Source organism: Melopsittacus undulatus, chromosome 18 (assembly GCF_012275295.1).
Source record: "Melopsittacus undulatus isolate bMelUnd1 chromosome 18, bMelUnd1.mat.Z, whole genome shotgun sequence".
In the NCBI taxonomy this organism is placed as follows: domain Eukaryota; kingdom Metazoa; phylum Chordata; class Aves; order Psittaciformes; family Psittaculidae; genus Melopsittacus; species Melopsittacus undulatus.
In genome coordinates this window covers 1-67,959 of record NC_047544.1, presented here as the reverse complement: position 1 = coordinate 67,959, position 67,959 = coordinate 1, and the positions used below count along the sequence as shown (strand labels likewise).

Below are 67,959 nucleotides of genomic sequence, written 5' to 3'. Positions count from 1 at the left end.
CAGGCTCTTGAACAGGGCACCCAGCATGGGGGTACTAAGGAGGAAAATGCTGTCCAAGGAAGTACTCAAATCTCCCCGTGTCCAATGGCTTCAGCTGATGTGTCAGAGGTAGCTCCTTCAAGCCCCTGTGAAGCCTCTCCACCATGGGTTACCTGTGTTATACAGGACATATCCATCGACACGGAAAGATGCGGGGAAGTGCCCGGTGTTGGTGATCTTCACCATGTGTGTGTGGATGTCACCGGGAACAACATAGCCAAGGTCCAGGATGTATTCGGGCAGCTCAGCTCTGAAAGGAGGAGTAAGGACACTCTGTAAACCCCAGCATGGCGTGGGCTGGAGAAGCAAATGGAGTGGATAATTCTGTATTCACTGCTCTGAAAGCTCAAGCCAAGCCCAGGAAACCCAAGACCTGAGCACCCAGTAATAACACTTGGCTAAGTCATGGGGAGTGCAGGGCCTAGGATTTATCAGCCACCAATGGGATCTTCGAGTGACTTTAAAGTGGGTACTGGACACAGTTCCTATGCTGCAAAAAGCCATTGCAGAGAAGTCCACTGCATCTCCACTGGTCTCAATCAAACTGCTAAGCTGGTGTCCAGCCCAAGCCTGAAACTGCTTCAGGACCTTGTCATAGCATTTCCTTGCAGAGGTCTTTTGGCAGGCAATCCCATTTGGAAAAGTGCATAAGGGATCTGGACCATTCCCTGCTCTTCCTGCATAGTGGGGTCTGTTTCTTGGCACAAAGATGTCAGCTTTGAGATGCCCCTTTCAGAGCTGGTCAGCAGGGCTGGTGCCTGTGCTGTCTGCAAGGGCTTGCTCGTCTGCACCCCTCAGCTCCGAGAACAGAACCTAGCAACTGTGGGGAGGGGAGCACCTCCAGAGCTCAGGGGAGCACTGTGCAAGCGAGGACACCGAGCTGCCCACAGGGAGCACATCATAGCTCTCAGCATCAGGCCCCTTCTGAAGTCCACAGCTGTTCCCAGCTCTGAGACACAAGGAGCTCTCAGGAGCAGGCCTGCACTGCTGGCTGTTACCCTCGGGGCCCCTGCACACAGGCTACAGGACTCCCTACTAACTTGAGAAGCCTCCGATGTACACGCTGGTGAAAGGCAGTGTCCTCCGGGGGACGGGAGCTGAGAGCTTTCTGCTGCTCCACGGCATGTTCCTCCATCAGCATCTCCTCCATCTGCATCTGCAGCTGAGCATCCCACTGAGGAAAGTAAAGACAGGGGCTGCTTAGCAAAGCTCCTTCCCAAGGCACAAGCTTGTCTCAGGTGGAGGATCCCACCCTGCTCTTGTTGAGAGAGGCGATGGAGTCATTCTGTCTCACTGCTCAGTGTCTGGGACACTTCCTGCTCTCTCAGGCAGGATCAGAGCTCCAAAGAAATGAACTCCAGTGTCTCTCCCTGCCCAGTTATCAAAGCTGATCTGGACACATGGACAGACAAGCCAGAAACCTTCCAAAGCTCCAAGTATGTCCCTGCCCCCAGTTAGTGCCAAAGCAGCTTGGACAAAAGCTCTCCTGGAAAGGGAACCATGAGAGAGCTGGAGCCTCTCGGAGATCCAGAACACAGCACAGCCTCAGGGTGCATTCAGGCTGCTGCTTTACACTCTGTAAAGCTGGCAGGGCTTGGCCGGTGAGCAACAAAACCCCCAGCACCGACCTGAATGTCCTTCAGAGCACCATAAACCCAACTGCTTGAGCACAGCCCTTAGCATCTCCTGGGGTAGTCAGGAGCTGGTGCATCTCCAGGAGGGACAACTCCCAGAGGTGGGCAGCCCATGGGGCACGCTGAGCTGACGCAGTCCGTGGCCAGGGCTGTGCAGGGAGGCACCCAGTGCCAGCAGAGCCCTGGGCACAGGGCCGTGGGGCGCAGGGGCTCCAGTGACACGCAGGAGGGTGGCACGTGTGGGACAGGGCAGCAGCTCTACTCACCATGGTGCCCGAGTCGTCCATGCGGGGCTCGGCTGCCACAGCCTCCCCCAGAGCAATGGCCTCGTCTCTCTGGCTGCCTTTGTCCAGCTTTTCTTGGGCCTTTTGGAGGATCTTCTCATATTTGGCGTTGCCTGAAAGCACAGAACACCACCAATAGCAGTGGGGCAGCACAAATCCCATGGAAGACGGGAAGCCCCATTCCCCCAACACGCAGACACAAACTGCTCCAGCAATGGAGAGAAAGGCGATCCTGCTGCTTCTCACCCCCAGCCGTCTTTCTTGCCACACAGGAGCATCTCAGCCCCACAACGTGATGCAAACCCAACCCTGTCAAAATCCCTGCCAGCCTCTCTTGCAGCTTCCCTGTGCTTTTCTGCCCAGCCCTCGTCTTCCCAGACCTCTGGCATATGCTGGCAAGCTGTGCAGGATGGTTCCTGCGGCAAAGCCACACGGGCTCGTCTGCCAGAGACCAAGGAAGCAACCAGAGGGCTGAGTTTGCCTGACAGCCCTGAAACCTCCAGGCCTGGCAGAGGTGCCTGTGAGCTGCCCTATGGGCATATGGCATGGGGGAAAGCCAGGTGACCTTCCTGGCGAGCAGACAGGCAGTGCTCACCTTTGATGTTCCTGGGCAGGTCCAAGTGGATCCTGGGAAAGGTCCCTTCTCCTTTCAGGCAGACTTTTTCTGGCTCCAGGTGACCCACTTGGATCTGGAAAGCCCTGCAGAAGACTCCAGGCACTCCTGGCAGGTAATAGACTTTCAGCCCTTGCTGCTTGCCAGGTTCAATGTAACCCTGCGGGGCACAGAATACAGAGGGAGGTAGTGTACCAAAGAGGACTCAGTGGAGGGATGGCTCACACGACAGACACGTTCAGGACACAAGACAGCTTCTCATACATAAGGAAACATCAGACATCACCACCTCCAGCTTTCTTGTACCCAAATGCCCGAGTCCCCTACACCAAGATGCAGTATGTCCTTCAGAGGCCTCGCAAGGCTGCCCTCTGCTCAGCATGAGCACAGCTCTTCTGCTGACAGGGTTTACCCTCTGCTACCCAGAGCCAGGCACAACAAACCAAAGCTCTTTCACCAGCTGCTCTGGAAGAGCACCGAAGGGCCTGCGCTTCCAGCAGGGCCAGCAGCTCCTGGCAGCAGCTTGCAGGAGAGGACATCAGCATGTCATCCCTCAGGCGGACAAGCACTGAGGAAGGTGGAAGCCACTCGGCCCTTTGCTTCCTCTTCCCATTGCAAAAGGGCACCAAGGCAGGAACACTGCTCCAGCTCTAAGACACCCAGGCAGGATGACAACTGGGATGGAGTGATGCTCCAGTGATGGCACAACCAGAGAGCTCAGCACTCAGCTCCAAAGAGCTCCCGCAACCATCGTGCCTCCCACTGGTGGTTGCTGTAGGACAGCAGAGCCAGTGGCGGCCAAGGCCAGTCAGGGGCTCCATTAGGATTGTGCTCAATGCACCTCCTCTGCCTCTGCAGCAATCGCTCACAGCCCTGTCTCTCCTGCCTGGTTTTGGACGGGGGTTGTGTGCTCATTCCCCCTATTTTCCCCCAAAACTCTCTCCTGGGCAGCCTGACACAGGCCGGGTGAAGCCCTTGTGCTACTCACCATGCTGGGCACGACCAGGGGCACGCCAGGCAGAGGGCTGGCTGCAGTGCCTGTGCCGGGGCTCAGCACCACAAAGGCAAATCCCAGCTTCCCACTGTTCTGCAGGGTCACTGCTGCTTCCGAGACTTTGTTAAACACCTGAGGAGAGGACAGAAGAGCAGGAAGTTACAGGCACACGTCTGCTGCTCACAATTTCATTCCTCTTCCATTGGGTCGAAAGCAAAGGAACACAGCCCAGAAGCAGGGAGCGCACAGGAGAGATGGGCACTGGGCTCTCTGGGTTAACCCGGGCAACCCGTGACTGCAGGGTACCTCTGAGCCCTACACAGGGACAGGTATTTGTGGCAGAGGTGCAATTACAACCACAGAAAGATCAGGAAGAAACCAAGTAGGGGACACAAGCCCTCTGCACTTGAAGGTGTCACCCAACAGCGAGCTGAAACACAGGAGGAGACACTGAGGCATTTAAGGAGAAAAGGCTCCTGCACACTAGTATTTGTGGGCAAAATACAAGCCAAAATGGAGATGGACAGGGCAACGCACACACGGCCAACAGCTGGAAACAGCTGTGGGGTTGTAACTGGAAAGAAGTACAGTGAGGGTTATTCTGGGACACTCTATCCAGCTACAGTGACTGCAAGCCCAAGTCAGCTGCCTCCTTGGCCGATGAATCAGGAGCATTAAAAGAGAGCATCTCCTTGCACCTCTGGCTTTAGGAGCCCATCAGCGGATGGACATCTGAGGGACACATCCCTCTGGAGAGCAATACTGGGATCCTGCCTGTCCCAGGAGGCAGCATTAGTTCCCTCCAAGAGGAGGGATTCCCAGCTTTGGGCTGGGCTGGAGATGGCCATTAAACACCAGCTTGGAGCTATCACCCAAACGCTGGACTTCCGAGCCACAGAGCCAGCAGAGCAGCTGGGAAGGGGGGAGAGCCCTCGACCCGGGGGGGCAGCAGCCCACCGGTCATGGCTGGAGACAAGGAGCTCTGACAAGAGCAGCGTGCGGCACCTGCAGCCCGCAGTCGATCTCGGTGGTGTCCAGGAGGTAGCTGATGCCTGAGGCCTCCCCACACAGAGCCACCTCGTAGCAGGAGTCCAGAGCTCTCTCCGGATACACCACGCTGAAGGGAGCCTCAGGAACTCCTCTGTTGAGCAGGAGCACCTGCAGCAGCAGCAAGAAAGCAACATGGAAATACATGAAGAATCCTCTTTACTTACTGAAGGCTCACTTCTTTTCTACTTTAGCAATTAACATCTGTAAAAGGCAGAAGATGCTGAGCGCTGCTGCCAAATACAACAGGACAAGTTCTGCCTCAGGGCTTTTTCATGCAAAGCAGGGATAACTTCACACAAACAGAGCCACTCTGGCCTTATTCCCCTGACACAGAGCACTCCACTTGACCTGCAGTGGCAAGGACCTGCTCAGCACCACCAACTTGATTCAGACCCATCCCACACCTCCACCAGGCTCACTGCTGCCCACGAGCCATCCAGATCCACCCCATGCCCTGCCACCCGTCCTGCTCACCCCGTAGCTGTGGCTTGAGCCAACAAACACCTTCCCGACGCTCAGCTGGTCGCAGCTGAGTTCCACCTGGGGCCCGACGCCTTCCCCGCTGATGCACAGGGGCAGCCTGGTCTCACAGCCTGTGGAGGGAAATCTCTGTGAGTGCAATTCCTTCTGCTACCCAGCACTTTCCAGGTTGTCTCAGTGCTGCTGCCGGTCCCTGGCCTGCATGGAACCACCTCCAGATGCTCCAGGAGAAGATACGGGACCCATCTCGTCCCTCAGGAGATCAGCCTTGGGGCTGGTTTCTCATTTCTAACCAACCCCCTGGGATGGTGTCTCAGAGAACCACAGAATGGTTTGCGTTGGAAAGGACCTCAAGATCATCCACTTCCAGCCCCTTGCCATGGACAGGGACACCTTCCACTAGACCAGGCTGCTCCAAGTCCCATCCAGCCTGAACTTGAACATTGCCAGGGACGGAGCAACTTCCTTGGGCAGCCTGTTCCAGTGCCTCACCACTCTCACAGCAAACAATTCCTTCTGGATATCTAAACTAAATCTCCCCTGTTTAAGCTCAAACCCATCACCCCTTGTCTCATCCCTCCAGCCCTGGAAAACCAGCCCTCTCACTGAGCAGATCACATAAGCCAGACATGTACTGCTAACGTGCACATCCCTTGGTGCAAAGGCAACCGAGACCTCAAGGCTTACAGCCAAACTCCAGGGTGGCTTCTTTCCCTCAGATTTGCTAGAGATGACAGAGCACAAGATCTTCAGTCTGAAAGCTGCTCTCAGCCACTGAAGCCTGAATCCTGGCTCAAATTTTGGACGAGATCTCACTGCCATCCCATTCTACTCTGCACACAAGGCGAACAGCACCAGGAGGAGGAGAGAGCCACGCAACCAAGACTCATCTTGGAGGTAAATGGTCTACAGGCTCCTGGTGCTCCTTCATTAAAGCTGTGTGTGTTGCAAATGCTGGCAAACCCGTGCCAGGAAAGCTTATTCCTTGACTGCTTTGTCTCTTCTGGGGTCAGGAAGCCAGAGCCAGGCATCCTGAGCCCTGGCCTCAGACAGGAGACCACCGGGAACTGCAGGGACAGCAGCATGTGCCAGCACTGTCCTCTTGAGCCCTCCAGAGCTACACGAGATCCCAGTGGGCTGGAAGAGTGTTTGTACCTCCTCGGTGGGAACAGGAGCAGGAGGAAGGAGCTGTACCTGAGATGTCACAGTAGGCTGCCTCTTGGTAGACTCTGGCTTCTTTGGGCTTAAAGATCACATTGATTTCAAGTGAAGAATTTGGCAAGATATCTCCCTCCTGAAACAGAAGTGACAGCAAACCATTTATCTTCAAACAGCACATTCTTGTTGCCACTACAGCCCTGTAAGCCTTTATTTAGAGCATCAGCAAAGAGCAAGGAGCAAGCAACACTTGTCAACAGAATTTAGAGGAGAGCTTGGAAGCAGCTGCAGAAACACCTTCCAAAGTCCCTCGCCTTTACTGGCACCCGGACGGGGCTTTTGTTACCCTCAGAAGAGACTGAGCTCTGGCTCAGGGATTTAAGTCTGGGCCACGCTACCAGTTTCTGCAACTGTCTGCTGCTTCCTCAGGGTCTTCTCTCTCTGCTGCTCTCCCACAGGATCCTGGCACTGGTGCTCAGGCCCAGGAAGCCTTGTCACACATTTCAGCAGGCACCCCTGGTTTCTATAGGCTCTCACTTCCTCCAACTGCCTTAAGCAAAGGCACCTCGTACAGCCCTTCAGCCCCTAGCATTACAAATACACTTGACGTAAGTAGCTACACCTCTGGCAACCGTAATAACGCTCTACAGGAATTCAATATTGAGTTGACGGAAGCAGATAAAAACAACAGAGTCATTTTTCTATCAGCACAGCCAGGCTCTGATTCCACTCTGCTCTTGGCTATTCTCAGGAATCTGTCCAGAAGAGCCTTGAACTGACTGGAGCCTCCAGCACTCCTGCAGCATCAGTATTTACTAGCTACGGTTCTGCCACTGACACAGCACTGACAGCTTAGAGGACAGCCCCACAAAAATTAAAGAGCTACAACATGGGAAGTTATTGGCCTGCAGCTGCAAGTAGTTCCCTGATGCACAACCTGCTCTGAGTCAGGACAACACAGGCAAGGACAGGCAGAGAAGAACCCTTTCAAACACCAACCGCCAGTAACTGCAAAGTCTGAAAGAGTAAAGTCACTTGGATTCTTCTCAAAACCTGCACAAAGTCCCCATGTGGGACAGGAGACACTGCCCATGACACAAAGCACTTGCTGCCCCAGCCTCCTCCCCTTCCTGCATCCCCATTCCTCTAGCCAGGGCAGCTGGAGCTGCCTCAGTGCCTCAAGGCATCTGTCTGACTCTGCAGTTGATCCCGGCCCCAGATAACCCAAACTCAACATCACAACCCTGAGCTGCCACTGCACCAAAAAGTACAGCTTCAGCAAGAACCTGGAGAACACTGCAAAGGTGCATCTCAAACAGTGAGGAGTGCAAAGGAGAGCCCAGCAGGGTTACTGCGAGTGCCCAAGGCCCTGGGGGCATGATTTGCTCCATACCGAGACCACACTGACTGCTGGCATCATTCTGTACACACTCTTTAACTAGTGCAGGAGGGAGCTTAGAGCTTTGGGCACGTGCCATTGCTTCCTTTACAAGCTAATCAGAGGAGGGTGCAGCACACACACCCCCTTGCCAGGGATGATGCCTTGCTGGCCACCAAGCACCACAAAGCCATCCAGAGAGGCACCACAATCATCACAAGGGACACATCTCCATACATCCAAGATGCTGCTGGGTCCCAGGGCACAGCCAGATTACACTTCTCTAAGGCACCTGAGGAACAAGCTTATGGGCTAGCACTAAAGCCTCTCCTTTTCTAGGGATCAGCACAGCTCTCAGGAACAATCCTGATACAGCACCCCCACTCAAGCCTTGCATTCATAGCCTCCATCCCAAGAGAACTGACCCAGCACTTAGCAGGCTCAGGTCTCCTGAGCTCCTGACAGGAAATCACCATCCAGCAGGATTCAGTGTATTGGCATGGAAACTTTTGGCAGTCTCTCCACAGAGACATTCCCTGGATCGGCAGGGAAGCTGTAAGCCAGAGCGTTTAACTCCGATGATGGAAGGCCAGGAGACATCATCAGTTACACTTTATCCTACTATTCCATGGCCAAACCACATTCTTGAAAGACAGACCTACACTGGGAAACCCTTCGGCACTTCTCCCTTCATTACTGCTCTAGGGCAGACCACAAAAGCAGAACACTATTTCTCTCGGGAAATTACAATAGGCTGTTGAAGAGGTTCTTCACATGCCTGCTACTCCCCAGCAAAAAGAACTGCTGGATAAAAGGATGTGCTTCATCCCCCAGCCTTGCACACTGGTGACACATGCGGATGAGCCTCGGGACACCTCAGGAGCCAGCGCTCTGCCCACGAGAGCAGGTTCTCTAGAGGATGGCAGCTGAGGCAGAGTATAGAGAACTACCACGGATGCTACCCAGGACAGCAATAAAGCTCTGCAGTGCTCTCAACAGGACACTGCAACACTCCTGGCTTCACGGCAGGCTCAGGCTGTGACGGCAGGTGCCCTAAAACACAGACGGTGGCTGCAGGTGATACAGCACAAACCCCTCAGCTCTCAGACCCTGGCTTTGCTGCACCAGAAAGCAACGGCACCCAGGAGGGGATGGCACACCACGACTCACAGCTACACAAGTGATCCCTGGGCGAGAGCCAACGCTAATTACACACAGATCCTATTGCTCCTTCCTCAGCCCCTAAATGGTGACAATCTGTGAGACCCCCCCCCAGGCTGCCGAAGAAGAAGCTGGCCTTCAACAGCTGCCCACCACCAGCTGGGGCTGCCCAAGCCACTTGCTTTGCTTTGCAGAGGTGGAAGGTGAGCCACAGAAACCAAGCCAGTGCTCACAGCAAACAATACCCAAAGACAGAGCTGGCAGAGGCAGCACCATCATGACATCCAGAGCACATCCTCTTAGTTCAGGGCACTCAGGAGAAAGGCAGTGCCAAAGCCAACATCTGCCTCTATCCACAAATGACTCAACTCTCAGCCCCCACTGGAAATGGGGCCTCTGCCAAAACCTGAAGGGCTCTGCAGGATCCTCTCGTTTGGATGGGGACCAGCTTGGCTCCCAGCTCAGGTGGACATTTGTGGGAACAAACAACACCGCTACCTGCTGGCCCAGCCTCTGGATCAACAACAGCAGAACTTTCATAACCTGGATGTCTGGAAGACTGCCTCCACCAGCTCAAAGTTAGCACATGGCACTGAGGAGTCAATGACAGGCAAGCACAGGGCATGGTGGCTTGTCAAGGTCAGTGCCATGGTAACAAATCCTTGCCCTCCCTTGCCTCTCATTTCCCTTTCCAAGGAGTCAGCTCCCACAGGTTGCAACGTGACTTACAGCTAAGCTGTGGTGGGGAGGATGCAGCACAAAGCAAGGACTGTGTCCTGTGGTAGCCACCTGAGCTTCCATCACAGCTGCTTCTGCTGACATCTCATAGGGATTTGCAGAAAGGAATTAAATTCAACATGAGATGTGCTTGGAAAGTCAGAGCTGCACAACAGCTCCTTCCCCACGGGCCTGGAAGCTGCTCCAAATGTTCCCCCTCACATGGCAAGTCCCAAAGCACTGCCTCCTCTGTCCTGGTCTGATCTGCAGCCAGGACTTAACCCTAGACATGCTGAAGTGACCTGCTGCAGCTTCTGCAGACAGCAACACCTGAAATACAGGCAGCTGATGCTCCACTTAGCAAAGCTTCTGCACAAGCCCTGCAAAGCCATCCTGCCCACAAAGCACTTCCAACACCACTGTCCCTCCACCAGCTTCCTAACCTCTGCAAGCAATCACTTCCTCCAGTCACTTGTCACCAGGGGTTGATGATTTCTAGAGGGTGCTCCCACAAACCACAGGCAATTGATGCCAACAAGAGAGCAGCTGCTTCTGGCCAGGCCGTCCGAGGCAGCAAGGTCCTACCTCTGGGGGGGCCTCCCCAGCACATTCAAGAGCAGTGCAAGAAGGGGGTTGGTCCAAGCTCAAAGTTACAGGGCCATCGACAGACAACACGGTGTGGAAGTCAGTGGCAGGGGATCTGCACATTCTACATGTGTAAAAGAGGGGAAAATACTGTCAGTTGGAGTAAAGACACGCACATGTCAGGGGGAACGCAGACACCAGCAAGACTCTCCATGGGAAAAGGACTGTTCCATAAAGAATGGAATTCATGGAAATCAAGAAACTGATAACACTGCACAAGACAGCAGGGGAGAGACTCCTGTAGGAGCCTGCTTTGATTCAGCCCTACAGCAAACCGTGCAACAGGAACACGGCCATTTAGGAAAGGTTTCCACTCACAGCTTGGGGCCAAGCTACACTTCATGTCTCTGCATCATCACATCTTGATGTGGACAGGACTCAGCCACAATTCCGGACCTTCCCTTAATGCACCTCAGGAGCTCAAGAGCAGCTTAAGCTCATTGTGGAGACACAGCAACTGGAATGAAGCAGGAGCCCTGGGGCACACTCCAGAACCAGCTCACACACCACAGGATGCTCTGAAGGCTCAGCTCAGCAGCTCCCACTCTCCCCAATATCCCTGCTGCTCTGACACAGTCTCTTGCTCACATCGTGCTGCTGCCAGCTACAGTGCTGTGAGACCGCACTTGTGCTGGCACTGGTGGCTCTCAGCCTTACATGCGCTGCAGGAGCAAGCAAGAAGAGAACAGCAGCCCCTTCCTCAAAAACAAAATCAAAACATAAACTAGTTTCACCCACTGGAAAAGAAAGAAGAGGTTGGGATTATTCCAGGCTTCACTCCAAGATGAGAAGGGATGTTGCACTGCTCAGACAGCAGCCATTCTTCAGCTCAGACCATCTGAATACCCACAGCCACGGCTCTGGCTGATTGAAGGACATGGGGGTTTTGCTTGCATCACCAGGAAAGTGAGCAGTTTTCTCTACCTATCTGCAGTAGAACTCAAAAAGCTTGTTTAAACCTGCCAGCCTCGTGTCCAGGCTCACAGACGACACTGGAAGGGACACTCAGATGTGGTATACATCCAGGTTTTAGGAATGGATTGCTGTCCCCCCGATTAAACTTGGGCTCAATTTGGACTCCTTTCCACAGGAGATCATTTCATTCTGCAGGTCAGGATGTGAACTAACAGTGCACCAGTGGCCTTTCTTCACCCCCATGCGCTACATGGAAATGTGTCCTTACAGAGAGTAACTGATACCTCTGAACACTGTGAGGACACTCATGAAGTGCCCTTGAGTCACAGCCCTTGCAGCAGAGCCCAGCCTGGGGTCGGCTCTTGCTGCTGCTCAGAAATGCTTTCTGCAACAAGCGCCCCCAGCCTCACCAGAAACCTGAAGTCTCCTCTCTTGGCACATGGAGCAGCTGACGTGGGATCTGCCAAGGGACCTCATTCAGAGAGGAGAAGGACGAGGAGCAGGAAGGGAGGTTCTCAGCCATCACTTACCATGGGCACAATGGTGAAAATATCACTGCAGAAAGGTGTGGAGTCTCCCTGCACCTCTGTCCCCTGGTTCTGGGAGGTGCAGATGGGAAGGGAAGGGTGTTCTCTGAGAGGGGGGACCACCCCGTGCTCCTTAGGAACATCAACCAGCTTGTCCTCTTTCTGCCTCTGCAGCCTGTGCCATGGGAGAGACGAACCAAGCAGATCATTGAAGAAGCAGCAGATTTGCAGAGCCTGTCGTGTCCGTGCACGGCCAGCAAAGCACTTGGTGAGGAAGAGCAGCAGCTCAGCACGGGGCTGACCCTGAGACACAGGCTCCCCCATGGATCCTATTATTCCCAGCACAGCAGCGAGTTTTACTCCTCACTGAGAAGCTCACCAGAGGTTTCTTAAAGCTGGCAGCCCTCAAGAAAAAGCCTCCTGCACTGGGAGGGGAGAAGCAACCGGGTTTCAGCTGCACTTTACCAGCAGCACACTTTTCCCCTTCCCTTTTGCACCCACAGGGATGAGAAGACAGTATCTGCACTGCCTTGCGCCAGAGGATCCCGGTGCACTTCCAAAGCAAACCAATGGGTTTGGCATCCCACCACTTCAGTGACACAAATGTGTTTCTGTGCATGAAAACAGAGGTGCCAAGAGAGGAAGGGACTTTGCCCAGCATCACCCAGGAAAGAAGTCAGGACCAGCATCTCTGAATGCAAACCCTACGCTGAGCCTTGAACCACCTCATCTTTTCCATCATTTTGGCCTCCTCTGCAGAGCTGCAATGCAGTTAACCTCTGCCTTTATTGCTGGTTGCAGCAGAAATCATTCTAGTGGTTAGAGATCACAAGCAGGAGATGAGAGGGGAGCAGTGCTGCACAGTGGCTGCTCCTTACTGGGAGCCTGAAAAGTCGCACAAGGATTCCCCAAGTCACAGAAGCTTTTAAGTCTCATTTCCAGTTCATCCCCCCAGGCTGTCAGTGTTTCTCTGCTGCCTGAAATGGCAATTTCAAAGCTTCACCAGAGGCACCCTTGGAAGAACCTGCCCCATCTCTCACCACCAGGATGACACAGGTTGCTGAAGCCCAAAAGCACTTCCAAGTCCTGGCTGCCCTCCCTTCCCTGCACAGCCCTCCCCCTCCACATCTACCCAGCCTAGGAGCAAGGCCAGAAACACCTCCTTGGGCCAGAAACCAGGACACTGGAAGGCAATTCCCCAGCCTACAGCAGGACGGCCTCCACCTTCTGGGCCAACCGAGCACTGTATCCTGCGTGTGGCTGGAAAAGGAGCCTGACACCTTAGCAAAGAAACTGCTTGAGTATCATAAGAGTTGTGCCACCTGCAGCTCTTCAGTGCTACTGCTCAGTGCAGTCCCAGGTACCGAGTGCTGACACCTGCCTCAGTCTCATGGACCCTCCGCAGTGCACGCAGCTCTGAACTCAATAGTTTGTGGCTCCCAAACATGAATTTGCCCTCTGAGGCAAGCCAGTGATTGCAATCAACCTTTGATACACGGGTAACCAATGTACAGGGGGGTAATACAGAGAAATTGTACAAGGGAGTTAAAGGAATTCCTTTGCTTAAACAAAAGTATTGTCTGTCCTAAGTACCTGCCATTGCCATCTTGCCAAGGCATTGATCACTGCTGGAGGGGAAGAAACAGATGCTAATTCTACTGACAAAAGCAGATGAAAGGTCCTGCTGATAGGCGGCAGGAGAGGCAGACTGGGTGACCAAGCCTTAAGACCATGACAAAAGCACAGGTGTTGGGTCCTACTGATAAGCGGCAGGAGAAGCAGACTGGGCGCCGACTAACCCTAAATCCATGTCTGAAGATTAAAAGGTGTAAAGGTTAAGAAGAGGAAGACTCATTTACTTCATCTTGAAGACCCCTGCCCATGACCAGAAGGGGCACTGCGCAAGTGCAAAGGACCTTCCGGCTCATTATAATACGAAGCGGGGATAGATAATAAATATGTATAGGCGGATTGAGCAACCTCATGTCTATGTATACCTTAAGAGAATAAGTGTAAAGGGAGAACAACCCTGAGGTGTGCATGCTTTGCAGGAGCTATCCCCATGCACCTCAGCGCTGAATAAAAGCATACCTACTTTATAACTTTAACTAGTTGTGGAGTCTATCCGCGTATCACTTCGGCGAGCCAGGCAGGAGGCCTCTGTCCGGCTGCAGGATCGGCCAAGGGGTGGACATCCTCGGCGCCACAGGCTGTTTGCCTGGAGGACCTCCACTTCTCGTCTGCTCACTGCGGGGACAGACAACAACCTGTGCCGGCTGCGGAGAAACGGTATGTTTGGGGTTATGGTGATTTGGGTTTTGGTAATTTAGGTTTTGGTAATTTAGGTTTTGGTAATTTAGGTGGCCTGTAAGGCGTACGCGTGGCCCGGGGCTGCTGGTAAGGCGCGCAGAGACGTCTGGCGCACAGCGAAGTTCCCCTTGGTTGGTATGGCTTGCAAGCGGGGGGCTCGCCGACCGATAGAGCGGCTGCTAGCGATCCTGGGAGCGGATCGGGTGAGCCCGGGTTTTCGCTGTATCCCAAGTTTTGGGAGCCAGGACGGACCTGCTAGGGGGGCAGGTGAAGGGTAAGCGAACCCACCAGGTTTCTGCTGTATCTCAAATTCTGAGAACCGTGAGGAGGGTAAGCGGAACCATAGTGTGAGTGGGGGATCCCATGTGTAACTTTGTGTTTCTGTGTGACTGAGACGTAGCATAGCTACGAAGCGAGTGTGGAGTCCCAATCCGCGGTTCCGTGTCTCCGCGAGGAGAGCGGCCGGAGACTGACGAAGTGTCTGTGTTTTGTGGTCCTGTCTCTGTCCTGTGTATAAGATTAAAAGAAAAAAAAAGAGAGAAAAAAACACAAACTGGAAAAAAAAAATTGTAAAAAATGTAAAAAAGAAAAAATTTAAGAGGCATGATTGCAAAGGTTTTCTGTAACTGAAACTTGTGTAGGTGCTCTCATATTTTCATAAGTGCATTTGCAGAGCACTGAGAAGCTATAGAGATCTGTAAAAGATTGACTGAAATGGGAGCCGGTCAAAACAAGGAAATTCTGAGGAAAAGCCCATTGGGTTACATTTTGGCTCATTAGAAAGAACTGAGAGGATCTTCTGGGGCCTCTGTAAACAAGAAAACGTTGGTAAAATATTGTAACCAATGCTGACCTTCATATACTTTGGAAGATGAAGGAAAATGGCCCAAAAATGGAACTTTGAATTATGATACATTGTTATAATTAATGTTGTTTTGAGGTGACAAGGAAAATGGAATGTATGCAGATGTGACAGTGCAAAATTAATATACCTCTTCCTGATCCCTTAATTTTTGCTTTGGAAAAGAACAGGAAAAACTAAAAGCTAAAGAAATGTTGTTCAGATTGTGATACTGGGGAAAGATGTTTAAAGTTAAGGAGGGAGCTCGAGCAGCTCCTGTGTTGTATGTATTGTATGTTGTATGTGTTGTATGTGTTGTATGGGATGGGTGCCGGGATAGACAAACAAGTGGAAACAGACATGTTGATAAATGCGGACTGGGAGTAAAGGAGGAAACATGGAAAGTGGATAAAAAGAAAGCGGTTGCTTTGAAACTGGTGGAGAAGGAATGTTGAGCAGAGGTGGGGGAGTAGGCTCTTCTGTGGAACCAGATCGGTGTGTGTGCTATGGGGAGTCTGGACCCTGGAAGTGAGACTGCCCTGGAGGGGGATGCCATGGGGCAGCTCCAGTGAATGAATTAGAACAAGAATGACATAAAAGCTGGAAAGAAGAGAGTTTATCCCCTCGTTGGGAGGGACCTTTTCTTGTTCTTTTAACTACAGAAACGGCAATAAGAACTGCTGAAAAAGGGTGGACACACGCGTCATGAGTGAAAGGAACCATAAAGGAAAGTTGTGACTGAACCCGGAGACACCAAGCTGACCCTCAAGAGGACTCGGATAAGTAACTGAGGGAATTTATATTGACTCCTGTAAATTTGATATGGGAAATGCAGATATAGCTGAAATTATTTTAAGAGCCAAGTGTCCCAGTTGTTTGAAGTATATTATTACTGGTAGGGGAGACCACGAATAGTTTTTGAGAAATCAATTACAGTTCTTTTTGCATTCGGTGTGAAATTACCACCTCGTTGGAATAGTTGTTGTGGGGTATACCTTTAACCTACCAGAGAGGGCAAGACCGGAGGGAGTCGGTGCTGCAGCTGAAAAGGTCTGCCAAGGGCTGCAAGCCCTGGGGCTGTGACCGCTGAGCACTATGATCCTGACCGTACCTCTTTTGGTGTCGGTTCTGATAAGAACCATATGGGAAAATGCCGTGGCTTTTAAAAACATTCACAACTGTAGTTGAATGCATTACCACAACTAGAAGAAGGGGGATAACCTCTAAAACCTTGGTCTATCACACTGTTTATGAATGCAAAGGAACAAAGATAGGCAGTTGCATATATAATCAAACTCAGTGAGAACAAATTCAGAAGAAGGTTAATTGGAATAAGTTATGAAGTTATAACCAATTCGAGTACCTCACTGTCAATAATTTTTGATGCATGTGATATTATAGATGATAATTTAGATACTAATTGTGGAAGTTCAGAGTGGAGGTGGTACTATAGTAGCCAACCAAAATATATTTGCCCAGGTGAATACCAATGTCACATAAATCCTGATGATGTACCTAGTCAAACGGCTAGATATCAGTCATCACACCTCTGTGGAAGAAAAGGATGGTCTTGTGTATGCTGGAATACTGCAGGCTGGAGATATGACTATCAATGTAAGACTCTATGAGGTTTAATAGCAGGAATATCTGTACAACCCGTGCCTGCAAGCCAGTGAATTTAACTGAAATTTAACTGGAAAATTGGAAACAGAAAAAAAAAAATAACTAAAATTGGACTTAAAATATATGGAACTGGAGAAGACCCAAATGTGATTATTAGTATTAAGATCAAAGAAAAATATAAAGAGTCAATACAACATCATGTATTATCATGAAATGGAAACTGGAGTCCAATATGAAATTCCCACAGTTGCTAAAAAAATCTCTTTGTAAATCTTGCTGAATATATAGCTAAAGCATTGAATGTAACTAACTGCTGTGTTTATGGGGGAAATAACCGGGGAGAGAGATGGCCCTGGGAGGCAATGGAGAGTAATATAAGTGACCCTGCAATCTGGAAAAATCTAAAAGGGAACAAATGGACCAGGCCAACAATGGCAGATTGACTTTACAGAACTGCCAAGGAAGGGGGATATAGGCATTTGTTACTAAATTGAATAATAATCAAATGGTTTGCTGTCTTGGATTAAAGGACTCTTTCTTTGCTTAATATTGGCCAAAGAAAACCAGAATTTATTGGCTTTTGAATAAGGAAAATCCTGGCACTGTAAGGAAAACTCAACTAATTTGGACAGTATTACCTGAAGGGTTTAAAACCAGTCCGACGAGTTTTGAAATCAGTTAACACTGGAACTAGAAACATGGAATCCACCACTCAGAGGGACTCTGTTACAATATGTGAATGACCTATTAATTGCTACAGGAACAAAGGAAGAATATGTCTCGTTAATGGTGGGATTGTTGAATTTTCTGGGACTGAATGATTATCAGGTATCCAGACAAAAGGCCAAACTAATTCAAACCTGAGTTTCCTACCTAGGATATGAAACAACAGGAGAACACAGAAGTTGGAACTGCTAGAAAAGAAGCCATTTATCAAACACCACAACCATCAGCCATCAAGGAGTACGTACCTGGGAATGACTGGATGATGCAGACATGGATACATGATTATGGTGTTCTGGTAAGACCACTATATGAACTGTTAAAAGAAACCTCTCTCTTTGGAATAGACTGATTCTGTAGAGGAGGGCTTTAAAACAGAGCTAATGAGAACTACAGCTCTCTGACTTGCTATATTCCTATGAAGAGGGAATAGCTTTGGTCCTTGCTCAGAAGCTAGGACCCTATAAGAAGACAGTGGTGCATTTTTCAAACCAGCTGGATGAAGCAAGCAAAGGATAGCCCAGATGCCTCTGCAGTTGTCATGAACATTGAAAAGGCTTGCAAATTTACCTTGGGACAAAAGATTACTGTACTAGTGTCTCATGTTGTATTAGCAGTTCTGGAACAGAAAGAAGCCCACTGGTTATCTCCTTCATGGTTTTTTTTTGGTTTTTAAATTTAAGCTGGTGACTCTGATCAGGAAACTGGAAATAATTTGGCCAATATTGAAGACAAACAAGAAGCTGAATCCCTGATGGCAAACTTAACAATTGAGAAATCTAAACCTAGATATACACAGGAGGATAGAAAATTGATTGAAGATCTCAAAGGACAGGAAAAAAGGGGGTTGGGTTCAGATACATGATGGGCAAATTTTAATTCCCTGTAATCAACTATGGAAAATACTTCAGGAGGAACCTAATAAAACTCATTGGGGTCGCAACTCTTTGTATAAATACTTAGGCAAATTGTAGGAAGGAGAAAATAGAAATCAAATTGGTACAACTGGGGAGGAAGCTACCCAGGACAGTACTGGCAAATAAATTTTCCTGAGTGACCAAGAACAGGTTACCAATATTTGTTGGTGTTAACCGATACTTTTTCAGGGTGGTCAGAAGCATTCCCTTGTAGAATAAATAATGTAAGACAAGTAATTGGAACATCGTTGTATGATATACCTTGTTTTGAGTACCAGAGGCAATTTCTTCCGACCGAGGCTCGCACTTTAGAGCAAAATAGTTACAAGAAACTAGCAAAATTAGAAGCTGATTGGCAACTACATGTACCATACAGGCCCCAGGTCAGTGGGCAAGTAGAAAAGATGGTTCATCTGATCAAAACATCAGACTGGTAAAATATGTCAGGAAATAAATTAATATTGGTACCAAGCCTTACCACTGGCTCTATTAAGGCTTTGAACTAAACCTCGGTCGAAAGAAAAGGCTAGACCATGTAAAATTTTATATGGAAGACCATATGGGGTCCAACAGGGAGTGCCTCTCCAAGTGGGAGAAGAAAACCACGTGGCTGGAACTCGAAGCAGAGGACTGGAGAGTCTAGTACATAATATACAACCTGGAGATTATGTATACATAAAATCTTTCAGACCACAGAGGAAGAAGATCTCGAACCAAGGTAGAAGGGGCCGTTCCAAGTATTACTCACAACTTTCACTACTATCAAAATTAGAGAACAAAGCGTCTGGATTCAAAAAGGCTCCAAAAGCTCCCTGGAAAATCACATCGAACGGTAATAACAGAAGGGCAGTACAAGTGCTGCACATACTACATGAAGCTTGGCCTAATTAGGTGTATACCTGGCTGCTAGTGTCCGTTTGGTGTACACCCACAAGAGGCAACAGGCATCCTGTGGTTTACAGTCACAGGGGACAGTGAGCATCTTGTGGTTTGGGTCCGCAAGACACAGTGGATGTCTTGTACAAAAAGGTTTTAGGTGTAAAACAAGAGGCAGCGGGCGTCCTATGGTTTACAATCACAGGAGGCAGTGGGCATCTTGTGGTTAGGGTCCTGCAAGACACAGTGGGTGTCTTGTAGAAAAAGTTTTGGTTTTTAAGCAGCAAGCATCTGGTGGTTTGAGTCCTGCAAGATACAGTGGGTGTCTTGCAGAAAAGGTTTTGAGGATTTCAAAGGTATGTGCTGCATGAAAGTAATCTGACCATTCTGAATCAATCCATGCTAAGCTGGGAAAACTGCAGGAGAATATGCAAAAGCTTAAAATTGTTGGAAGTGGATTGGATGAGGAGTTACTGGATGGTTCAGAGATATACTTAACCAAGGCCTTCTCCAGGTAACATGGATAGGTCTGTCATAAATAATAGAGTAAAAGAATTTACTCACTTTATAGAAAAAGGGGAAACTGATACACGGGTAACCAATGTACAGGGGGGTAATACAGAGAAATTGTACAAGGGAGTTAAAGGAATTCCTTTGCTTAAACAAAAGTCTTGTCTGTCCTAAGTACCTGCCATTGCCATCTTGCCAAGGCATTGATTACTGCTGGAGGGGAAGAAACAGATGCTAATTCTACTGACAAAAGCAGATGAAAGGTCCTGCTGATAGGCGGCAGGAGAGGCAGACTGGGTGACCAAGCCTTAAGACCATGACAAAAGCACAGGTGTTGGGTCCTACTGATAAGCGGCAGGAGAAGCAGACTGGGCGCCGACTAACCCTAAATCCATGTCTGAAGATTAAAAGGTGTAAAGGTTAAGAAGAGGAAGACTCATTTACTTCATCTTGAAGACCCCTGCCCACAGGAGGAAGACTCATTTACTTCATCCTGAGACCCCTGCCCATGACCAGAAGGGGCACTGCGCAAGTGCAAAGGACCTTCTGGCTCATTATAATACGAAGCGGGGATAGATAATACATATGTATAGGCGGATTGAGCAACCTCATGTCTATGTATACCTTAAGAGAATAAGTGTAAAGGGACAACCACCCTGAGGTGTGCATGCTTTGCAGGAGCTATCCCCATGCACCTCAGCGCTGAATAAAAGCATACCTACTTTATAACTTTAACTAGTTGTGGAGTCTATCCGCGTATCAATGGACACTGTTCCCGATGCCCTCGGATCAGTGTCCCCTCTGCACCCCCCCCATTCCCTTCTTGTGCTCCCTCCCTCTCCCCGCCATGAGCATCCTCGCCCCGCCCTTCGCCTCTGTGCTCGGCGCCATCTTGGGGCGCACAGGGCCGCGGTCTGGCCCTGACCTCCGCAGCTCTGCTCTCTCCCCCCCGGCTCCCTCGGGCAGCTCCCCAGAGGGATCCAGCCTGGTTCTGTCCCTCCGGAGCTGTCAGCGCCCGAGGATGGAGGGGTCGTGCCGCCCTCTTGCCGACCTTAGGGCTAATGGAGTCGGCACAGGCTGGGGGGGGGCACAGTCTGTGTGGCTGCCCCAGCTCCTCACTTCGGGGTCCATCAAACACTCCCTTGCTGCCTTCCAGGTTTCCTGCTCTTGCAGGGCCTTCCGCAGAGCCTGGATGACTCTCCCCCATGACTGAAGATGTTTCCCACTACCTGAGGACATTGTCTCCTCAGCTAATGCATGAGTACATTTATCCCAAGATTCTGGGGCATGAAGGATCCCGGGATTGGGGAACAGTGGGAGGTGGGAGGACAGCTGCAGTGTACTGGCAGGTGGGGATAGTGTAAAGGGACAACAACCCTGAGGTGTGCATGCTTTGCAGGAGCTATCCCCATGCACCTCAGCGCTGAATAAAAGCATACCTACTTTACAACTTTAACTAGTTGTGGAGTCTATCCACGCATCAGCTGCATACCTTTGTTCTCAGTGAAGATTTATCACTCATACTAAAACCAAATCCTTAAGCCAGTGAAAAGGAGATGAAAAGTAATACAAATAAAAAACCTGCAGTAAAATAGAAACAAGTAAACATGATGTCTCTAATCCAATATTTCCTCTGGGCACTAGGCAGCTCTTAGGGGCTGTAGGACTGCTGCAGCAGGATTGCTTGTTCAGCCTGGAGAATGACAAGGTTTTAGGGGAGAATTCTCTGAGTGAAACCTGATGCATTTCTCCCAGAACACCCTGAAACTGCCTCTTCTCTGCTTTCAGGAAGACTTTTGGCAGATCCCTTCCACGAGCTCTGGTTGATGCAGGCTGAGGGTGTCACTGGAAGGAAGGGGCTCTGCTGGGGGCTCTGGCAGAGCAAGTCCTGCCCTCCAGCAGTGAGGAAAGAGGAACATGGGGGGAGCACGTCCGGGGGTTTTGTGTCAGGTGAAATTCACACGAGATATCAAAGAGCTTTTCGGCAGATCCCATCTGTCCATCAGCTTTGGTCTCAGCTGCCCTCTGCTGGCTCTGTCAGCAGGAAGATGACTTCCCCCAGACTGCTCCAACACACAGCCCTTGGAGTGCAGGGACCCTGCTTGGAAGGACAACCCTGGGTGCCCCCGGCTGCACACCTGGCTGCACAGCCCTGAAACCACCCCCAGGAGAAGGCAGCCATCACATACACCCCTTTGATGGTGCAGTGGGGAATCTGATGCTCCTCCAGCCCCGCCACTGGGAAATTAAAAGGGAGAGCTCACAAGCCCCTGGCAGCCCCAAGGAGCTGTGCCAAGGACTGTTGGTGACCCACACCCGCTGCCTGCAGGCTGCCCTGTAGCCATGTCTGCGGGTGCTCTACCCATCCCCAACGGACCTTCCCGCACACCCTACTTTGGAGACAGATCTTCTACACCACTCTGATCTGACAAACCATGGATCCCTCCTCCCCCATTCCTCCTCTTTATTGGTGTTCTTCTCTGGTTTCAGTTGAGGTTTTCTGGTTCTGCCATCTTTCCATGAGCCTGCACTCGATAAATGCAGGTGTAGTCTGGGTACCCCCAGTTGCTCTTCACAACCAGTTTGATGTGTGAAAAGGCTCTGTGTGTGTTCTGTGAAGAGAGAGACAAAAAACCTGAGGCATTAAGTGTGACAGGGCAATTGATGTTTCTGCCCCTGCCAGCCCTGCTCCTGCTCAGGAGCAAGCTTCCAAAAGTGGGTAGGAGTGGCTGTAGGCATCTGAGGCTCACTGCTGGTACCGGGGCTTCTGCAGAGCCTGGAGGAATGGGAAGGGAGAAGGCACCCTGTGCAACCTGGCCTGCTGGGGACTGCGCCTCCTTCCCTTTGCCCCTTTCCCTCTGCAGCTTGCTCTGTGCTGACAGAGAGGCTGGGGAGGTCCTCCTATGCGTGAGACACTTGGTGTGAAACCCCATGAAGTGCTCGATATCCTCTCTGCCTTCCTCCTGGCAGGTGTGAGGGCAGCAGGAGAAAAGACACGTGTTGTGCTGGGAGGAAAGGACACTGCCCAGCCTGTCAGCAGGCCACGGGGTGCAGTGACAATGCTGCCCTGGCAGCTTTCCCCCCAAGGCATCCCTATTTTTCCTGGCACAAAGATGTTGCTTTGGTGGAGAGGCCACGTGTGCAGCTGGCTCTGCTGAAGGCAGCAGCTGCACCAGGGCTCTCTCAGCACTTCAGCTCCCACAGGAACAACCCTGCCCTTGCAAACCCGTTGCTGCTACCACCACCACACGCTACTCAGTCCTCCCAACTCCACCAGGCCTCCTGGGCAGTGCTCTGGGCCCCTGTGCCAGGGGAGAGAGCATTCACGCTCTTCCTCCCACGGCCTTGCAGGCACTCCTGGTTTTCTCCTGGGCAGCTTGCCCTCGTGCATGGACCGTACCTTCAGAGGGAAGGTCTGAAGGGCCTCTTTTGCCACGTTGTACTCGAACATCCCAAGGAGAGTTTCTTCTTCTCTGTCTGCATTCAATCCCTCCAGGGAAAAGCACAGGGAGGAAGGAGAGAAGCTCAGACTTGTCCCAACAAAGAGGATGTTTGTATGTGCTGGATCAGCACATACTGCATGGGCTGTTATCTACTCAGCCTCTCCTGGGGCTCTAGCAGCAGTTAAGCACTGTCTCCACCTTGTGTTTTATTCAAGAGCCCTGAGGTGCTCTCCCCAGAATGAGTCTTGAGAGGGATGGAACCTCCAGACCCCCTGAAGTATCCTGCAAGTGCATTGCAGAGCTTAGGAGAAAGCAGTACCCGAACCTCCAAGGATGCACAGAGCAAGCAAGTTCCAGTCACCGCTATTCCTGGGGGCCACATGCCAGGCAGAAGCACAGAGCAGAGACTTACAAACACAGCCATGTCTCGGGGGGCGCTGGTGACGGTCCCAGATGGAGAGACCTCTTTGTAGATGTGCTGCACACTGACAGCAGTCAGATGGACTCGTGCTGCCAACCTGATGACCACCTGGCCCTGTTGCCCTTGTAAAGGCCAGCAGTTTCCTGGCGACGTATCCGGCTGCAATCAGAAAGTGAGAGCAAGGAAACGTGAGCCCATGCTCAGTTCAACACAGCTGCTCATTGTAGCTTGAAGCACAGGTGCTGGTGTGTCTGTGGGGTCTATTCCAGCTTGCAAATGATGCACGTGTGAGGAAATGGACAAAAGCAGCAGCCCCTCAGTATTATGGAAAGAGGAGAATACCTGTCACTAAGCCAACCTAGTCAGGGCCTTACAGATACAGCTCTCTGCCCAGTGGCTCTGCAGAGGACCCCCTGCCTCCCACCCCACAAAAGTACTGTTAGAGGTGAGTATGGAAATGAGGTCACCAGGGAGTAAGTCATTCCCCCAGCTGTGCCTGAGGACTGTGGGCAAGATGCAGTAGTTGAGCTCTGTTCCCCTCCGGAGGGGAACCACTGCTTTCTGTCAAGCCCAGGCCTGAGCTCAAGCTTTGGATTCAGGCAACAGATCAGCACTGTGGGCTTGAGCATTACCATTGGACTGAGAGGACAACCCCTAAGGTCAGTCCCCAGCTTTGCAGGAAGGAAACATGCACTGGTGATTTCTGCTGCAATACCTTTAAAATCGTATCAGGAGGGTTGAAAGTGTGGAAGAACCATACAACCTTGCACACCCAATTGTCTTTGCAGTCATATGTCTTCGAAGTTCTCTGCATGTCAATGACAGCACCTGTAAGGAAGGGAGAGCAGGTGACTGCAAGAGGCCACAGACCAGGAGGACGCTGTGCTCAGAGCCTCTTTTTGATGCTGCTGGATGGCTCCATGTCTGTCAGTCCTCTCCTCATCTCCATGCAGGCAGGGGTGCCTAGCTGTGCAGCATGACAGCACCCATATGCCTGGTGTCTGCTCCTCTCAGCACCACAAGCAGAAGGTCTGGGGGTGCTGGTGAATGACAGCAGACCAAAGCCAAGGGCTTGCTTTGCTGTGTGGACAATACAGGATAACCCCTCCATTCCCTTTCCAAATACAGTGATGAGGAAGGGAGCCCCTCCATCAGCCCTGGAATGGGGTGGGGGGGGGGTGGGGGGGCAGTGCCAGTGGCACCTGTGCAGAGGTGGGACCAGGAGGGAATCCAAGAGAGCCACTGCCACAGACCTGCTCTCGGACCTCATGAAGGTCCCCTGCTTTCAGCTCCCCTGCTTTGGAGAGCAGAACCTGGAGGACATCTTCCTCTGGGGAGTGCTACAGACAAGCACATGGCAAGGAGAATGGGATGCTGTGTGCATACCAGAACTTTTCAGGGCCCAGTCATATCTTTCAAAGTAGGTTTCCAAAGCCAGCTTCAGTGCTGCCTGGTTCACCTCCTGCCTCTCCTGGGAAAGACACAAACAAGCACAGAAAATGAGCACATCAGCAGCAGTTCAGCATGGCTACCAGCACCCAGAAAGGCAAAGGGTCAATGTCAGAAACACGAGGCAAGCCTTGTCCAGTAAGCTGAGAGACTGCAGCTGATGTGAGCCACGAGCACAACATCTGTGCCCACGGCCATGGGGTCCTCACTCCCTTGTTCCCACCTTCCACGCTCAGGCCATGTCCACGATGGCTGGCTATGGAAGTGGGTCTGGGTCTCACTGCTGCTCAGGGCCCAGCCAGAGCAGCCGGAGGTGCCCATGCCAAGGGAAGGATGTTGGAAGCCCCCCCACTGCCTGAAGCACCACTTAACCTGGCCCCAGAGAAGGGCCTGGGCAGTGCCAAAGCTATCCCCTGGCAAAGGCTGGCTTGCTGCGCTCAGAAGGCTGAGCCCACTACTAATCCCAAGTAGTGCTTCCTCAGGGCTTCTGCCCAGCCCAGCCTTCTTCAAAATGCAGGGTTACCTTCTTCCAACTGCTTATCTCCACCCTCAGCTGAGCCAACTCCTCCAGCACAAGCTGCAACTTTTGGGTTTGCTCTGTCCAAGTGGTTTGCAAATTCCTGCAGGAACAGGAAAGCAGGAACCGGTCGGCGGATGGTGAACGGTTGTATTCTCTTCCCTTGTCATTCCCTTCATCATTATTATTACTGTGGTAGCAGCAGTGCTTTGTGTTATACCTTAGTTACTGGACTGTTCTCAACCCATGGGAGTTACATGTCTTGGATTCTCCTCCCCATCCCTCGGGGAGCAGGGGGAGAGAGAAGAGGGGGAGTGAGGGGGCGGCTGCATGGTTCTGAGTTACCAGCTGGGCTTAAACCACGACAGGTTGGCTGATGCTTCTGCACAGATCCAATTCCAGCTCAGGAAACATCTCTTACCTCAGCATCTTTGTTTCTGCTGCGGATGCCCATGACAGATCCTGAAAGGGAAAAATGCTGTATTAGAGTATTCACCACCAGAGCTGCTGGGGCTTCCCAGGAGAGGCTTCCCTAGGAAGCCCCGGCAAAAGCTACTGCTTCTTTGGGCCACTCGTGGACACAGAAAAGCCCATGATTTAGCCAGCCACTGTCAGCAATGCTCCCTTGCAGGAGCTGCCTGTCCCAAAGGGTCACCAACCTCTCTCTGTGCCTTTGCTCGCATCGTCCACACCGGCAGTGAGGTCCCACAGTAAACACCAGCTGCAATTGACATGACCGAGAGACAGTTACTTGACCTGGGTTGCAAGTGATCCCTGCAGTGCCGTGGTCTCCTCCTGGTTGCCTTGTGGATGGGGCAGCAGGTAAGCTGAGGAGGTGAGCAACATGGGGTGCAGAGAGAGGACGTGCCTCTGACCGGAAGCCATCACCACAGGCTTCAGGGCATTGTGTAGCCATGAGCTTCAGGTGTGCTCGGTGAGCCAGAGCTATTCCCCGTTTCCCCTTACTGCTCCTGTGAGCCCCGAGACCAGGCTGCAGCAGCCAGGAGAGGTATCAGGAGGGGCATCAGTCACCCTGCACAGCCCCTCTGGGTATCCCCCAGTACAGGCATGGAAATACATACTCCCTTCTTTCGCAGGCTTGCAGACTAAGCAAGCCCTTTGGTCCTGTGGCCAGTGTGGCAGCACGGCTGGGAGGCTACCAGTCTTACTGGTACTTGAAAGCAAGTCCTCGTCAAGGACGTACTCCAGAAGCACTTGGACCATGCGAGTTTCCACACATGGGCCAAAAAGCAAAGCTGGCATCCAGCACAACCAGGCTGTCACTCTCAAACGTTTGCTCACGCAGACTCACCAAGAACCATCAGAAGCAAGAAGACAATGAATTTCAAGCACCTCTTCTTGTGCACAGCCATCTGTTGCCTGAAAAAGGACAGTTTCCCATGTCTGTCAATGAGCCAGGTTTGGAGCAAACCAGCTGGGTTACCACTGCCAGGCAGGAAAGCCACTGTTTTGGAAGCCTGCTGCTGACAGACGGTTGCCAGGGAAGCGCCCAACAGGAACACTTTCTGTCCACACCTTTCCAAACTGCAGCAGCTCTTCCCCGAAAGAACCTCCAGGACTCACTACTCCCAGCAAGTAAAGAGGTTGAGCAAATCAAGACTTGCGGCTCTGCACCCCTGCGTCTGCCTACACAGCAGTCTGTGCCACCATGACCCAAGTCTGGGCCTCTGGCAAATGTGTGGCAGTGAGACTGCCCAGGGGCTTTACACTTGGCTCTCCCTGAGAATGGCCACAACACGAGCAGTGCTCATGAGAGTGGGAAGCTGGCTGAGAAACACCCCTTGCTCTGCCCTTTGCTTGCACTGGCCCTCAGACATCTCCTTTCTCCCCGTGCCCAACACAGAAACATGCAGTACATCCATATTCCTTTCCCCATCTTTGCTTTACAGCAAAGATGCAGCCTGCAGTGGAGGAAGAGGAAGAAGTTGGCGGCAGCAGCAGCAGTCCCCACTGCTTGAAGCACAGCCGGCAGCACAGCCCAATTCTCACCCCCTCCCTCCCTGCACCCTGACCCCTGCAGCATGAGGCTACCGCCTCCCCAAAAGCCCAACAGCAGAAACAGGGTAGTACATACACAGTGAAGATGCACATGGTCAGCAGGGATCTCCACAGGGATGCAAGGGTACCTGCCGGAATGCAAACAAGGCTGAGGACCATCCCCGGGCAAAGAAAGCAGAGAGGAGTTAGGCCTCTCTCGAGGTCTCTTCTCCAGGCTGCTCAGCCAAGAGTGTTTTGGCTCCCTGCAGGGAGGCAAGCACCGAGTCCGAGGCACCACCTCTCTGGGGTGAAGAGGAGGGCAGCCTGCATCTCTCCAGCCACCTGTGACTGTGCCAGACTTGGGGCACAGTGCAGCTCTCTGAGCTCACCCCAAGGACTTCACAGCAAGAACCAGTGCTGAGCTTACTTGCAAGCGCTGTGGCCCTGCCATGAGGCTCTGGTGGCCCTCGAGCGGATGAGCTGGGAGTGGGCTGAGAAAAGCGGTTCCTCAGCTCCACCTCTGTGAAGAGGCTCCTGCGGGAGGGAGAAGAAAAGAAGATGCCGATTGCTCGCAGTGCTTGCTGGCAGAGCAAGCCATGCTTTCAGCCTAGGCCCACCAGAAGGGAGCTTGGCAACGCACAGGGCTCTTGTGCAGAAGCGTCCGTCAGCTTCCCCGTGCTGATCCATGACCATGGCTGTATTAGGCCATGTCCCAGCTACTGTCCAAGCCTGATGCCCCATGCACGAGCAGCCAACTTCGTACCTACTCCCCTGGCCGTGGCTCTGCCCTCCAGCCTCTCCTGCTGACCGTTGGTCAGTCTCCCTCTCCAAGGAGACATTTAAGGCCATTTTCTGTGGTGCCTTTCTCCTTGCCATCTCTGGGCACAGGCAGCCTCCCTGCTCAGCTCTTCCTCCTAAGCTTCAGCAGTCAGGGCTCCTCAGGCAAAACCGGCTCCAGCACCAGCTCCACGCTGCCCTTCCACAGGAGGATCCGTGCCCAGGGCAACAGTCACCTGCAGCTGTGGGCTCCTTCCCTGCCCCACAGCGCTTTATGGGTGCCCAGCTCTGACTCAAGAGCGGCGGCTCTGATGTCACAGTGGGGCTGAGCAGGGCTGCATCTGGGCTCCCCTGGGCAACACGGGGCCTGGACCAGACTGGGGCTTGCAGTGCATGGGAAACAGGGTGAGCTGGAGCTGGGCACTGTGACCACCCCAGCACTTCCTGGCCCTGGGCAAATACAGCTTCTCAGCCACACACACACAGAGGAGGGATGACAAGAACAAACATCTCTCCTGTTGCCATGGGAACTCTGTTGTCCCTGCAATTAGCTCCAAGTGGCTGCCTGTGGACAAGCGTCTGCTTCTCCGAGTCCCTCCGGATGGCCACATCCTGCTTGGGGACAGAGTTGGCCTGGCCAAGGATGAGGGCATTGAAGGCACATCCCTTGGGGACAAGGGCCTTGGGTGACCAGTGTCTAAGTGCCATCCAGCGAGGCGGCTGCAGCCAGAGCCTTGCTGGGGACAGAGTCATTGGCACCCAGCACCTGGAGGCAGCTCTGCAGAGTGGGACTGCAGTGATCTGTGTGGGTATGGTGGCCCCAGGCAGTGGCAGGCTGGTGGCCAGGGCAGGGGATGTTCTGCTCTGTTGTCTGCACTGGGGAGGCCATGGCTGGGGACTGAACCAGACAGGGGCCTGCAGTGCATGGGAAATGGGGTGGGCTGTAGCTGGGCGTTGTGACCACCCCAGCACTCCATCCAGCCGAACCCTCATCTCCCAGTGCCCAGCATTCACCAGTGCTCCCCGCTGCCTCTCGTGACTGAAGATCCCAGTCACCCGGCACTATCCCCACCTGCCAGTACACTGCAGCTGTCCTCCCACCTCCCACTGTTCCCCAATCCCGGGATCCTTCATGCCCCAGGAAGAGGGATCATTGCCAGCCCAGTTTACCCAAGGGATGGTGAGGGGGCAGGGACAGTTCTGCTTAGAGACCCCTGCTCTGAGTCCTGGGGAGAAAGATGGTCCTGGGAGGCAGGCGGTACTGGGAGGTGGTAGTGCTGGGAGGTGAGGGGCACTGGGAGATAGGGGGATCTGGTTTTGGGGGCTGTTGGAGACTGCTTTTGTGTTGGAGCAGTGGGCAGACACCATAGGACTGTGGCTGTCAGGGCTCCTTTGTCTGTTCCCCTTCACCACCCCCAGATGCCTGGACACTTGCATGTCCAGCTGCCTCGTGCAGGAAGCTGGACTGATGTCAGCAAAGGTGGCTGAAGCCATGCTGGAGGCAGGGGTGACTCTGGGCCTAGGCCGGGCTTGCTGCCAGGGCTGCTGTCTCTGCCAAGTCTGGCTTTGCCCTGGGGGCTCTCGGGGAGGGCAAGGAGGAGTCCTGGGAGGGATACCAAAGAGATACCAAAGTGATGCTGATCTTGTCATGTGAGGATTGCCTGACGGATTTTATTTAAAACATGGTGCTGCAACATGGTGGTATTCCTAAAAACCTAACAACAGCAAGTGATCCTTTACTGGTCTGGCATGAATGACTTGGGATTCACCTGTACCATCAGTCTGTTTTCTTTTAGTCTTTACCATCATCTGGCCACTTTCTTCACTGTGGTAGACACATTCTGGAACCTTCTGTAGCAAATAAGTTACCCTGAAAGCACTGACTTGGAGGCTAAGCTAGGATATGTCCTAATATCTTGACAGAAACTGTGGATCTTGAGTTAGCATTTACATTATCAATTGTTAATTCCAGTAGCCATATGATTGGGAAGAATCTGCTCTGTAAGCCCTGTAGAAAACACTTTCTGCCTGAACAGTGAAAGTTTTTTTTCAGTGCAAGTTTAACTTGGACCAACCATGAGTGAATCAGATGTAGATGGCATTCACATATGGTTGATTTATTTTGCGTGGAGCACTCCCCCTTAGCTGACCCATACAACTACAAACCTTCATGATGTGTGTTCAGCATTCATTAGAGGCAATGTGATGTCAAGGCATATGTAACCTGTAGGCAGATAGGGCCTGGTGGCCGGAAGATACCGTGCTGTACGGAAAGATAAGACCCCTCTCCACGTAGCCAATAGCATTTAGGTGATGATACCAGTTTTACGACGCAAGCAGACGGAAACGACATCGTAAACCTAGGCTATATAACACCATGTTCTGTCTCAATAAACACCATTTGCCGTCCACCACATTGGTGTCTGTGAGCATTTGGAGCGAGCGGCCCAAGGGGCCGTCGTGCTGTTCCTGAACCAGGTCCTCACGCCTCTCGAAGGCAACAACTGGTGCCAAAACCCAGGAAGCTGCAAGGCAGGTACCTGGCGGACACTTGGGAGGCCAACAGCAGGGAACCCAAGTGAACCCGGGAAGCCCGGGAGTCAGGAACACAGGGGGTCGGGAATCGCCTGGACGGGTGAACGGTGGCCGGAGCGGCTGGACCAGCCTGGCAGAGGGAGGATGCTCCCGGACCCGCAAGGAGGATGGAAGCTCTTGTGAAGGTCGTATCAGAATTACAGAAGCAGTGGGATATTGATTGTAAACCTAAAGATTTTACTCTCATTGTTGAGAGACTTGTGAAAATTGGGGCTATTGCCCAACCGGTGGATATTCTCCACCCAGAATCTTGGGATAAATGTACTAATGCATTAGCTGAGGAGACAATGTCCTCAGGTAGTGGGAAACATCTTCAGTCATGGGGGAGAGTCATCCAGGCTCTGCGGAAGGCCCTGCAAGAGCAGGAAACCTGGAAGGCGGCAAGGGAGTGTTTGATACTAAATTACTGGACTTAATGTTCCCTGCGTATATGCAGGGATTATGAATATGTCTGTGACTGATGGAATTGTGAAAGCATATAAACCTGTAACAAATACTGATCACTTGCGCCTCTGGCTACAGTCACGCACCCAGAGCTGTTTGCTTTTGCTTTATTGACTTTGTCCCTGACTAAAACCTTGTTATCTTGTTCAGAGAAGTGAATTCGTATTTCCCACGTGTGATTCCCTGTGTGCCCTGCTCCCTCCCGGGAAGTCGGGTGCCCCTGAGCTGGCCCGTGGGGGTGATGGGCAGGGAGATGCTCAGGGGAATGGTGCTCTGTGGGGTCCATGTCACGGTCCCTGCCGTGGTGCCTGCCTGCTAGGGCCCAGCAGGGCTGTGGCAGCTGCAGGCACAGAGGCGAGGGTGGGCTAAGGACAGAGGTGGCCCAGGGCCAGTGGGGGTCAGGGCCGCGGGTGGCCCAGGGCTGTCAGTAGCAGCAGCTGGAACGGGGGTGCGGTGGAACAGGGCCACGAGCTGGAGAAGGCGGCGGGTGCCGAGGTCCCGCGTTCCGGGCCGGTGGCCGTTGCCGCTGCGGTCGGAAGCGATGGCGCTGCCGAGCCCGTGGCGCTGCCCCTGGCGCTGGCAGTGCTGCTGAGCTGCCTGGGGCAGGGATCGCTGCTGGGAGCGGCGCTGGGCGCGGGGGGGGGCTGGTTTGCGCTGCGGTCCCGCACGCCCGCCAGGCGCCCTCCGGCCCGGCGCCCTCCCGCACGGTTCGTGCCCCCCCCAGCGCCCTCCCCGACTTCTCCCAACCCCCTGCCGGCCGAGCCTCAGTGCCAGCTTCCCACCTCCATGGGCCCGGGTCCGCCGGCGCCTGAGCTTCAGCAGGGCCGGGATCGGCTGCCCGGCCACAGGAGTCGGGCTCAGGGACAGCGCCCCGACCCACGGCAACTGCCTCGGGTGAGAGAGGGGGAGGATGGGGGGGGGATAAGGACACGGGTGGCACAGGGACACTGTTGTCAGGGATGTAGGTGGCACAGGGACACAGGTGGGATAAGGACACAGGTGGGACTGATACACGGGTAACCAATGTACAGGGGGGTAATACAGAGAAATTGTACAAGGGAGTTAAAGGAATTCCTTTGCTTAAACAAAAGTCTTGTCTGTCCTAAGTACCTGCCATTGCCATCTTGCCAAGGCATTGATTACTGCTGGAGGGGAAGAAACAGATGCTAATTCTACTGACAAAAGCAGATGAAAGGTCCTGCTGATAGGCGGCAGGAGAGGCAGACTGGGTGACCAAGCCTTAAGACCATGACAAAAGCACAGGTGTTGGGTCCTACTGATAAGCGGCAGGAGAAGCAGACTGGGCGCCGACTAACCCTAAATCCATGTCTGAAGATTAAAAGGTGTAAAGGTTAAGAAGAGGAAGACTCATTTACTTCATCTTGAAGACCCCTGCCCACAGGAGGAAGACTCATTTACTTCATCCTGAGACCCCTGCCCATGACCAGAAGGGGCACTGCGCAAGTGCAAAGGACCTTCCGGCTCATTATAATACGAAGCGGGGATAGATAATAAATATGTATAGGCGGATTGAGCAACCTCATGTCTATGTATACCTTAAGAGAATAAGTGTAAAGGGAGAACAACCCTGAGGTGTGCATGCTTTGCAGGAGCTATCCCCATGCACCTCAGCGCTGAATAAAAGCATACCTACTTTATAACTTTAACTAGTTGTGGAGTCTATCCGCGTATCAATTTGGCGAGCCAGGCAGGAGACCTCTGTCCGGCTGCAGGATCGGCCAAGGGGTGGACATCCTCGGCGCCACAGGCTGTTTGCCTGGAGGACCTCCACTTCTCGTCTGCTCACTGCGGGGACAGACAACAACCTGTGCCGGCTGCGGAGAAACGGTATGTTTGGGGTTATGGTGATTTGGGTTTTGGTAATTTGGGTTTTGGTAATTTAGGTTTTGGTAATTTAGGTTTTGGTAATTTAGGTGGCCTGTAAGGCGTACGCGTGGCCCGGGGCTGCTGGTAAGGCGCGCAGAGACGTCTGGCGCACAGCGAAGTTCCCCTTGGTTGGTATGGCTTGCAAGCGGGGGGCTCGCCGACCGATAGAGCGGCTGCTAGCGATCCTGGGAGCAGATCGGGTGAGCCCGGGTTTTCGCTGTATCCCAAGTTTTGGGAGCCAGGACGGACCTGCTAGGGGGGCAGGTGAAGGGTAAGCGAACCCACCAGGTTTCTGCTGTATCTCAAATTCTGAGAACCGTGAGGAGGGTAAGCGGAACCATAGTGTGAGTGGGGGATCCCATGTGTAACTTTGTGTTTCTGTGTGACTGAGACGTAGCATAGCTACGAAGCGAGTGTGGAGTCCCAATCCGCGGTTCCGTGTCTCCGCGAGGAGAGCGGCCGGAGACTGACGAAGTGTCTGTGTTTTGTGGTCCTGTCTCTGTCCTGTGTATAAGATTAAAAGAAAAAAAAAGAGAGAAAAAAACACAAACTGGAAAAAAAAATTGTAAAAAATGTAAAAAAGAAAAAATTTAAGAGGCATGATTGCAAAGGTTTTCTGTAACTGAAACTTGTGTAGGTGCTCTCATATTTTCATAAGTGCATTTGCAGAGCACTGAGAAGCTATAGAGATCTGTAAAAGATTGACTGAAATGGGAGCCGGTCAAAACAAGGAAATTCTGAGGAAAAGCCCATTGGGTTACATTTTGGCTCATTAGAAAGAACTGAGAGGATCTTCTGGGGCCTCTGTAAACAAGAAAACGTTGGTAAAATATTGTAACCAATGCTGACCTTCATATACTTTGGAAGATGAAGGAAAATGGCCCAAAAATGGAACTTTGAATTATGATACATTGTTATAATTAATGTTGTTTTGAGGTGACAAGGAAAATGGAATGTATGCAGATGTGACAGTGCAAAATTAATATACCTCTTCCTGATCCCTTAATTTTTGCTTTGGAAAAGAACAGGAAAAACTAAAAGCTAAAGAAATGTTGTTCAGATTGTGATACTGGGGAAAGATGTTTAAAGTTAAGGAGGGAGCTCGAGCAGCTCCTGTGTTGTATGTATTGTATGTTGTATGTGTTGTATGTGTTGTATGGGATGGGTGCCGGGATAGACAAACAAGTGGAAACAGACATGTTGATAAATGCGGACTGGGAGTAAAGGAGGAAACATGGAAAGTGGATAAAAAGAAAGCGGTTGCTTTGAAACTGGTGGAGAAGGAATGTTGAGCAGAGGTGGGGGAGTAGGCTCTTCTGTGGAACCAGATCGGTGTGTGTGCTATGGGGAGTCTGGACCCTGGAAGTGAGACTGCCCTGGAGGGGGATGCCATGGGGCAGCTCCAGTGAATGAATTAGAACAAGAATGACATAAAAGCTGGAAAGAAGAGAGTTTATCCCCTCGTTGGGAGGGACCTTTTCTTGTTCTTTTAACTACAGAAACGGCAATAAGAACTGCTGAAAAAGGGTGGACACACGCGTCATGAGTGAAAGGAACCATAAAGGAAAGTTGTGACTGAACCCGGAGACACCAAGCTGACCCTCAAGAGGACTCGGATAAGTAACTGAGGGAATTTATATTGACTCCTGTAAATTTGATATGGGAAATGCAGATATAGCTGAAATTATTTTAAGAGCCAAGTGTCCCAGTTGTTTGAAGTATATTATTACTGGTAGGGGAGACCACGAATAGTTTTTGAGAAATCAATTACAGTTCTTTTTGCATTCGGTGTGAAATTACCACCTCGTTGGAATAGTTGTTGTGGGGTATACCTTTAACCTACCAGAGAGGGCAAGACCGGAGGGAGTCGGTGCTGCAGCTGAAAAGGTCTGCCAAGGGCTGCAAGCCCTGGGGCTGTGACCGCTGAGCACTATGATCCTGACCGTACCTCTTTTGGTGTCGGTTCTGATAAGAACCATATGGGAAAATGCCGTGGCTTTTAAAAACATTCACAACTGTAGTTGAATGCATTACCACAACTAGAAGAAGGGGGATAACCTCTAAAACCTTGGTCTATCACACTGTTTATGAATGCAAAGGAACAAAGATAGGCAGTTGCATATATAATCAAACTCAGTGAGAACAAATTCAGAAGAAGGTTAATTGGAATAAGTTATGAAGTTATAACCAATTCGAGTACCTCACTGTCAATAATTTTTGATGCATGTGATATTATAGATGATAATTTAGATACTAATTGTGGAAGTTCAGAGTGGAGGTGGTACTATAGTAGCCAACCAAAATATATGTGCCCAGGTGAATACCAATGTCACATAAATCCTGATGATGTACCTAGTCAAACGGCTAGATATCAGTCATCACACCTCTGTGGAAGAAAAGGATGGTCTTGTGTATGCTGGAATACTGCAGGCTGGAGATATGACTATCAATGTAAGACTCTATGAGGTTTAATAGCAGGAATATCTGTACAACCCGTGCCTGCAAGCCAGTGAATTTAACTGAAATTTAACTGAAAAATTGGAAACAGAAAAAAAAAAATAACTAAAATTGGACTTAAAATATATGGAACTGGAGAAGACCCAAATGTGATTATTAGTATTAAGATCAAAGAAAAATATAAAGAGTCAATACAACATCATGTATTATCATGAAATGGAAACTGGAGTCCAATATGAAATTCCCACAGTTGCTAAAAAAATCTCTTTGTAAATCTTGCTGAATATATAGCTAAAGCATTGAATGTAACTAACTGCTGTGTTTATGGGGGAAATAACCGGGGAGAGAGATGGCCCTGGGAGGCAATGGAGAGTAATATAAGTGACCCTGCAATCTGGAAAAATCTAAAAGGGAACAAATGGACCAGGCCAACAATGGCAGATTGACTTTACAGAACTGCCAAGGAAGGGGGATATAGGCATTTGTTACTAAATTGAATAATAATCAAATGGTTTGCTGTCTTGGATTAAAGGACTCTTTCTTTGCTTAATATTGGCCAAAGAAAACCAGAATTTATTGGCTTTTGAATAAGGAAAATCCTGGCACTGTAAGGAAAACTCAACTAATTTGGACAGTATTACCTGAAGGGTTTAAAACCAGTCCGACGAGTTTTGAAATCAGTTAACACTGGAACTAGAAACATGGAATCCACCACTCAGAGGGACTCTGTTACAATATGTGAATGACCTATTAATTGCTACAGGAACAAAGGAAGAATATGTCTCGTTAATGGTGGGATTGTTGAATTTTCTGGGACTGAATGATTATCAGGTATCCAGACAAAAGGCCAAACTAATTCAAACCTGAGTTTCCTACCTAGGATATGAAACAACAGGAGAACACAGAAGTTGGAACTGCTAGAAAAGAAGCCATTTATCAAACACCACGACCATCAGCCATCAAGGAGTACGTACCTGGGAATGACTGGATGATGCAGACATGGATACATGATTATGGTGTTCTGGTAAGACCACTATATGAACTGTTAAAAGAAACCTCTCTCTTTGGAATAAACTGATTCTGTAGAGGAGGGCTTTAAAACAGAGCTAATGAGAACTACAGCTCTCTGACTTGCTATATTCCTATGAAGAGGGAATAGCTTTGGTCCTTGCTCAGAAGCTAGGACCCTATAAGAAGACAGTGGTGCATTTTTCAAACCAGCTGGATGAAGCAAGCAAAGGATAGCCCAGATGCCTCTGCAGTTGTCATGAACATTGAAGAGGCTTGCAAATTTACCTTGGGACAAAAGATTACTGTACTAGTGTCTCATGTTGTATTAGCAGTTCTGGAACAGAAAGAAGCCCACTGGTTATCTCCTTCATGGTTTTTTTTTTGGTTTTTAAATTTAAGCTGGTGACTCTGATCAGGAAACTGGAAATAATTTGGCCAATATTGAAGACAAACAAGAAGCTGAATCCCTGATGGCAAACTTAACAATTGAGAAATCTAAACCTAGATATACACAGGAGGATAGAAAATTGATTGAAGATCTCAAAGGACAGGAAAAAAGGGGGTTGGGTTCAGATACATGATGGGCAAATTTTAATTCCCTGTAATCAACTATGGAAAATACTTCAGGAGGAACCTAATAAAACTCATTGGGGTCGCAACTCTTTGTATAAATACTTAGGCAAATTGTAGGAAGGAGAAAATAGAAATCAAATTGGTACAACTGGGGAGGAAGCTACCCAGGACAGTACTGGCAAATAAATCTTCCTGAGTGACCAAGAACAGGTTACCAATATTTGTTGGTGTTAACCGATACTTTTTCAGGGTGGTCAGAAGCATTCCCTTGTAGAATAAATAATGTAAGACAAGTAATTGGAACATCGTTGTATGATATACCTTGTTTTGAGTACCAGAGGCAATTTCTTCCGACCGAGGCTCGCACTTTAGAGCAAAATAGTTACAAGAAACTAGCAAAATTAGAAGCTGATTGGCAACTACATGTACCATACAGGCCCCAGGTCAGTGGGCAAGTAGAAAAGATGGTTCATCTGATCAAAACATCAGACTGGTAAAATATGTCAGGAAATAAATTAATATTGGTACCAAGCCTTACCACTGGCTCTATTAAGGCTTTGAACTAAACCTCGGTCGAAAGAAAAGGCTAGACCATGTAAAATTTTATATGGAAGACCATATGGGGTCCAACAGGGAGTGCCTCTCCAAGTGGGAGAAGAAAACCACGTGGCTGGAACTCGAAGCAGAGGACTGGAGAGTCTAGTACATAATATACAACCTGGAGATTATGTATACATAAAATCTTTCAGACCACAGAGGAAGAAGATCTCGAACCAAGGTAGAAGGGGCCGTTCCAAGTATTACTCACAACTTTCACTACTATCAAAATTAGAGAACAAAGCGTCTGGATTCAAAAAGGCTCCAAAAGCTCCCTGGAAAATCACATCGAACGGTAATAACAGAAGGGCAGTACAAGTGCTGCACATACTACATGAAGCTTGGCCTAATTAGGTGTATACCTGGCTGCTAGTGTCCGTTTGGTGTACACCCACAAGAGGCAACAGGCATCCTGTGGTTTACAGTCACAGGGGACAGTGAGCATCTTGTGGTTTGGGTCCGCAAGACACAGTGGATGTCTTGTACAAAAAGGTTTTAGGTGTAAAACAAGAGGCAGCGGGCGTCCTATGGTTTACAATCACAGGAGGCAGTGGGCATCTTGTGGTTAGGGTCCTGCAAGACACAGTGGGTGTCTTGTAGAAAAAGTTTTGGTTTTTAAGCAGCAGGCATCTGGTGGTTTGAGTCCTGCAAGATACAGTGGGTGTCTTGCAGAAAAGGTTTTGAGGATTTCAAAGGTATGTGCTGCATGAAAGTAATCTGACCATTCTGAATCAATCCATGCTAAGCTGGGAAAACTGCAGGAGAATATGCAAAAGCTTAAAATTGTTGGAAGTGGATTGGATGAGGAGTTACTGAATGGTTCAGAGATATACTTAACCAAGGCCTTCTCCAGGTAACATGGATAGGTCTGTCATAAATAATAGAGTAAAAGAATTTACTCACTTTATAGAAAAAGGGGGGACTGATACACGGGTAACCAATGTACAGGGGGTAATACAGAAAAATTGTACAAGGGAGTTAAAGGAATTCCTTTGCTTAAACAAAAGTATTGTCTGTCCTAAATACCTGTCATTGCCATCTTGCCAAGGCATTGATTACTGCTGGAGGGGAAGAAACAGATGCTAATTCTACTGACAAAAGCAGATGAAAGGTCCTGCTGATAGGCGGCAGGAGAGGCAGACTGGGCGACCAAGCCTTAAGACCATGACAAAAACACAGATGTTTGTTCCTACTGATAAGCGGCAGGAGAAGCAGACTGGGCGCCGACTAACCCTAAATCCATGTCTGAAGATTAAAAGGTGTAAAGGTTAAGAAGAGGAAGACTCATTTACTTCATCTTGAAGACCCCTGCCCACAGGAGGAAGACTCATTTACTTCATCCTGAGACCCCATCCCATGATCAGAAGGGGCACTGCGCAAGTGCAAAGGACCTTCTGGCTCATTATAATACGAAGCGGGGATAGATAATAAATATGTATAGGCGGATTGAGCAACCTCATGTCTATGTATACCTTAAGAGAATAAGTGTAAAGGGACAACCACCCTGAGGTGTGCATGCTTTGCAGGAGCTATCCCCATGCACCTCAGCGCTGAATAAAAGCATACCTACTTTATAACTTTAACTAGTTGTGGAGTCTATCCGCGTATCAATGGACACTGTTCCCGATGCCCTCGGATCAGTGTCCCCTCTGCACCCCCCCCATTCCCTTCTTGTGCTCCCTCCCTCTCCCCGCCAGGAGCATCCTCGCCCCGCCCTTCGCCTCTGTGCTCGGCGCCATCTTGGGGCGCACAGGGCCGCGGTCTGGCCCTGACCTCCGCAGCTCTGCTCTCTCCCCCCCGGCTCCCTCGGGCAGCTCCCCAGAGGGATCCAGCCTGGTTCTGTCCCTCCGGAGCTGTCAGCGCCCGAGGATGGAGGGGTCGTGCCGCCCTCTTGCCGACCTTAGGGCTAATGGAGTCGGCACAGGCTGGGGGGGGGCACAGTCTGTGTGGCTGCCCCGGCTCCTCACTTCGGGGTCCATCAAACACTCCCTTGCTGCCTTCCAGGTTTCCTGCTCTTGCAGGGCCTTCCGCAGAGCCTGGATGACTCTCCCCCATGACTGAAGATGTTTCCCACTACCTGAGGACATTGTCTCCTCAGCTAATGCATGAGTACATTTATCCCAAGATTCTGGGGCATGAAGGATCCCGGGATTGGGGAACAGTGGGAGGTGGGAGGACAGCTGCAGTGTACTGGCAGGTGGGGATAGTGTAAAGGGACAACAACCCTGAGGTGTGCATGCTTTGCAGGAGCTATCCCCATGCACCTCAGCGCTGAATAAAAGCATACCTACTTTACAACTTTAACTAGTTGTGGAGTCTATCCACGCATCAGCTGCATACCTTTGTTCTCAGTGAAGATCTATCACTCATACTAAAACCAAATCCTTAAGCCAGTGAAAAGGAGATGAAAAGTAATACAAATAAAAAACCTGCAGTAAAATAGAAACAAGTAAACATGATGTCTCTAATCCAATATTTCCTCTGGGCACTAGGCAGCTCTTAGGGGCTGTAGGACTGCTGCAGCAGGATTGCTTGTTCAGCCTGGAGAATGACAAGGTTTTAGGGGAGAATTCTCTGAGTGAAACCTGATGCATTTCTCCCAGAACACCCTGAAACTGCCTCTTCTCTGCTTTCAGGAAGACTTTTGGCAGATCCCTTCCACGAGCTCTGGTTGATGCAGGCTGAGGGTGTCACTGGAAGGAAGGGGCTCTGCTGGGGGCTCTGGCAGAGCAAGTCCTGCCCTCCAGCAGTGAGGAAAGAGGAACATGGGGGGAGCACGTCCGGGGGTTTTGTGTCAGGTGAAATTCACACGAGATATCAAAGAGCTTTTCGGCAGATCCCATCTGTCCATCAGCTTTGGTCTCAGCTGCCCTCTGCTGGCTCTGTCAGCAGGAAGATGACTTCCCCCAGACTGCTCCAACACACAGCCCTTGGAGTGCAGGGACCCTGCTTGGAAGGACAACCCTGGGTGCCCCCGGCTGCACACCTGGCTGCACAGCCCTGAAACCACCCCCAGGAGAAGGCAGCCATCACATACACCCCTTTGATGGTGCAGTGGGGAATCTGATGCTCCTCCAGCCCCGCCACTGGGAAATTAAAAGGGAGAGCTCACAAGCCCCTGGCAGCCCCAAGGAGCTGTGCCAAGGACTGTTGGTGACCCACACCCGCTGCCTGCAGGCTGCCCTGTAGCCATGTCAGTGGGTGCTGCTACCCATCCCCCAGCGGACCTTCCCGCACACCCTACTTTGGAGACAGATCTTCTACACCACTCTGATCTGACAAACCATGGATCCCTCCTCCCCCATTCCTCCTCTTTATTGGTGTTCTTCTCTGGTTTCAGTTGAGGTTTTCTGGTTCTGCCATCTTTCCATGAGCCTGCACTCGATAAATGCAGGTGTAGTCTGGGTACCCCCAGTTGCTCTTCACAACCAGTTTGATGTGTGAAAAGGCTCTGTGTGTGTTCTGTGAAGAGAGAGACAAAAAACCTGAGGCATTAAGTGTGACAGGGCAATTGATGTTTCTGCCCCTGCCAGCCCTGCTCCTGCTCAGGAGCAAGCTTCCAAAAGTGGGTAGGAGTGGCTGTAGGCATCTGAGGCTCACTGCTGGTACCGGGGCTTCTGCAGAGCCTGGAGGAATGGGAAGGGAGAAGGCACCCTGTGCAACCTGGCCTGCTGGGGACTGCGCCTCCTTCCCTTTGCCCCTTTCCCTCTACAGCTTGCTCTGTGCTGACAGAGAGGCTGGGGAGGTCCTCCTATGCGTGAGACACTTGGTGTGAAACCCCATGAAGTGCTCGATATCCTCTCTGCCTTCCTCCTGGCAGGTGTGAGGGCAGCAGGAGAAAAGACACGTGTTGTGCTGGGAGGAAAGGACACTGCCCAGCCTGTCAGCAGGCCACGGGGTGCAGTGACAATGCTGCCCTGGCAGCTTTCCCCCCAAGGCATCCCTATTTTTCCTGGCACAAAGATGTTGCTTTGGTGGAGAGGCCACGTGTGCAGCTGGCTCTGCTGAAGGCAGCAGCTGCACCAGGGCTCTCTCAGCACTTCAGCTCCCACAGGAACAACCCTGCCCTTGCAAACCCGTTGCTGCTACCACCACCACACGCTACTCAGTCCTCCCAACTCCACCAGGCCTCCTGGGCAGTGCTCTGGGCCCCTGTGCCAGGGGAGAGAGCATTCACGCTCTTCCTCCCACGGCCTTGCAGGCACTCCTGGTTTTCTCCTGGGCAGCTTGCCCTCGTGCATGGACCGTACCTTCAGAGGGAAGGTCTGAAGGGCCTCTTTTGCCACGTTGTACTCGAACATCCCAAGGAGAGTTTCTTCTTCTCTGTCTGCATTCAATCCCTCCAGGGAAAAGCACAGGGAGGAAGGAGAGAAGCTCAGACTTGTCCCAACAAAGAGGATGTTTGTATGTGCTGGACCAGCACATACTGCATGGGCTGTTATCTACTCAGCCTCTCCTGGGGCTCTAGCAGCAGTTAAGCACTGTCTCCACCTTGTGTTTTATTCAAGAGCCCTGAGGTGCTCTCCCCAGAATGAGTCTTGAGAGGGATGGAACCTCCAGACCCCCTGAAGTATCCTGCAAGTGCATTGCAGAGCTTAGGAGAAAGCAGTACCCGAACCTCCAAGGATGCACAGAGCAAGCAAGTTCCAGTCACCGCTATTCCTGGGGGCCACATGCCAGGCAGAAGCACGGAGCAGAGACTTACAAACACAGCCATGTCTCGGGGGGCGCTGGTGACGGTCCCAGATGGAGAGACCTCTTTGTAGATGTGCTGCACACTGACAGCAGTCAGATGGACTCGTGCTGCCAACCTGATGACCACCTGGCCCTGTTGCCCTTGTAAAGGCCAGCAGTTTCCTGGCGACGTATCCGGCTGCAATCAGAAAGTGAGAGCAAGGAAACGTGAGCCCATGCTCAGTTCAACACAGCTGCTCATTGTAGCTTGAAGCACAGGTGCTGGTGTGTCTGTGGGGTCTATTCCAGCTTGCAAATGATGCACGTGTGAGGAAATGGACAAAAGCAGCAGCCCCTCAGTATTATGGAAAGAGGAGAATACCTGTCACTAAGCCAACCTAGTCAGGGCCTTACAGATACAGCTCTCTGCCCAGTGGCTCTGCAGAGGACCCCCTGCCTCCCACCCCACAAAAGTACTGTTAGAGGTGAGTATGGAAATGAGGTCACCAGGGAGTAAGTCATTCCCCCAGCTGTGCCTGAGGACTGTGGGCAAGATGCAGTAGTTGAGCTCTGTTCCCCTCCGGAGGGGAACCACTGCTTTCTGTCAAGCCCAGGCCTGAGCTCAAGCTTTGGATTCAGGCAACAGATCAGCACTGTGGGCTTGAGCATTACCATTGGACTGAGAGGACAACCCCTAAGGTCAGTCCCCAGCTTTGCAGGAAGGAAACATGCACTGGTGATTTCTGCTGCAATACCTTTAAAATCGTATCAGGAGGGTTGAAAGTGTGGAAGAACCATACAACCTTGCACACCCAATTGTCTTTGCAGTCATATGTCTTCGAAGTTCTCTGCATGTCAATGACAGCACCTGTAAGGAAGGGAGAGCAGGTGACTGCAAGAGGCCACAGACCAGGAGGACGCTGTGCTCAGAGCCTCTTTTTGATGCTGCTGGATGGCTCCATGTCTGTCAGTCCTCTCCTCATCTCCATGCAGGCAGGGGTGCCTAGCTGTGCAGCATGACAGCACCCATATGCCTGGTGTCTGCTCCTCTCAGCACCACAAGCAGAAGGTCTGGGGGTGCTGGTGAATGACAGCAGACCAAAGCCAAGGGCTTGCTTTGCTGTGTGGACAATACAGGATAACCCCTCCATTCCCTTTCCAAATACAGTGATGAGGAAGGGAGCCCCTCCATCAGCCCTGGAATGGGGAGGGGGGGGGGGGGCAGTGCCAGTGGCACCTGTGCAGAGGTGGGACCAGGAGGGAATCCAAGAGAGCCACTGCCACAGACCTGCTCTCGGACCTCATGAAGGTCCCCTGCTTTCAGCTCCCCTGCTTTGGAGAGCAGAACCTGGAGGACATCTTCCTCTGGGGAGTGCTACAGACAAGCACATGGCAAGGAGAATGGGATGCTGTGTGCATACCAGAACTTTTCAGGGCCCAGTCATATCTTTCAAAGTAGGTTTCCAAAGCCAGCTTCAGTGCTGCCTGGTTCACCTCCTGCCTCTCCTGGGAAAGACACAAACAAGCACAGAAAATGAGCACATCAGCAGCAGTTCAGCATGGCTACCAGCACCCAGAAAGGCAAAGGGTCAATGTCAGAAACACGAGGCAAGCCTTGTCCAGTAAGCTGAGAGACTGCAGCTGATGTGAGCCACGAGCACAACATCTGTGCCCACGGCCATGGGGTCCTCACTCCCTTGTTCCCACCTTCCACGCTCAGGCCATGTCCACGATGGCTGGCTATGGAAGTGGGTCTGGGTCTCACTGCTGCTCAGGGCCCAGCCAGAGCAGCCGGAGGTGCCCATGCCAAGGGAAGGATGTTGGAAGCCCCCCCACTGCCTGAAGCACCACTTAACCTGGCCCCAGAGAAGGGCCTGGGCAGTGCCAAAGCTATCCCCTGGCAAAGGCTGGCTTGCTGCGCTCAGAAGGCTGAGCCCACTACTAATCCCAAGTAGTGCTTCCTCGGGGCTTCTGCCCAGCCGAGCCTTCTTCAAAATGCAGGGTTACCTTCTTCCAACTGCTTATCTCCACCCTCAGCTGAGCCAACTCCTCCAGCACAAGCTGCAACTTTTGGGTTTGCTCTGTCCAAGTGGTTTGCAAATTCCTGCAGGAACAGGAAAGCAGGAACCGGTCGGCGGATGGTGAACGGTTGTATTCTCTTCCCTTGTCATTCCCTTCATCATTATTATTACTGTGGTAGCAGCAGTGCTTTGTGTTATACCTTAGTTACTGGACTGTTCTCAACCCATGGGAGTTACATGTCTTGGATTCTCCTCCCCATCCCTCGGGGAGCAGGGGGAGAGAGAAGAGGGGGAGTGAGGGGGCGGCTGCATGGTTCTGAGTTACCAGCTGGGCTTAAACCACGACAGGTTGGCTGATGCTTCTGCACAGATCCAATTCCAGCTCAGGAAACATCTCTTACCTCAGCATCTTTGTTTCTGCTGCGGATGCCCATGACAGATCCTGAAAGGGAAAAATGCTGTATTAGAGTATTCACCACCAGAGCTGCTGGGGCTTCCCAGGAGAGGCTTCCCTAGGAAGCCCCGGCAAAAGCTACTGCTTCTTTGGGCCACTCGTGGACACAGAAAAGCCCATGATTTAGCCAGCCACTGTCAGCAATGCTCCCTTGCAGGAGCTGCCTGTCCCAAAGGGTCACCAACCTCTCTCTGTGCCTTTGCTCGCATCGTCCACACCGGCAGTGAGGTCCCACAGTAAACACCAGCTGCAATTGACATGACCGAGAGACAGTTACTTGACCTGGGTTGCAAGTGATCCCTGCAGTGCCGTGGTCTCCTCCTGGTTGCCTTGTGGATGGGGCAGCAGGTAAGCTGAGGAGGTGAGCAACATGGGGTGCAGAGAGAGGACGTGCCTCTGACCGGAAGCCATCACCACAGGCTTCAGGGCATTGTGTAGCCATGAGCTTCAGGTGTGCTCGGTGAGCCAGAGCTATTCCCCGTTTCCCCTTACTGCTCCTGTGAGCCCCGAGACCAGGCTGCAGCAGCCAGGAGAGGTATCAGGAGGGGCATCAGTCACCCTGCACAGCCCCTCTGGGTATCCCCCAGTACAGGCATGGAAATACATACTCCCTTCTTTCGCAGGCTTGCAGACTAAGCAAGCCCTTTGGTCCTGTGGCCAGTGTGGCAGCACGGCTGGGAGGCTACCAGTCTTACTGGTACTTGAAAGCAAGTCCTCGTCAAGGACGTACTCCAGAAGCACTTGGACCATGCGAGTTTCCACACATGGGCCAAAAAGCAAAGCTGGCATCCAGCACAACCAGGCTGTCACTCTCAAACGTTTGCTCACGCAGACTCACCAAGAACCATCAGAAGCAAGAAGACAATGAATTTCAAGCACCTCTTCTTGTGCACAGCCATCTGTTGCCTGAAAAAGGACAGTTTCCCATGTCTGTCAATGAGCCAGGTTTGGAGCAAACCAGCTGGGTTACCACTGCCAGGCAGGAAAGCCACTGTTTTGGAAGCCTGCTGCTGACAGACGGTTGCCAGGGAAGCGCCCAACAGGAACACTTTCTGTCCACACCTTTCCAAACTGCAGCAGCTCTTCCCCGAAAGAACCTCCAGGACTCACTACTCCCAGCAAGTAAAGAGGTTGAGCAAATCAAGACTTGCGGCTCTGCACCCCTGCGTCTGCCTACACAGCAGTCTGTGCCACCATGACCCAAGTCTGGGCCTCTGGCAAATGTGTGGCAGTGAGACTGCCCAGGGGCTTTACACTTGGCTCTCCCTGAGAATGGCCACAACACGAGCAGTGCTCATGAGAGTGGGAAGCTGGCTGAGAAACACCCCTTGCTCTCCCCTTTGCTTGCACTGGCCCTCAGACATCTCCTTTCTCCCCGTGCCCAACACAGAAACATGCAGTACATCCATATTCCTTTCCCCATCTTTGCTTTACAGCAAAGATGCAGCCTGCAGTGGAGGAAGAGGAAGAAGTTGGCGGCAGCAGCAGCAGTCCCCACTGCTTGAAGCACAGCCGGCAGCACAGCCCAATTCTCACCCCCTCCCTCCCTGCACCCTGACCCCTGCAGCATGAGGCTACCGCCTCCCCAAAAGCCCAACAGCAGAAACAGGGTAGTACATACCCAGTGAAGATGCACATGGTCAGCAGGGATCTCCACAGGGATGCAAGGGTACCTGCCGGAATGCAAACAAGGCTGAGGACCATCCCCGGGCAAAGAAAGCAGAGAGGAGTTAGGCCTCTCTCGAGGTCTCTTCTCCAGGCTGCTCAGCCAAGAGTGTTTTGGCTCCCTGCAGGGAGGCAAGCACCGAGTCCGAGGCACCACCTCTCTGGGGTGAAGAGGAGGGCAGCCTGCATCTCTCCAGCCACCTGTGACTGTGCCAGACTTGGGGCACAGTGCAGCTCTCTGAGCTCACCCCAAGGACTTCACAGCAAGAACCAGTGCTGAGCTTACTTGCAAGCGCTGTGGCCCTGCCATGAGGCTCTGGTGGCCCTCGAGCGGATGAGCTGGGAGTGGGCTGAGAAAAGCGGTTCCTCAGCTCCACCTCTGTGAAGAGGCTCCTGCGGGAGGGAGAAGAAAAGAAGATGCCGATTGCTCGCAGTGCTTGCTGGCAGAGCAAGCCATGCTTTCAGCCTAGGCCCACCAGAAGGGAGCTTGGCAACGCACAGGGCTCTTGTGCAGAAGCGTCCGTCAGCTTCCCCGTGCTGATCCATGACCATGGCTGTATTAGGCCACGTCCCAGCTACTGTCCAAGCCTGATGCCCCATGCACGAGCAGCCAACTTCGTACCTACTCCCCTGGCCGTGGCTCTGCCCTCCAGCCTCTCCTGCTGACCGTTGGTCAGTCTCCCTCTCCAAGGAGACATTTAAGGCCATTTTCTGTGGTGCCTTTCTCCTTGCCATCTCTGGGCACAGGCAGCCTCCCTGCTCAGCTCTTCCTCCTAAGCTTCAGCAGTCAGGGCTCCTCAGGCAAAACCGGCTCCAGCACCAGCTCCACGCTGCCCTTCCACAGGAGGATCCGTGCCCAGGGCAACAGTCACCTGCAGCTGTGGGCTCCTTCCCTGCCCCACAGCGCTTTATGGGTGCCCAGCTCTGACTCAAGAGCGGCGGCTCTGATGTCACAGTGGGGCTGAGCAGGGCTGCATCTGGGCTCCCCTGGGCAACACGGGGCCTGGACCAGACTGGGGCTTGCAGTGCATGGGAAACAGGGTGAGCTGGAGCTGGGCACTGTGACCACCCCAGCACTTCCTGGCCCTGGGCAAATACAGCTTCTCAGCCACACACACACAGAGGAGGGATGACAAGAACAAACATCTCTCCTGTTGCCATGGGAACTCTGTTGTCCCTGCAATTAGCTCCAAGTGGCTGCCTGTGGACAAGCGTCTGCTTCTCCGAGTCCCTCCGGATGGCCACATCCTGCTTGGGGACAGAGTTGGCCTGGCCAAGGATGAGGGCATTGAAGGCACATCCCTTGGGGACAAGGGCCTTGGGTGACCAGTGTCTAAGTGCCATCCAGCGAGGCGGCTGCAGCCAGAGCCTTGCTGGGGACAGAGTCATTGGCACCCAGCACCTGGAGGCAGCTCTGCAGAGTGGGACTGCAGTGATCTGTGTGGGTATGGTGGCCCCAGGCAGTGGCAGGCTGGTGGCCAGGGCAGGGGATGTTCTGCTCTGTTGTCTGCACTGGGGAGGCCATGGCTGGGGACTGAACCAGACAGGGGCCTGCAGTGCATGGGAAATGGGGTGGGCTGTAGCTGGGCGTTGTGACCACCCCAGCACTCCATCCAGCCGAACCCTCATCTCCCAGTGCCCAGCATTCACCAGTGCTCCCCGCTGCCTCTCGTGACTGAAGATCCCAGTCACCCGGCACTATCCCCACCTGCCAGTACACTGCAGCTGTCCTCCCACCTCCCACTGTTCCCCAATCCCGGGATCCTTCATGCCCCAGGAAGAGGGATCATTGCCAGCCCAGTTTACCCAAGGGATGGTGAGGGGGCAGGGACAGTTCTGCTTAGAGACCCCTGCTCTGAGTCCTGGGGAGAAAGATGGTCCTGGGAGGCAGGCGGTACTGGGAGGTGGTAGTGCTGGGAGGTGAGGGGCACTGGGAGATAGGGGGATCTGGTTTTGGGGGCTGTTGGAGACTGCTTTTGTGTTGGAGCAGTGGGCAGACACCATAGGACTGTGGCTGTCAGGGCTCCTTTGTCTGTTCCCCTTCACCACCCCCAGATGCCTGGACACTTGCATGTCCAGCTGCCTCGTGCAGGAAGCTGGACTGATGTCAGCAAAGGTGGCTGAAGCCATGCTGGAGGCAGGGGTGACTCTGGGCCTAGGCCGGGCTTGCTGCCAGGGCTGCTGTCTCTGCCAAGTCTGGCTTTGCCCTGGGGGCTCTCGGGGAGGGCAAGGAGGAGTCCTGGGAGGGATACCAAAGAGATACCAAAGTGATGCTGATCTTGTCATGTGAGGATTGCCTGACGGATTTTATTTAAAACATGGTGCTGCAACATGGTGGTATTCCTAAAAACCTAACAACAGCAAGTGATCCTTTACTGGTCTGGCATGAATGACTTGGGATTCACCTGTACCATCAGTCTGTTTTCTTTTAGTCTTTACCATCATCTGGCCACTTTCTTCACTGTGGTAGACACATTCTGGAACCTTCTGTAGCAAATAAGTTACCCTGAAAGCACTGACTTGGAGGCTAAGCTAGGATATGTCCTAATATCTTGACAGAAACTGTGGATCTTGAGTTAGCATTTACATTATCAATTGTTAATTCCAGTAGCCATATGATTGGGAAGAATCTGCTCTGTAAGCCCTGTAGAAAACACTTTCTGCCTGAACAGTGAAAGTTTTTTTTCAGTGCAAGTTTAACTTGGACCAACCATGAGTGAATCAGATGTAGATGGCATTCACATATGGTTGATTTATTTTGCGTGGAGCACTCCCCCTTAGCTGACCCATACAACTACAAACCTTCATGATGTGTGTTCAGCATTCATTAGAGGCAATGTGATGTAAAGGCATATGTAACCTGTAGGCAGATAGGGCCTGGTGGCCGGAAGATACCGTGCTGTACGGAAAGATAAGACCCCTCTCCACGTAGCCAATAGCATTTAGGTGATGATACCAGTTTTACGACGCAAGCAGACGGAAACGACATCGTAAACCTAGGCTATATAACACCATGTTCTGTCTCAATAAACACCATTTGCCGTCCACCACATTGGTGTCTGTGAGCATTTGGAGCGAGCGGCCCAAGGGGCCGTCGTGCTGTTCCTGAACCAGGTCCTCACGCCTCTCGAAGGCAACAACTGGTGCCAAAACCCAGGAAGCTGCAAGGCAGGTACCTGGCGGACACTTGGGAGGCCAACAGCAGGGAACCCAAGTGAACCCGGGAAGCCCGGGAGTCAGGAACACAGGGGGTCGGGAATCGCCTGGACGGGTGAACGGTGGCCGGAGCGGCTGGACCAGCCTGGCAGAGGGAGGATGCTCCCGGACCCGCAAGGAGGATGGAAGCTCTTGTGAAGGTCGTATCAGAATTACAGAAGCAGTGGGATATTGATTGTAAACCTAAAGATTTTACTCTCGTTGTTGAGAGACTTGTGAAAATTGGGGCTATTGCCCAACCGGTGGATATTCTCCACCCAGAATCTTGGGATAAATGTACTCATGCATTAGCTGAGGAGACAATGTCCTCAGGTAGTGGGAAACATCTTCAGTCATGGGGGAGAGTCACCCAGGCTCTGCGGAAGGCCCTGCAAGAGCAGGAAACCTGGAAGGCGGCAAGGGAGTGTTTGATACTAAATTACTGGACTTAATGTTCCCTGCGTATATGCAGGGATTATGAATATGTCTGTGACTGATGGAATTGTGAAAGCATATAAACCTGTAACAAATACTGATCACTTGCGCCTCTGGCTACAGTCACGCACCCAGAGCTGTTTGCTTTTGCTTTATTGACTTTGTCCCTGACTAAAACCTTGTTATCTTGTTCAGAGAAGTGAATTCGTATTTCCCACGTGCGATTCCCTGTGTGCCCCCCTCCCTCCCGGGAAGTCGGGTGCCCCTGAGCTGGCCCGTGGGGGTGATGGGCAGGGAGATGCTCAGGGGAATGGTGCTCTGTGGGGTCCATGTCACGGTCCCTGCCGTGGTGCCTGCCTGCTAGGGCCCAGCAGGGCTGTGGCAGCTGCAGGCACAGAGGCGAGGGTGGGCTAAGGACAGAGGTGGCCCAGGGCCAGTGGGGGTCAGGGCCGCGGGTGGCCCAGGGCTGTCAGTAGCAGCAGCTGGAACGGGGGTGCGGTGGAACAGGGCCACGAGCTGGAGAAGGCGGCGGGTGCCGAGGTCCCGCGTTCCGGGCCGGTGGCCGTTGCCGCTGCGGTCGGAAGCGATGGCGCTGCCGAGCCCGTGGCGCTGCCCCTGGCGCTGGCAGTGCTGCTGAGCTGCCTGGGGCAGGGATCGCTGCTGGGAGCGGCGCTGGGCGCGGGGGGGGGCTGGTTTGCGCTGCGGTCCCGCACGCCCGCCAGGCGCCCTCCGGCCCGGCGCCCTCCCGCACGGTTCGTGCCCCCCCCAGCGCCCTCCCCGACTTCTCCCAACCCCCTGCCGGCCGAGCCTCAGTGCCAGCTTCCCACCTCCATGGGCCCGGGTCCGCCGGCGCCTGAGCTTCAGCAGGGCCGGGATCGGCTGCCCGGCCACAGGAGTCGGGCTCAGGGACAGCGCCCCGACCCACGGCAACTGCCTCGGGTGAGAGAGGGGGAGGATGGGGGGGGGATAAGGACACGGGTGGCACAGGGACACTGGTTGTCAGGGATGTAGGTGGCACAGGGACACAGGTGGGATAAGAACACAGGTGTGGCACAGGGATACCGGTTGTCTGGGACATGAGTGGCACAGGGGCACGGGTTGTCAGGAATGCAGGTGGAACAGGGACACTGGTTGTCAGGGATGCTGGTGGCACAGGGATATGGGCAGGATAAGGACATGGGTGGCGCTGCTATGGCGGTGCTGGGCCCATAGCTCTGCCTGTGGTGCTGCCCTGCGTGGTGCTGCTGGGATCAGTGCAGGGCACAGTGGGGTCCTGGTGTGCGATACGGTCCTGCCGGCCCGCACGGCTCCTGCCCCCATGGACTCTAATGGAGGCTCGGCCGCAGGCACCACCTGTGCTGAGAGCACCCGGTGCAGCCACTGCTGCCTTGAGGGAGCGCGGGGGGAGCGCGGGATCGGATCCTCCCGCCGCTAACGGTGGCGCTGACCGTTGTGTCCCCGCAGAGCCACCACCGACCGTGTGCCGCCGGTTCCCGCTGCCGCCGCACTGCAGCCCCAGCACCGTTGTGCCGCCGGTACGCTGGGACAGTCAGATGCCCAGGGGCTCGCCATGGGCCCAGCCCCGCTCCGCAGCCCAGCGCGCAGCTCTTGGCTTCTCCCCACTCTGCCCTCTGCGGGGGGGACACATCCAGGGAAAAGGGGAAGACAAAATCTCTTGGCTGTGCTGACAGCTTTTCAGCCGGAGGCAGCAGCGCCTGGGAGCCCTGGGTTCCCACTTGGACGCACCTGCTGAGCTGGGATAGAGCACTGCTCACATCCTGGGCTGGGCTTGCAGGTGTGAGAGGGGGATGTAGTTGTGCCTAATGGAGCTGTAGAGCTGTGCAGGGAAAGGTTTTCTCCAGGGTGGGTCAGGAGGGAAGGGTTTGCTGTGTCTGGGCCAGCAGCATCCTCCTTCCCCATCGCCTCCTCGGTCATGAAGAGCCTGGGGGCCGCTTGCTCCCAGAGTGGATCCAGTTTGGGGTGCTCAGACCTTGCCCTCCATGGACATTCTGGAGGGGGTTTGAGCAGCACTGAAGCAAGAGAGGCTCTGGGCTGGGTAGCCAGTGCCTGGGAGATGCGATTTACTCCCCAGTGGTGAGGAGAACAGGAGGCTGTGCTCCCCAGGACCAAATCAGTTACTGCTGGTCTCTTCCTGTGTTCCAGAAGCGGATGCATGTGGGGGTGTCCCCACAGTCCTGCAGAGGAGTGTGCTGTGAGGTGCCAGAGTGGACAGGAAGGTAATGTACTGCTCGTCCAGCAAGCACCCACTTGTCGGTGCCAGCTGGGAAGAAAGCGTTCACCTTCCCAGCCCTCCCAGTAGCCAAGTCATGCTCTCCACCGGAGCCGGGACGCTCCAGGCCCCTGAGCCATGGCTGCTGGGTCACCCAGCTGTGGGGAAGCCCTGGTGTTGTGCTGATGAGCGTCCCTGCAGCCTTGTTCCCCTGCGGTGCTGTGGAAGAGCAGGACAGGGGTGTGCGACCAGGGCTCTGTGAGGAGCAGCGGCTCCCAGCCGGGATCCCTGCTGCTGCCCTGAGCTGCCGGGGCTCTGGGGAGGGGAGCGGAGCAGCTCCTCTGCCTGGAGCCACGCTCAGGCTGCTGCGGTGACTCAAGGCTGTTGTCCTGAGCTCTGCTCTTTGGCAAAGACAGCAAAGAAACACAGCAGGGATGCTTGTGGGAGTCCTTGGCGTGTTGGGTCTCGTCCTGCTCCCAGGGCAGGGCCCGACCCTAACTGGCTCTCTCTGGCTTGCGCAGGGAACGGGAGGTGCGAGGATGGAGCTGCCGCCACTGGCAGCGGCCGGGGCTGTGCAGATGGAGGAAGGTGAGTGTAGGTGGGGCCCAGCTCTGTGCCAGGGTTGGGTGGGCCACTGGTGCGGGCCAGCTGCAAGACACGAGGTAGCTCAGGTCTGCAGGTGGGGTGAGCTTGAGGTGTCCCCTGCAAACCAGGAACATGCTGGTGCTGAGGCAGTGGCGTTTTCTCCCGTGTGCCCACCATGGATAGGGTCCTGTGGCACAGTGCGAGATGTGGCCACATCTGGCAGTTTGTGTGGTTTGTGGTTCGGGTGGGCAGCAGGCAAGGAGTGTCTGTGGAGGTGGGATGGGGCCGCTGGCCCGTGGAGCCCCAAGGGGCTCTTGTGACAGCTTCCCCGTGGATCTCTTGTGGCCAGCTGCTGTCCCAGGGCATCGCAGCCTTGTCCATGGCTTAAGGCCATGTCCCTGGCTCTGCCCTCCAAGATGGGCATCCAGAGTGGAGTGAGAAGGGAGAGCCCCCTTGGTACAGGCCAAACACCCCTGCTGGGAGCTGAGCTGACTTGTCTCCTCCTGTAGCTGTCAAGAGGGCTGAGCAGAAGCGGCGGCAGTCCCCGAGCCCACCACCATCGCCGGGAAACGGAATGCCACGCAGAAGGAGCATCTGCCTGCTGGTGCCTTGGGATAATGAACCACTGGTGCTGGTACGTCGCTGCCTTGCAGGCTCTTTTGCCCTCGTCTGGGGACAGAATGTGCCCAGTGCAATTTGTGCAGGGCTGGGGGCAGGCTGACCTGCTGCCTTGGGGCAGGAGCTCTCGTCCTTGGCTGAGTGGGAAGTGATGCTCTCCCTTGCCCAGTGTGTGGTGGCTGTGTGTGACTGTGCTGCCCGCTGCTGGAGCAGGTACTGGCTGGGCAAGGGTGCCGTGCCCTCAGCACCAAGCTGGGGGCCAAAACGAATGGGAACCAGAGCTCTGCGGTGGCTGTGGCAGAACCACGGCTTCCCGGCTCTGGCACCAGCTGCTTCCACACATCCTTCAGAGCGGCTCTGCCGGCTTCACTGGGAAGGAACTAAGCTCCTGCTCTCTCTTGGCAGCCCCCGGGGCCTGACCCTGGCTACCCCATCACGGCAGAGATCATAGAGGAGGAGAGGAAGGCAGCGCAGCAGCGGTTGTGCCGACTGCTGGGGCAAAAGGAGGGTAAGGGCAGAGTGGGAATGTAAAGGGCATGGCAAGGAGGAGGCAGCCATGGCGGGGGCTGCCAGGGCAGGGGGGTGTCCGTGCAGTGAAGGCTGAGGAAGCTCCTGGGCCGGTGCTGCCTGGTCCTCGGCTCAGAAACTCCTCGAGCCTGGTGAAGGCTTGGGCAGGAGACCTCGTGCCCCGCAGTGCCCAGGGTGATGCGCAGGGTTCCCCAGAGCTGTGAGCTGTTCATGCTGGGAGGCTCTGCTAAGGGGCAGTCCCATCCAGCAAGTTGGGGGTCCTGATTTCGTGCTCCCTCCCAGCAGATGAGGTCCCCAGCACCAGTGGGGAAGGTACGTCCCTGGGCACAGCCATCGCCCAGGGCTCCTCGGGTACCAGCCGCACATGGGCAGCGTCTGCGACCACAGCATGGGTGGTTTCTGGGCAAGCCGATCCCAGCCCCAGCAGCCTTCCTGACAGCAGCCAGCCCAGACGTGGGAGCGCGCCCGTGCTGGGAGGTGAGTCGGGGCGGACGGGGCTTCTGCGGGGCTGAAGGGCAGGCTTAGATTTAGGCAGCAGCTTTCCTGCCAGACCTGGCTGAGCTGCCTGGGCTCAGCAGCCCTGAGGGGCTGGTGCTGGGGCTGTGCAGAGCCTTGCCATGCCAAGGGAAGGTTCTTCCCTCACTCGCTGCCCCAGTCCCCAGCCCCGGAGGGTGGAGGGGAATCCGAAATGCTTGCCACCTCTGGATGCAGTGGATGCATCGGCTCCTGTGGGTGCTGCCAGCTCCCTAAGGCCAGGCTCTTCCTCCTTGGCTGAGCCTGGCTCACAGTGGTGCTTTCCTGGAACTCCTGCACCCTTCTTTGGGCAGCTCCCCTCAGGCCTTGCAGAAGGCATCGCTTCCCCTGGTAGGGAGGGAGTTGGTGCTTCAGCCTTGAGGAGCTGAGGGGTTGTGTTGTCCCCTTGGGCTGGGGGATGGCGGAAGGGCCAGGCTGTGCTGTAGGAGCCGGCTGGGGTGGTGGCTGCTGGGCTCTGGGGATGTCAAACCTTCCATTCCCCCTGGGATAGGGATTGTGGTAGCCCCGGTGCCAGCTCAGAGTACGGCTGCAGAGACCTGAGCAAACCTTTGTGCTTGCAGGTTCATCCAGCCCTGCCTCTTGGACGCAGGCAAGATCCAGGACCCAGGGAACTCTCAAGCGGCTAAAGGCAGGCATCCATCATTCCCATCAGTAAATGGCAGTGCTGCTGGCCCCCCAGCTGCGGGGCTCCTGGTCCAGAGCAGCCCCAAGGCGGGACCGCAGTGATGGGATCAGGCCCCTTCTCTGCCACCAGCAAGAAACCGTGCTGGGTGGCAGCGCCCAGGGCAGCATGGGGTGAACCAAACTCTGTGGAGTCTGAATTTACAGACCAACCACAAATACTTCAATGTTCTTTCATGGAATAACACTTTGGGTTTACAGCTGAGCTGTTCCAGCAGCTCCTCGCTTCTAAATGGGGATGGACGTGGGGGTGGCTCACCCTGTCCTCTCTGGGTTTTGTTCTTCCCCAAGGAGGAGGAGCGCTCTGACACCGAGTGGCCTTTTGGGCCAGCAGCAGCAAAACGTCCGCGGCTGTGAAGATCCGTTGGAGATTTTATTGTTCTATGTTTGTTCTTCACTGTTCTAATATTGTTCTTTTGTTGTTCAACTGTAGTTGTTTTGTTGGTTTATTGTTATTTATATTTATTCAAACACAGCTGTCTGGTCAAACAACAGTTATTATTATTATTATTATTGCTCTTTATTATTATTATTTCACTGGTTTTCCTCCACTTTGCTTCTGCTTTGAGCAGTGGCAATTTCATTGCAGGACTGCAGAAACGTGCTGGAATGGACAGTGGAGAGACAGAAACTGCTTCTGGGTCTTCCCTACACTAATACTAAAAGCATGGTACTTCTGGAGCTGTTTGGATTCTGCTCTGTCTACGGCCAAGTAGCTGCTGCTTAACGCACAACCACCAAACACTTTGGTCACGGAGGCGAATTTCATGATCACAGTTGTACTGTGTTAAAACTGCTTTACAGAAGTGCCTTGCTGGAAACCACTTAACTGGCATGGTTCTTCCTGCTTCCCCATTCCTCATCTTGTGATGTGAGAAATGAAACAAAGCTCGTAGATCCCGCTGCCAGGGCTGGGTTAGTACATGAGACCAAGCTGTAAGTGGGTGCGATGCACTGCTTGGTGTTTCCACCAGCTGTGCCATGCTTACTAGGTGTCAAGAAGCTTATTTGCAGAGCAAAAGCTGAAGGAGAAGCAATGACCCATCTGATGACCAAGCTGAGTTGATGGAGGCTGGCAGCTGATTCATGTTTTGGCTTGTGAGGGCAGGACCTGAGTTTTGAGAGCTGGAAGCCTTCTGTTGGCTGTCCCATGGACACACTGGGGTTTGTATTGAGTCGGTGTTTGCCATGGGGAGTCTCCAGCCCAGCCCAGCCCAGGCCAGGCCCAGGCAGCAGGGAGCCCCTGGGGATGCTCTGGGGGCAGCTCTGAGATCAGATGACAGTGAACAGGCAGGGCCAGGTTGGCTGCCCCATCACCAAGTGCCACCATGGGGGCGAAAACTGGGTACAATGGAGCAGCTAAACTTTAAAACCTCACCGCTAAACCTAACTCAAACCTGTAATCCTAAAACTCACTCTACACCTAACCCTAAAACTCAACCTAAACGAAAACCTAATCCCTAACCCTAACCCTAACCACTAAGCCGATCCCTAACTCCTAAACTTAACCCTAACCAGAACACTAAACATAACCCGAACTCCTGAGACTAAACCTAACACTAACCAAATCCCTGCCCTTAACGCGAGCACTAAACATTACCCCTAAGCCTAAGGCTAAAGCTACCCCTGACCGTAGCCCTACCACCTAACCCAAACCCTAAGCCTAAACCTAACTCTAAAGCCCCTAACCTTAACACTAACTCTAACACTAACCCTAAACTTAACCCCTATCCCTACTGCTAACCCTAACCCAAAATTGCTTGTGTACTGGGACGAGCAGGTTTTAATCCACCTCTATCAGCTGCTGCAGCTGCCTGAGGAGTGGCCACTCAGTCAAGTCCCAGGGAAACTCCTCCTTTATGCACTGGGACCTGCCTGAAACGTCAGGAGCCGATCCACTACCCCTGGAGAGCATCGTGGCCTGACCATTCTTGCTCACTCAGCCTCAGCTTTTCACGGTCCTTTCCCCTTACCCGTTCTCAACGCGCACCCCTTCTGCTTGGGACATGACTGCTCCTCAAAGCCCACCAACCACTGCTCCTCCCTTGCAGGACTCCTGCTGCTGCTCCTGCCTGCAGCACATTGTGAAGCACAGCTCACATCGGCTGCAAGGGGACACTGAGGAAGAGGCAGCGAGAAAATGTCACACAAAGATCATCTCAATGAGAACCGCTCTAGAAAGGATCAAACTTGCTCCTCGTAGGAGTGGACAAAGAGGAGGTTTCTTGCTGCTTACTGCAGAGAGAAATAGCACAAAAAATAGGATCTTTTATTCCTGAACTTCCTTTGAAAATGCTGCAGCAACTCATCACCAATGTGCCACATGATGCTGTCAAATCACACTGGGAACAATTCAGTATTAAATTCACTCCTTTACTAAAGGCTCGAGAACTTTGGGCAGAACTTCAGTTAAACCCCTGAAATCTGTTACCAGTTTAACTGCTTCACTAAGGCAAGAGACTTGAACCCTACCTCTTTGCCTAGGTCCTTCCATTTCAATTCCTAACAAGTATCAGCCTGCTTTTGGGTGGCAGGAAGATGTCCAAGGAGGACATCCTTATTCTTTTCTCACCTATGAGTGTGTCCCCTCCGCTTCTTTTCTCCCACTTATCTGTGCCTATTATCAACATTGTGCAGCAGAATCTATCCTTAACCACCCATCGCTGCAGCACCAAGCATGAAGCCCCAGGAGACACACAGGCAGGCAGGGTAGCTGTGCAGGACCAGCACTTCCCAATCACCACAGAGGCAAGGCCAGCAAAGTACAACTTGTGTTTTTAAAACCTGATCATTTTTATCTGTTAGATGTGCAGAGATCAAACCTCTCTGTAACTCTTACCAGCAATGACTCATATCAGCTGCAGTGCCAGCTTGTCTCCGTCTCAATACAGATGAATGCATCTGGATGGTTTGTCAGGCAGGGTGAAAATATGGGCCCTGTACTCCTTCACACTCCTCTGCAAGCAAGAGCAAAGAACAAATGTTAACAGCACACACCTGAGCGGCTCGTACACCCCATGCCACCACTCTGCTCTGTGCTGTGGCTCCTCTGTCCAGTGCAGAGGATCCTGAGCAGCTCTGACAGTGCTCCAGGTACCTTCAGAAGTGACGGAGCTTTACATTCACTCCAAGGAGCAGGAAGCCAGGCCATGCTGCAGGTCAGGCAGAGAAAGGCTGAGATAACTCCAGGTTCTTCATGCCTACAACACAGCTGTCAGCTCCTTCCTCTCACCTCTGAGACCAAGAGACAGAAAAGCCCCTGAACTCTTCAGGAATAGTCTCAGCTCAAAGGTGTTGAGTACATGTCAGCAAACACCCATATGGCTCAACAGCAGGAAGGGTCCCTTTGGGAAAGAAGATGGTCAGTGGTGTCCAAAGGGGTTGGTGGCCCTCTCCCTCAGCGCTCTGGGCAGTGCGGTTGTTCCCCCATGATGGGAACAGGTTCTTACACCAGGCACACGCCACACACATCCCTCCTACCAGCTCACCATCAGCACCCTGAGAGCTGAGCTCAGGCCCAGGCTATGGTGCAGGAAGGGCAGAGCCAAGGCCTGCAGGTAGCCCCACAGGGAAGGGGTTCCCTTGGCAAGAACAGCCTCAGCACTACTCATCTGTAGGAAATGAAAGAGCCACCAAGCACAAACTTGATCCTCAGGGGAACAGCCCCATAAGGAAGGAAGGAAATAACACTGTCCTCCTGCGGCAGCAGACAAAGCTGTGGAGCCTACATGGAGGGCAGTGGACTGAGCTGAAGGGGCTGGTGTGCTCAGAGGAGTGAGTGATGGCCTGAGGCTCGGAGCTGTCAGTGCTGCCTGTTAACAGGGAACACAGACCCCTCTGGGAGGCAAGTCAAAAGACAGCACAGACTTTTCAAGAGAGCTTTGGTTCACAGCCTGATGACCAAAGCTGCCAGACAAGCAAGAAGAAGCAGAAGCAAATGATCTCCTTGCAGCTCTGTATGTCAGCACACTCGGGGTTGGCTTTCCAAAACTGCTGCTGATTTAGGGGCAGATGAAGCACCCATCACCTCTGCCTGGACACAGCAGATCTACCTTACCCCAGCACTACAGTACTGTGCCTGCAGAGAAGAGGGAGAAGAGTGGTGCTCTTTATTGAAATGACTCATGGTGGAAACCTGACATGAGCAGAGAGGATTCCACAAAAGAAGGGCTCTGAACATGAAAGCAATGCACACCCCATACCTCTGGTCTGGATCCAGAAGCTGATCTTGCTTTCAGAGGGGTGTGTGATGCAGTAGCCACAGAACTCCACATCAGGGCTGCAGGAGGGTGGGGGGGGAAGAGAGCAGTGAAACCCAGGCCAATCCACAGCAAATCTCAGGGAAGTCAGAGGCTTGGGCCACCTCAGACCTGCTGGGGCTCAGGACATCTCTAATATGACTGAGGGTCTTATAGGAGGGATGTGTTCAAAGGACACCCCCTCTAACCTTATTCACACCCTTCCATCTCTCTCTGAGCTGCAGAACGCTGCTCTTTTTCTTGTCCTGATGATCTATCAGAGAATTCCCATGGCATTTGCAGTGCGACTGTCATTTGAGATGATGCATTGAACTTCCTGCTGGAATTCTTCTGAGCCTTCCCAGTGAGTCTTCACAAACCCCCAGTGCCTCCCAGCTCAATAAAATCAGAATGAAGCCATTTTAATGGGGGCAGCAGGATTATTAATTTCCAGCATCAATTCCTGCATCTTGATGCAACCATTACAGATGATCAATTTGCTTAATACTGGCTGTTCCTACCCTCTTTTCTGACAGCACTTGCCCCAGAAGGTGACACAGATACAGCCTGACCACCTGTACTTACAGAGTTGCACATTGTCTTACCCAGAGCCACATAAGACATTCAGAAGTCTGCCACATGTCTGTCATTCCATTTCCTCTGCACTAACCATAAGAGCAGTGAGGCTTGGGTGCTCCTTAATGGGATGAGGAGCTGGGAGCATGAGCTGTAATACAGCCAACAGGGCAGAGAACTCACTGGCCAGCCCTGTCCCACAGCACCCAAGCAAGGGAGTAAGGTGGGTGCAGAGGTGGTAGCCAGGGCCAGCCAAGGGTCCAGGTCACCACACAGGCTTGTGGGGGTGAAAGAGTTCCGAGGCCAGGCCAGGAGGACAATCTGCAGGTCAGGGGAGGGTAAAGAGGGTCAGACAAAACCTATGACCACCAAGCAGATGTACAATGTACAACAATGAGGAGAGGCTGATGTTGGCTCAGGAGGTCAGTCCATGGCTCAGCATCAACAGCTCAGGACAGGCTGAGCTGAAGACCCACATTGATACAACAGAGCTGAGGAGGGACTGAAAGCCCTGAGCTGAGCAGCTCCTGAGCCTGGGGGCAGGGTGTGTGTGGAGGCCCCAGGTGAGGCTCTTCAGACTCATCAAGGACGATTAAGTGCTCTCATGGCTAACAGCACAAGGAGAAAGTGAATCCTGTTAAGAGAGAGGGTAGGTACCAGCTACCTACTATACTAATACTGCCTCTGGCACCAGCTCCGATATTCATACTCCAACAGGCAGGCACAGAGGGAGTTTTGCCTTGTTCCAGCAGCAACTGAGATGCAACTTAGTGAGAAGAAGGGCAGAAGAGGAGACAGAGGAACCCCCAGTGGTGCCAGGGGCTGTGGAGACTCCACTTACTTCTTCATGACCATGCAGTGGAGGGCATTGCCAAGCATGTGGTCCTCATCGGGCAACACAAACGTGACTCAGTTTCCATCTGTCCCACCTGCCATGAACGGGGAGAGAAGAGATGCTGTAAGGTTCTCTGAACACCAGCCCCAGGGTGAAGAATCAACAGCTGTGCTCAGCTTCAGCACAGCACCTGTAGCTCTGGCTGGCCCATGGCTGTGGCTCATGGCTCCAGTGCTGCAGTGTGACCAAGAGCAACTTCACAGAGGAGGGAAGGTGGCAAAATGATGGAGCTCAGAGAAACCTCCCCCTGGTTATCCAAGTGCCCGTGCACCCTTGCTCCTCACAGGGGAGAAGAGGAGCCCAAAGCAGCTGCAGCTTCGGGACCCAGGGTGGAAAGAAGCTGGGAGTGAGTGTTGAGGACTTTGTGAGTGCAGGTCCTGCCACCAGCCCAGGCTGGACAGGAATGAGAGGGACAGTAAAGAAGTGCCCAGGGAGGCCTGGGGGCTGTCAGCAGGGAAAGCGGATCCCACTTCAACACCAACGTCAGCCCAAATTCAGGGTGCCCAGAGCAGCTGTGGCTGCCCCATCCCTGGCAGTGCTCAAGGCCAGGTTGGACACAGGGGCTTGGAGCAGCTGCTCCAGTGGAAGGGGTCCCTGCCCATGGCAGAAGATTGGAACTCGGTGAGCTTTAAGGTCCCTCCCGACACAAACCACATGAGGGTTCAGGTGCCCTGACTGGATTCACTTATCCAGACCCTTTCAGACAGATCATTCAGATGGGAATGATCAGTGCCCAGGCTGAGACAGCAGCAAAGACCACAGCAACCACCGTGATCCTCAGCACATCCTGCAAGGGAGAGGAGAGACCTGGAAAACACAAACCCGAGGAGCTGAGAGTGAGAGCACCGCAGGGCCCAGCAAGGGTGGCTCTGCTGCTCCATGGGGCTTCTCTGTCACCAGGACATGGGATTCATTTGTCACCCGCTGTCGAATCAGCGCTTTGTGCTGCAGCTGTGGTCCATGGAATGCCCAAGCTGGGACAAATCCTGCCCACGGCTTCCTTGGCCACCCCCCGGCTCCAGAAGTGCTGCAGGTCCCCTCTGCAGCGGGCACTGACACACAGCACTGCCCCAGTCCCTCCCTGCCTGCACTGACAACAGAAAGCAAGGGAGGGAATTGTGTTTCCAGGATGGAGCCTCTGTCACAGCCTGGAAGGTCTCCTTGGGCAGCAGCACCAAAGCTGCTCCCCCAGGACATGCTGGGAACCTCTTCCCAGAGTCTCCCTGCTGATGTCTCCATTCATGACAAGCTGATAGTGCATAAACAGTCAGGTAATGCCCCTGCCCTGCTTGCACCCATTACCTGCTCTTTCCTCCCATGCTGTCCTGGGTTTAGCTACTACTGACTGAGGACTTCCAGCAGGATTTTCAGGCTCTCCCTTTCTCCCATGTTGACAGTTGCTTTGTAGATGCCACTGTCCCTTTCCGGGACACCCTCCAGCAGGAGAGATCCATTGGATGGATGAAAATCAGCTCGTCCTGCATAGGGAGCATGGATGGCTGGGCTGTGGGACCCCCTGTAGTACTGCAGGATGGTGTGGGAGCTGTGCCATTGAGGTATTCCCACTGCACAGAGTAGACCTGCGTGATGTTACCCAGCCCAGGAAGCAGCACTGGGGATCCCACAGCAGCAACTTTACCCTTGAGGGGTTCCCAGATTCCTGCAGCTGTTGCAAAGGCACCAGCAGCCTTTTCCCTGCTCAGGGAAAGCTGAAGGTCTCAAAACACACCCAGTTTTGGGGAAGGACAAACTGGAAAGAGTAAAGTTCCTTCCTTTTCCTTTCAGCCTGGAAACCTCCAGCAATGACAGATAACAATGGTACCTTTGCCTATGAGGATCACGTACATGGGACAGGCAGCAGACTCCTGCTGGCTTCCTCCTCAACAATCCCCCCCCCGTGAGAGAGCCCAGTGAGCTCTCACTGCCCACGGACACCCCTTCCCAGCGCCCTCACCTCCCATTCCTCTGGAGCACAGCCCCAGGGCTTCTCTTCCCCACGGAAAGCCTTCGGTGGGATCCAAGAGCTCACGGGGAGGACTGAGGCTTGGAAGGAGCTTAAGATGCCTTCTACTGGAGCAGCTGCTCCAAGCCCCTGTGTCCAACCTGGCCTTGAGCACTGCCAGGGATGGGGCAGCCACAGCTTCTCTGGGCACCCTGTGCCAGCGCCTCAGCACCCTCACAGGGAACAGCTTCTGCCTCAGAGCTCAGCTCAGTCATCCCTTGGCACCCCCATAGCCCCCACAGCACCCCAATGATCCCCCTCCACCCCAATTACCCCCCCTGCACCCCCATAGCCCCCCTGCACCCCCATAATCCCCCCAGCACGCTATAACCTCCCTGTGCCCAGTGACCCTCCTGGCACCCAATGCCCCCCGCACCCAATGAGCCCCCTGCACCCCAATATCCCCCCAGCATCCCAATACCCCCTGCACCCCCATAACCCCCACAGCACCTCATAACCTCCCTGCACCCAATGCCCCCCAGCAGCCAATGGCCCCCCAGCAGCCAATGGCCCCCAGCACCCCAATACCCCCTGCACCCCCATAACCCCCCCCAGCACCCCAATACCCCCCTTAATGTGTGTGTCGTCCCCCCCCAGCTCAAGCTGGAATCCTGCCTCGGCATCATCGGTGGCAAACCCCTGAATTCCGTTTATTTCATCGGCTTCCAAGGTTCCATATGGGAATTGGGGGGGGGGGTGTCCCCAGGACATGGGTATGGGGGGTCCCCCTAATTCACCCTATCCCATCTTCAGATGATTTTCTGCTCTACCTGGACCCCCATTACTGCAGCCCTGTGTGGATACAGAGCAGGAGAACTTCCCACTGCAGTTAATGGGTGGGGGAGGACGGGACATCCCATCAATGGGGTATTTTTTGGGGGAGGGGAATTATCCTGACACCCCCCCCCCCTTTTCCAGTCATTCCAATGCAGATCCCTGCGGAAGATGCCCTTTGGGAAGATGGATCCCAGCTGCACCATTGGCTTCTATGCAGGCGCTGGGACCGGGCTGGATGCGCTCTGCAAGGAGCTAAGCCGGGTGAGCCCACATCGCATTATGGGGGCGGGGGGTGTTTTTGGGGGTGCCCCCCCCACCATTATAACCCCCCTTTTCCCTCCCCCCCCCCATATCCAGGTCCTGGCCCCCCCCACAGCACCCGAGCGTTATCCCCTCTTCACCCTGGTCGAGGGGGGGGTGCAGAGGATGGAGCCCCCCCCTCCTGCGGAGACGCCACCCCCCCCCGCGACCCCCTCCGGGGCAGAGGAGTTCGTGTTCCTCTGAGCACACACCACACCCCCCCCACAGGACTGAACCATTGTGGGTTATGGGGGGGATGGGACTGAATCATTGTGAGTTATGGGGGGGTTCCCATGGGACTGAACCCAATGGTTATAGGGGGGTCCCAACCCCTGAAACCCCGCCCCATCATGGGACTGAACGACTGTGGGTTATGGGGGGGTCCCAACCCCTCAAGCCCCCCATGGACTGAACCACTGTGGGGTTATGGGGTCCCCAACCCCACAATGACCCTTCAGGGACACCCACCCCCAACCCCTTTGTGCCCCCCCGCCCCCAGGGAGTACCAGACGCTGCTCACGGTGGGGGGGTCACAAGTTATTTATTGCTCCCCCCCCAGTAAAGAGTGAACTGAACCAGGCGCTGCCGTCACCATGGGGACCCCCCCATTACCCCCGGGCCGGGGGGGGGCAGGCGGCTCCCCCCCCCTTGTGCTGCTGCCGGTACCGGAGGCGCCAGGTGCTGAGGCCGAAGGAGCCAAACGGCTCCCGGTGAATTCCTGCCCCCCCCAGGTGCACTTGGGGGCCCAATGGGGCTGAGCCCCTGGCCCGGGGGGGGGGGGGGGCACCTTTAAGCGGCCCCCCCGGGTCGTTTCCTCTGTTCCCAGGGCTTCTGCTCTGCTTCCGGCTCCGCTTCTGGCTCCTTGGGGCTGGGAGAGGGGAGGAGGATGAAGGGATGAGGATGAAGGGGGGGGGGGGGATGAGGATGAGGATGAAGAGGGGAGATGAAGATAAAGGGATCACGATGAGGATGAAGGGAGGGATGAGGATGAGGATAAAGAAGATGAGGATAAAGGGATGAGGACAAAGAGGGGATGAGGATAAAGGCGGGAATGAGGATAAAGGGATTAGGATAAAGAGGGGTGAGGATAAAGGGATCAGGGATGAGGATAAAGAATGAAGGTGAGGATGAAGGGATAAGGATGAAGATAAAAGGTGAGGATAAAGGAATGAGGATGAGGATGGGGGGGGCGTAGGTTTAGGTGTGACCCTGTAGGCGCCTGTAGTTTTGCCTGATCCTGCCGCTCCTCCTGCTCCGAGCTGGGGACAAAGGGTCCTGAGCACCCCTAATACATGGGGGGGGCACCCATGGACCCCCTCCCGTACCCCTCTTACCGGTACATGCAGGTCTTGTGCAGGGAGCAGCAACGGTTCAGCTCCTTGTCATCCACTGCCAGGATCTGAGGGATGGAGGGGGGGGGGGTGGCACAGGGGGCTGAGGGGGGGGGCAAATGGGTCTGGAGGGGGCCAAATGGGAGGGACCAAATGGGTCTGGGGGGGGGGGGATCGAGATGGGTTTTGGGGGGGTTCAAATGTGTCTTGGGGGGTCCAGATGGGGTTGGGGGGTGGCCAATTGGCTCGGGGGGGGTGGTTCAATGGGGCTGGAAGGTTCCATTTGGCTCTATGGGGGGGGGGTTCGGAGTGGGAATGAGGAATATGGGGGCGAAGGTTGGGAAAGGGATGTGGGACAGGGACATGCGGTGAGGACAGGGATGGACACAGGGATAGGGATGGACCACATGGATAAGGATGGACACAGGTATAGGGTTGAGATGAGGGTGAGGATATGGGAGAGGGATGGACACAGGGAGGACATGGATGAGGAAAGGACAGGGATGAGGAAGAGAATGAGGCAAGGGACAGGGATGGGAGGCAGCGAGGGACAGGGATGGGGGATTCGGCAATGGGACAGGGATGAGGATGTGGCAATGGGACAAGGATGGGGCTGAGCTCGGCACTGCCAAAGGCCTCTATGGGACAGAGCTCGTTCTATGGGGCATGGGACCGCTCTATGGGGCAGAGCACCCTCTATGGGACAGATCCATTCTATGGGGCAGAGACCCCCTCTATATAGGGCAGAGCCCCTCTTATGTGGCTAACCTAACCCTAACCCTGTCCCTACAGGCCCTTGTCCAAAGGGGGGACTCCAGTTTTCCTGTAGTGCCCTTCAGGTATTGAAAGGCCACAAGAAGGTCTCTCTGCAGCCTTCTACAACAATACTCAACGACTTTATGTCCAGCTGCTCTCTCCTTCATCACACCAAGTGTTTAAACAGGAACATGAACTCTTCGTGTCTTAACAACACAAGTCTGTGCCTACAACCCTATTGCTGTGCTCATTGTGGCTTCTGTTGGAGCTGCTGCTCTCAAAACCAAAAGCTTTTTGCTCCTTGTTGTGTGTATTTAAGGAAAGCAGTGTTTTGCTGTGTCGAAGGGATGCCACTGCCTTCAATGGGGTTATCATCTGAGCAGGAGAGCAGAGGAAACACAAGGTGACATTCTAGGAAGCAGAAGCAGCAGCCAGCATTGCAATGCATCTTCCTGGTGGGTCATGATGAGCAGGCATGAGGTGGCTTCTGGCATTGCTGCTGATGAGCTCCTAATGGCTTTAGCTCTCCACTTGCAGGTGGAGCTGCTTTCATTGGAGTTAAATCTGGTTTAAAGGCAGCTGAGCAAATGCTGGGCAGGAGCTGCTGCCCCTTCTTTGAGTACTTAGTGATTGGATTTAGGAGTCAGCTCAAACGTCTTTAGGCAAGGACTTATCTGCTTACATTTGAATGCACCAGGTCACCCTATGTGTTTACTGGGTCCATGAGCTCCCTTTATTGTTGATGGGAGATTTGGTGGGGTTCATGCCTCTCACTGCAATGCAGACACCTCCATTGCTCCAGCTGAAGAGATCTGGGTGAAGTCTGCTGATTGCATTGGCCTGAGTCTCATCAGCTGTCATGGGACCTTGGCTCATAGATAGGTAAGGAGAGATGCCGCGGAAACGACTCAGTCAGAGATCAATATGATCAGACAAATGCCATTTATTGCAAGCATTAACTCCTTATATACTATTGCTTACACACACCTACAGTCAATCTTGGCATATCATGAGTGGATACTTGTCTTGAAGACCCTTAGTGACTAACATAGAATTGGTTAAGCACAGGTGTGAGAACTTGACCTCGAACGCTTGCCAACAGTCCACAGCTCTCAGGACTCAGTGAATTACAGCTTCTTCTTAATCTTGCTTGCTTAGGCCTTCCTCAGGCCTCCCCACGGCCTTGCTGTATCTTTCAGAGTTATACAGAGCTCATGTACCAAATATCCATTCTCCTGTGAGAACTGTCTCCAGAGAGAGACACTCATGTTTGGGCTCTTAATAGGATGTGTATTGCCCAAATGCAACACACACACACTGCCAAGGGCTGAGATTCGAGTGTACTTCAGTAATCGCTTGCTGTGTGCTGTAGGCTGAAACACGTGCTGTGTTTTAAGTGAGAAGAGATCCCTCTGAAGCCATCAGTGGATGTGGGCAGGCTCTGCAGTGTGGACTGGCTGCAAGGCGCTGGGCATGTTGTGATGGGATATTTTGCAGCCAGTTTTCTCCAGCACTTGGAGACCAGTTCTGCTCCAGTGCAGCAGGGCTGGCTGTGCTCTCACCTGCCCCCTCCTGCACTGCCTCTGCTTTGCTCCTTGTCCTCTGTGGCCGGCAGGACTTTTCTGAACTGCTCCCACATGTTCTTGGGGGCAGTGGTGCCTCCTCCCTCTCTGTAAGGGTCTCCACATGCTCTGACAGCGATGCCAAGCCAGGCCCTGCAAACCAGGACTTCCTTCAGTGCAGTCTGCATGGGCTCCCTGAACAAACACGAGCAGTGTGCAGAGGTACCAGGGCTGGAAAGCCAGTCAGGGGATCCCTCGCCATAAATAGGACCAGAAACTGCTCAGATTGCATTGAGCGGTTGCATCCATGAGCCAACCAGGTCTCTTCTGCACCAAGA

The 67,959-nt window shown here is 53.1% G+C and overlaps 6 protein-coding genes across 6 annotated transcripts in view; 1 reads left to right on the top strand and 5 right to left on the bottom strand.

The window, feature by feature from the left end:
• LOC117437160 (hydrocephalus-inducing protein homolog) overlaps nt 1–2,497 on the bottom strand; it is a 12,096-nt gene extending 9,599 nt beyond the window's left edge. Inside the window, exons 1-4 of the mRNA XM_034070583.1 lie at nt 2,338–2,497; nt 1,940–2,070; nt 1,334–1,431; nt 153–289 (exon numbers count right to left, since the gene is read on the bottom strand). Of these exons, the coding sequence (XP_033926474.1) occupies nt 153–289; nt 1,334–1,431; nt 1,940–2,070; nt 2,338–2,497 (526 nt within the window). The remainder of the gene's footprint in view (nt 1–152; nt 290–1,333; nt 1,432–1,939; nt 2,071–2,337) is intronic.
• Nucleotides 2,498–21,868: 19,371 nt separating this feature from the next.
• Nucleotides 21,869–23,397, bottom strand: LOC117437133 (sperm-associated antigen 4 protein-like). The gene is made up of 3 exons (XM_034070471.1): nt 23,251–23,397; nt 22,796–22,885; nt 21,869–22,007 (listed from the first exon to the last, which is right to left on the bottom strand). The coding sequence occupies exons 1-3, from the start codon at nt 23,260–23,262 to the stop codon at nt 21,882–21,884; spliced, it is 228 nt and encodes a 75-aa protein (XP_033926362.1). The 5' UTR covers nt 23,263–23,397; the 3' UTR covers nt 21,869–21,881.
• Nucleotides 23,398–23,841: 444 nt separating this feature from the next.
• LOC117437159 (uncharacterized) lies at nt 23,842–29,128 on the bottom strand. The gene is made up of 10 exons (XM_034070582.1): nt 27,987–29,128; nt 27,651–27,757; nt 27,321–27,372; nt 26,538–26,605; nt 25,885–25,946; nt 25,647–25,687; nt 25,232–25,328; nt 24,646–24,730; nt 23,975–24,087; nt 23,842–23,898 (listed from the first exon to the last, which is right to left on the bottom strand). Exons 1-10 carry the CDS (start codon nt 28,097–28,099, stop codon nt 23,842–23,844), a joined length of 795 nt encoding a protein of 264 aa, XP_033926473.1. The 5' UTR covers nt 28,100–29,128.
• Nucleotides 29,129–40,887: 11,759 nt separating this feature from the next.
• On the bottom strand, nt 40,888–42,416 carry LOC117437132 (sperm-associated antigen 4 protein-like). Its single transcript, XM_034070468.1, has 3 exons — nt 42,270–42,416; nt 41,815–41,904; nt 40,888–41,026 (listed from the first exon to the last, which is right to left on the bottom strand). Exons 1-3 carry the CDS (start codon nt 42,279–42,281, stop codon nt 40,901–40,903), a joined length of 228 nt encoding a protein of 75 aa, XP_033926359.1. The 5' UTR covers nt 42,282–42,416; the 3' UTR covers nt 40,888–40,900.
• Nucleotides 42,417–42,860: 444 nt separating this feature from the next.
• LOC117437158 (uncharacterized) lies at nt 42,861–48,142 on the bottom strand. Its single transcript, XM_034070581.1, has 10 exons — nt 47,001–48,142; nt 46,665–46,771; nt 46,335–46,386; nt 45,552–45,619; nt 44,899–44,960; nt 44,661–44,701; nt 44,246–44,342; nt 43,660–43,744; nt 42,994–43,106; nt 42,861–42,917 (listed from the first exon to the last, which is right to left on the bottom strand). The coding sequence occupies exons 1-10, from the start codon at nt 47,111–47,113 to the stop codon at nt 42,861–42,863; spliced, it is 795 nt and encodes a 264-aa protein (XP_033926472.1). The 5' UTR covers nt 47,114–48,142.
• A 5,241-nt stretch (nt 48,143–53,383) lies between these two features.
• LOC117437177 (nuclear envelope pore membrane protein POM 121-like) lies at nt 53,384–55,189 on the top strand. The gene is made up of 3 exons (XM_034070624.1): nt 53,384–53,457; nt 53,847–53,949; nt 55,064–55,189. Exons 1-3 carry the CDS (start codon nt 53,398–53,400, stop codon nt 55,156–55,158), a joined length of 258 nt encoding a protein of 85 aa, XP_033926515.1. The 5' UTR covers nt 53,384–53,397; the 3' UTR covers nt 55,159–55,189.
• The last annotated feature ends 12,770 nt before the right edge of the window (nt 55,190–67,959 follow it).

What these genes read in the sequence shown, in the direction of transcription:
- LOC117437133 (XM_034070471.1), bottom strand. An exon ending in TTCAGACCTTCCCTCTGAAG is followed by an intron (nt 22,008 to 22,795) that starts GTACGGTCCATG and finishes CTCTCTTCACAG; the next exon opens with AACACACACAGAGCCTTTTC.
- LOC117437159 (XM_034070582.1), bottom strand. Translation starts at nt 28,099, where the DNA reads ATGGCAAGGAGAAAGGCACCACAGAAAATGGCCTTAAATGTCTCCTTG. An exon ending in AGCCACGGCCAGGGGAGTAG is followed by an intron (nt 27,758 to 27,986) that starts GTACGAAGTTGG and finishes TCCCTCCCGCAG; the next exon opens with GAGCCTCTTCACAGAGGTGG. An exon ending in CTCCTGATACGATTTTAAAG is followed by an intron (nt 23,899 to 23,974) that starts GTATTGCAGCAG and finishes TTGTCCTCTCAG; the next exon opens with TCCAATGGTAATGCTCAAGC.
- LOC117437132 (XM_034070468.1), bottom strand. An exon ending in TTCAGACCTTCCCTCTGAAG is followed by an intron (nt 41,027 to 41,814) that starts GTACGGTCCATG and finishes CTCTCTTCACAG; the next exon opens with AACACACACAGAGCCTTTTC.
- LOC117437158 (XM_034070581.1), bottom strand. Translation starts at nt 47,113, where the DNA reads ATGGCAAGGAGAAAGGCACCACAGAAAATGGCCTTAAATGTCTCCTTG. An exon ending in CTGGGCCCTGAAAAGTTCTG is followed by an intron (nt 43,107 to 43,659) that starts GTATGCACACAG and finishes CCTTCCTTACAG; the next exon opens with GTGCTGTCATTGACATGCAG. An exon ending in CTCCTGATACGATTTTAAAG is followed by an intron (nt 42,918 to 42,993) that starts GTATTGCAGCAG and finishes TTGTCCTCTCAG; the next exon opens with TCCAATGGTAATGCTCAAGC.
- LOC117437177 (XM_034070624.1), top strand. Translation starts at nt 53,398, where the DNA reads ATGCCACGCAGAAGGAGCATCTGCCTGCTGGTGCCTTGGGATAATGAA. An exon ending in ATAATGAACCACTGGTGCTG is followed by an intron (nt 53,458 to 53,846) that starts GTACGTCGCTGC and finishes CTCTCTTGGCAG; the next exon opens with CCCCCGGGGCCTGACCCTGG. An exon ending in ACTGCTGGGGCAAAAGGAGG is followed by an intron (nt 53,950 to 55,063) that starts GTAAGGGCAGAG and finishes TTGTGCTTGCAG; the next exon opens with GTTCATCCAGCCCTGCCTCT.